Source organism: Malaclemys terrapin, chromosome 3 (assembly GCF_027887155.1).
Source record: "Malaclemys terrapin pileata isolate rMalTer1 chromosome 3, rMalTer1.hap1, whole genome shotgun sequence".
NCBI classification, from domain to species: Eukaryota; Metazoa; Chordata; order Testudines; family Emydidae; genus Malaclemys; species Malaclemys terrapin.
In genome coordinates, this window is record NC_071507.1 from 207,463,464 (window position 1) to 207,533,030 (window position 69,567).

Here is a 69,567-nt window from a genome sequence, read left to right on the forward strand (position 1 = left end):
GGAGAGAGACGGTTATTACCCCTGGGAGTGTGTGACCAGCGAGAAGGACTTTTGCAGTAACAGGGTCCCCCGGGGGGATCGCAGCAAGTGGTCCCAGGGGCGGAGGAGTCTGCAGCTCAACCCTGGCAGAGAGGCGGTGACCTCGAGAAGGGCTGGCACACTAGGGGTCCCCCTGGGAACTGTGGGGAGCTGTGAGCACACAGGCCGGTGAGTGGCCAGCAGGAAGATGTATGCCAAGCGGCTTAAGAGCGACCTGGTGGAGCTGTGCAAGCAGAGGCGGCTGCGCATTGGGAGGCTCACCAAAGACCAGCTCATTGCCCAGCTGGAGGCGGAAGATCGCGCAAATAAACTGATCCCTGTGTCTCAGGGAAGCAGCCTGGCAAATGCAGCGCAGGCACCAGTGTCTGTCCCAGCTGGGAGTGGTCAGCCGGCTGCTGAGGGCTTCCCGAGACCCCTCCTTCCTATGCCTAGGGGAAGGGGGGGGGAGGAGCCCAGCAAATACCGAAGGCGCCGTGGCCCCCCCGGCCAGCAGGGGACCCTCCCGGCGAAGCTCGCCGGCCAGCAGAGGATCCTCCCGGCGACGTTCGGCATCCGTGGAGCGGAATTGGCTGGAATGGGAGAAAGAGCTAAAACTGAGAGAGCTGGAGGATCGTGAACAACAGAGACAGCATGAACGGGAGGAGAAAGAGAAACAAAAACAGGAGAATGAGAGACAGAAACAGCATGAAGAGAGACAGCGTCAGCATAACCTGGAACTGGCGAGATTAAAGGGCAGCGAACCCCCGGCTGCGGTGAGTGAGGGGGGACCCAGGACTGCACGGAGCTTTGATAAGTGTGTCAGGGACTTTTTAACCCAGACGGCAAGGTTCGTTGTCTGACCGCAGAGTGAGAGACAGGCAACACCAGCAAGGTCCAATACAAGCTCTTTATTGAAGAGTGCACACAACAATAGAGAGCGGCCCGTCTCCAGAGAGAACCAGCCACGATTACAATAACTAGTGAGATTATATAGACAGTTCCGTCGCGTCATAGTTAAAGCAACTCAATTCCCTCCTTTACTAGTTAAAAGCTTCTAATATTCATGCATATCTATGTTCTTTGACAGTACAAACAGTTCATGATTCCTCAGCAGCTTCTTATCAGCTTTTTCGTCATGCACTAGAAACTAGGAGAAAGTAGGGAGTTAAGAACAGAAACGGAGTGGAGACTGCAAGTCTCCATATGTCCAAACAAACCGTTCCTAGTACATTTGGTACAAGAATATGGTCCCCCCCTTTATCTCATTCTTTGAAGCCCAAGCAAGCATGTCCTCATGTTTCACAGAGAGACAGGAATGGCCCAGCAACTACAGTTAGCCTAACTTTGGCTAAGCTGGCCAAACAACCTGTTCTATACTCCATTTTCCTTGGACCTAACAGTCCCCCCTTTGTCCCTGGAGTACTTTGAAGGGACTCCTGGGACAACTAACTACTGTGAGTGGTAAACTTGGGAGATTGTTACTTTTGGACAGAACACACCTTGGCGCCTATCCAACTTTTATTATAACATACAAGGCCAGCAAGCTGCATATAATTACAACAGCGCTTCGGAGTACATTATGGAGCCAACCACCTATATTTGGAATCCAATTGAACAGGTTACTTTACTAGGATTCAATTCGCTTCTTTCTGTGGTTCTTTGCTACTTCTATAAGGTGTTTGCTTTTTCCTAAGTGGCATTATAAACGTCTGGGACATACACACAGCATTCTTGTCCAATTAATGCACATGTTCCTCTCTGAGAGGCCAGTAAAATATCTAGAGCCAAGTGGTTCTGGAGAACCATCTGCTTTAGTTTTCTTTGTGCGGTTGCCAAGTCCACCAGGGCATCGGCGTTAGTCTAATTTCTCAGATGTCTTGGTGAATTACTCAATCTCACATGCATTTTCCCCATGGACCCGGCAGGATTCGGTATATGGGAGCCCACACCTCCCTAACCGGTCCATATGCTTGGAAGGAGCATTGAGAATGTCCGCACTTCCACCAGGAAGTCTCCAAGTATTTCTTTATGGCCACAGATCAGATGGTACTCCTGATGTGTCTGTAAGGGCAGTGGGCCAAGCCTGAACATGCTAGATCCCACTGCAATGCCTTCCCAGCCTCAGTGATATTCAATACCATCTCTGTCAGCAACTTCTGGGTCATAGAACTAAGGACGGAGATAACATGTAACTCACCAATTCTAGCCTGTACCTGGGTTAGCTGTGCTCCACAAATAAGGCTTGTGGCCTTCTTTAGTTGCTCTAATTTCTTATTATGTTTTTGGTTTTTTAAAAATATTTTAAACTGCTGCTGTACTATTGGCCCTATCCCATAGGGATCCGGTCAAGTCTCTCTTCTTTCTAGAGGAAATAACTCAAGCCCTCTGTTGTGCTAATCTAATACAGCCCTTTTTGCATTTAAAATTTAATTAGGGAGGGCAATACATGCTGAAGGACTTATTCAAAACACAGGGCGCAGCCTGTAGAATAAACCCCAAAATTCAATCAAAACCACATTCCCAAGCATGGGTCCCACAAGTTTCTTCCTGCCAGTGTATAATTCTTTGTTTCTTCACCAGGGTCAGTTCTTAATTTTTTTTTGTAATCAGGAATTCCTGGACTTTGGTGGTTTCAATGGAGCAAGTGTTCCTTCTTCTCTTTTTCTGAAACAGTGTGGTTCAGCATCATACAGGGGAGAGGTTACTAGCACATCACCCTGTAATGGGTTTTGCTTCTTTTAGGAAAAAATCCAAAGGCACAGTAGGTCTGTCAGTGGACAAGGGAGAGGTTACTAGCACTTCACCTTGTCTTTTTTTTCTTTTCCCTGCTGTCCAGAAGGCACAGCAGAGTTAGAAGGAGAAATAGGCTGATCATCAGTCGGAGAGTCCTCCCGAGGTGGAGGGATCTTTTTGCAGTGAGAAACATGAGTCCAGGTAGGCAGTCCTTGGCACTTCACAGCGGTGTTGGTGGTTAACAGGACTTGGAAAGGGCCTTTCCAGCATAGAGTCAAAGCAGTCTTTCGTTGATGGACTTTACGTAGACTCAGTCTCCTGGTTTTAATGAATGGCAGGGCTGCTACGGTCTTTAGGTAGCACTTCTTTACCTGTGAGAAAAACCTAACACATTTCATTAATGCCTGGCAGTGTTTTACAGATTTTACAGCTGCTTGGGCACATTCAGGCCCCCCTTTTCTTGGCTGTCAGCCAAGTCTTAGCTGTGGGCAGTGCCCTTGGATGGGCCAGCATCTTATCTTTAGACTGAGCTTGCTAGCTATTTTTTTTTTCTAGTTAACTCGTTCTGTTCTTTTTCTTTCTTCCCTTCTTGGCTTCTTTTAACCTACAAAGGAAACTTTCACTTTTCACTCATACACTTTTTTTTAACAATGAACACATACACATTGCCATTATACGTACATTAGTCTTATTATTCAATGTATGCCGTGTACACCCTTCCAGTAAAATAACTTCTATACAGAGCTTTGGAGCAACAAACCAGGACAAGCACACCCACCTTTGAGGAGTCCACTCGGTACAACCTCTTGTGTCCAATAGCTTTCCTCCCTCCCCAGCCCTCTGGCTAGAAATCTGAGGTAGCCAGAAGGATCCCATGTGCAATATGGGGAGTGGGTTAACCTTCCATGTCCTTGCTTCCAAAGACTGTTGATATGCAAATTTTAACAACATTTTTTTTAATTAAAAGATTTGACCAATGAAGCTTTTTTTTTTTTTTTACTTAAGCAAATGTATTAGACTTTAGTATATCACATTTTTCCTGATTTATTTAAACACTTTTTGTATTCCAAGTTGAATAAAAACAAGTATCTGCTTTTTTGATTTAACCCTTCTATTTAATTTTGAACTAGACTGTTTTATGAAAATATTAAACCCAACAATTCTGGCCACAAGACAAACACCACAAGACAGGACAAAGAACACAAAAATCATTCTTATTGTACCAGTAAATGCATGGTACGTTGAATGCTGTTCAGCTGGTATCCGTTTTCTCTGATGATTTGAAAGACATTATTTACTTAAAATATTTCCTTTATATACACATACTCTTGTTGATTTTAGGCAAAACTGAGGAATTACTCCATATTTCCTTGTATTTGTTTCATAGGCAGCCCAGGTTTCAGTGGCTTCTACCTTATTAGTTAGGAAATTGCATTAATACAGATGCTTTCTGGCTTGCTTCCAGATCCAAAGCTATCCACAGCTTAAAGATTCTTACTTTAAAAAAGGACACAATGAACTTTCCTAGACTTTTGATTGCCTTTTACTTTTAACTCCTGCTATTAAACACACAGTGATCTGAAAAAGACAACACAACCTATATTGGTAGGCTTGCATTTCTTTTACCTCTACTACAATATACACTGCACATGTTCTGGGGAAAATGCACATCCTCTCCACAATTCAATTTCTACAACACTAGCCACATCAATTTCTACACAAGGTATAACTGTTTTTTTTATGCTTACAAAATCTCCATGCACCCACAGCAAAGTGACAGCTCGACCACACAGAGCCAGGGGCACTGTCTTTCTATCTCTTTACTAGATCTTTTATTTACTATTTTGTTACCCAAAAACAAATTTAAATCTTTTATTCTTCTGGCTTTGACTACTCTGCTGCAGCCACAACCTTTGGTCTTTATTTAAAACATTTTAACTCTTGTAGCATTAAGTCACTTTAAGGATTAAATGCTAAATACCTTAAACAACACTAGTTTCCTGTGCCTGGCAAAAGTATTCTCGGTTTTGCAACTTTAAACAATACCAATTTATTTTAAACTTATAAAATACAGATTGTACACAGCAGGAGTGTTCTTCAGCAAATTAGACTAACGTATTCATAGTCGAATAATTCCACTTAAATAACTTCTTGCCTGGATTACTTACAGAAATTCTTACCAAGTTTCACTGCTTAATTCTCTCTAGCAACTATAGAGTTAACTTCTCACTCTTGGGAGGGCTGTTCTTTTACACCCTGGGGTCTCCTGCGATGTCTCTTTCAGTGATTCCAGTCCAGGCCAGCTGCCTGGGGCTTCTTCAGCGTCCCCAAACCACACCAGCTCCAGGGTCTTAAAGGCAGATTGTTGGATCTCACTGGATAGTTAAGCTTTGCAAATGTAATCTCAGCACTGTAACTTGTACTGCCTTTGGTTTGCCTCTGTCTATATTTTTTCACAGCCAGCTGGGGCCGAAAGCAGTTTTTCTTTTGGTTTATAGTTATACCATACAAATAAATAATCCATTTGTCCCGGTCTAAGATCAACCAGGATATTCCTGAGGGAATCCATCCTGTCAACAGAAAAGGTTCTGCACCTTGGCCAGTCTTTAGTCGGGGACAAATGGGTAGTAAAGGAAGGCCATTGAATTTGGCATAAGTTTCTCATTTAGATTTAGTCAAACCGGTTGTTCCAGAGATTTCCTTCCAATTTCTAAGTACCAGAGACAACGGGGCGTCCCCCGGGCACTTGCTGCCAAACTGTCCCATTTAGCCTGTAGGGACTCTAACCCCTTTCCCGGGGACTCTAACCCCTTTCCCGGGGACTTTAACCCCTTTATGGCAATCGCTTACCTTATTCAGGGACTCGAACCCCAAAGACCTGACCTCCCCAGGGACTCGAACCCCGAAGACCTGGATCCTACTCAACGGGTAGGTGGACATTGCTGGGTTTCTACGGGCTTCAGCTGGTTCACAGAACTCGCCTTATCGCCGATGCAGGGATCAGGTTACCGGGCAAGGCTCCTCGAAGCCAGAGGATGCGCGCTGCGTTGCTTCGGAGTCTGATCCCGCACCGGAGAGTCAGACGAGTCCCGGCGGAGTCGCCAAATTTGTCGGGGACTTTTTAACCCAGACGGCAAGGTTCGTTGTCTGACCGCAGAGTGAGAGACAGGCAACACCAGCAAGGTCCAATACAAGCTCTTTATTGAAGAGTGCACACAACAATAGAGAGCGGCCCGTCTCCAGAGAGAACCAGCCACGATTACAATAACTAGTGAGATTATATAGACAGTTCCGTCGCGTCATAGTTAAAGCAACTCAATTCCCTCCTTTACTAGTTAAAAGCTTCTAATATTCATGCATATCTATGTTCTTTGACAGTACAAACAGTTCATGATTCCTCAGCAGCTTCTTATCAGCTTTTTCGTCATGCACTAGAAACTAGGAGAAAGTAGGGAGTTAAGAACAGAAACGGAGTGGAGACTGCAAGTCTCCATATGTCCAAACAAACCGTTCCTAGTACATTTGGTACAAGAATATGGTCCCCCCCTTTATCTCATTCTTTGAAGCCCAAGCAAGCATGTCCTCATGTTTCACAGAGAGACAGGAATGGCCCAGCAACTACAGTTAGCCTAACTTTGGCTAAGCTGGCCAAACAACCTGTTCTATACTCCATTTTCCTTGGACCTAACAAGTGCATCATGGCCCCATACAAGGAGGGGGAGGACATGGATAACTTCCTGGAGGCCTTTGAGACGGCCTGCGAGCTGCACCGGGTTGATCCCGCGGACAGACTCCGGGTCCTTACCCCCTTACTGGACCCCAAAGCCGTGGCATTGTACCGCCAACTGGGAGAGGCAGAGAAAGGGGACTACAAACTATTCAAAAAGGCCCTGCTACGTGAGTTTGGGCTGACTCCTGAGATGTACTGGGGAAGGTTCCGGAGTCAAGATAAAACCCCTAAGATCTCATATCTGCAACTAGCCGTCCGCATGGAAAGATACGCCAGCAAGTGGGCTGGTGGGGCCCAGACGAAGGAGGACCTAATTAAACTGCTGGTACTGGAGCAACTGTATGAGCGGTGCCCATCCGACCTGAGGCTGTGGTTGGTGGACAGAAAGCCAGAGAACCCGCGACACGCCGGGCAGCTGGCTGATGAGTTTGTAAAGAGCCGGTCAGGGGGTGGCAGGGAGGAGCCCCAAAGAAACAGGCCCGCCGCGATGCAGAGAGAGAGTCACCCTGGGACCTCCCAAAGGGGGAATATGGGAAATCCCCTCCCACGGGGAATGCCCAGCATCAGGGACAACCGACCGGCTCGAGGGGACCCACGGGACCTGAGCTGCTATTACTGCGGCCGAAGAGGCCACGTTCGGGCCCAGTGCCCCAAGCTCAAGGACAGACTGAGCAGACCGAACCCGCACCGGGTTAACTTGGTAGAGGCCCAGACGGACGAGGGGCAGGCTTCCCACGCAAGAGGGGCTGGCAGCTTATCAACTGCTCAAGAGAGAAAAGGGCCCCCGGCCAGCTTCTCTGGGGGGCCAGATGCTCCGGATTCAAAGTTCTCCGTTTACAGGGTTGGCGCGGGGCTGTCCCTGCGGAGCGAGTGCCTTGTTCCCCTGGAGGTGGATGGGAAGAAAGTTTATGAATACTGGAACACGGGCGCAGAGGTGACACTGGCCCGGCCCGAGGTGGTGGCCCCAGATCGGGTGGTGCCCAACACCTTCCTGACCCTGACCGGGGTGGGCGGGACCCCATTCAAGGTTCCCGTAGCGAGGGTACACCTGAAATGGGGGGCCAAGGAGGGCCCCAAGGACGTGGGAGTGCACCACCATTTGCCCACTGAGGTGTTGATGGGGGGGGACCTAGAGGACTGGCCAAGCAGCCCCCAGACCGCCTTAGTCGTGACCCGTAGCCAGAGCCGGCGAGGGGCACTACGCCCTGACCTTGGGAAGAATGTCCCACCGGAGGCACCGAACCCTTCCCGGGTGGGGAGGGAACACCCAAGGACAGGCCGCGGGGTGGCTGGGGCTTCCGACCCAGCCGACGAGAGGGAGCAGGTCCCCATCCCTTCCCCAGCCGCCGAGTTCCAGGCCAAGTTGCAAAAGGACCCCTCCCTGCGAAAGCTAAGGGGCCTGGCTGACCTCAGTGTGGTACAGACCATGAGGAGAGGATGCAAGGAGAGGTTCCTGTGGGAGAAGGGGTTCCTGTACCGAGAGTGGGCTCCCCCGGGGGAAGTGGAGTCGTGGGGGATCAGGAGGCAGCTGGTGGTTCCCCAGAAGTTTCGCCACAAGCTACTGTACCTGGCCCATAACATCCCTCTCGCAGGGCACCAGGGAATCCGGCGCACCAGGCAGAGGCTGCTACAGAACTTTTACTGGCCCGGGGTCTTCACCAACGTCCGGCAGTACTGCCGATCCTGTGACCCCTGCCAGAGGGTGGGGAAGGCCCGGGACAAGGGGAAGGCAGCATTAAGACCTTTGCCCATCATAGAGGAGCCTTTCCAGAAGGTGGCCATGAACATAGTGGGACCTCTCAGCAAGACGACCCGGTCTGGGAAGAAATACATCCTGGTGGTGGTAGATTTCGCCACCCGCTACCCCGAGGCAGTGCCCTTATCGTCCATTAAAGCAGACACTGTGGCGGATGCGCTGCTGACCATTTTCAGCCAAGTGGGGTTCCCCAAGGAAGTCTTGACGGACCAAGGGTCCAACTTCATGTCGGCCCTACTCCGGTGCTTGTGGGAGAGATGTGGGGTCCGGCACAACTGGGCCTCAGCATATCACCCCCAATCCAACGGGCTGGTGGAGAGGTTCAATGGGACGCTAAAAATGATGCTAAAAACATTTATGAATCAGCACCCGCAGGACTGGGACAAATACTTACCTCACCTGCTGTTTGCGTACAGGGAGGTACCCCAGGAGTCTACCGGGTTTTCGCCTTTCGAACTGCTATATGGAAGGCGGGTAAGGGGGCCCCTGGACCTAATGAAAAACGAATGGGAGGGGAAGGCCACTCCTGACGGAGAGTCGGTGGTGGAGTATGTCCTGACCTTCCGGGAACGACTTGCCGAGCTCATGGGCCTGGCCAGGAAAAATCTGGCCAGAGCCCAGAGGAAGCAGAAGGTCTGGTATGACCGCACAGCACGGGCCCGCACCTTCGCCACTGGGGATCAGGTGATGGTCCTCATCCCCGTAAAAAAAAACAAACTCCAGGCCGCCTGGGAAGGGCCCTTCAAGGTTGTCAAGCAACTAAACGAGGTAAACTATGTGGTGAAGCTGTCGAACCGGGCACACCACCACCGGGTGTACCATGTGAATATGATAAAGCCATATTATGACAGGGGGAATATGGTGTTGGCCGTGTGTGAACAGTGGGAGGGGCAGGGAGATGACCCTTTAGTAAATCTATTCCCTAGAACAAGAGTTGGCTTCCCCCTGGAAGCAATTCCCCTCTCTGATCGGCTAACCCCTGCCCAGCGAGCTGAGATCGGAGGGGTGCTGCATCTGTACCAGCAGCTGTTTTCCAACCAGCCTGGACGCACTAATCTGACTGTCCACCGGGTGCAGACAAAATCGCACCCGCCTATAAAATGCTCCCCCTTCCGAGCCACAGGAAAAACTGCTCAAAACCTGAAAAGAAAGGTCAATGACATGCTGGCTTTGGGGGTAATCCAGCCGTCTTCCAGCCCTTGGGCCTCGCCGGTGGTGCTGGTCCCCAAAAAGAACGGGTCAATCCGGTTCTGTGTAAACTATCGGAAGCTCAATGCCATCACTGTAGCCGATGCCTACCCCATGCCCAGGCCGGACGAGCTCCTAGGCAAGCTGGAAGGTGCTCGGTACCTTACCACCATGGATCTTACAAAGGGCTATTGGCAAGTGCCGCTGAATGCAGATGCCAGGCTGAAATCGGCCTTTGTCACCCCTCTGGGGCTCTATGAGTTCCTGACCCTGCCCTTCGGCCTCAAGGGAGCGCCGGCCACCTTCCAGCGCCTGGTGGATCAGCTACTGAGGGGGATGGAAAGTTTTGCCGTGGCGTATATCAATAACATCTGTGTCTTTAGCCAGTCCTGGGAGGACCACATATCCCAGGTTAAACAAGTGCTGAACCGACTCCAGAAGGCTGGGCTAACCGTAAAACCGGAGAAGTGCAAGGTGGAAATGGCTAAGGTATCCTACCTAGGCCACCGGGTGGAAAGCGGCTGCCTAAAGCCGGAACCAGCCAAAGTGGAGGTGATCAGAAACTGGCCCGCTCCTCAAACCAAAAAGCAGGTCCAAGCCTTTATTGGAATGGCAGGGTACTATCGGAGGTTCGTGCCCCACTTTAGCGCCATAGCCGCCCCCATCACTGAGCTGTGCAAGAAGGGGAAGCCAGACAAAGTGGTCTGGACCAAGGAGTGCCAGGAGGCTCTCCGGGCGCTAAAGAAGGCACTGGTCAGTGGCCCAGTTCTGGCAAACCCAGACTTTAACAAGCCCTTTATGGTGTTCACCGACGCCTCAGACACAGAACTGGGGGCGGTGTTAATGCAGGAGGATGAAAAGGGAAAAAAACACCCCATCGTGTACCTAAGCAAAAAGTTGCTACCCCAAAAGCAAAACTACGCGGCCATCAAAAAAAAATGCCTGGCCATGGTGTGGGCCCTCAAAAAACTAGAGCCATATCTCTTTGGGCGTCACTTCCCCATGCACACCGACCACTCTCCCCTGACCTGGCTGCACCAGATGAAAGGAGCCAACGCCAAGCTCCTGAGATGGAGCCTGCTCCTGCAGAATTATGACATGGACGTGGTCCATGTGAAGGGACGTGACAACCTAATAGCGGACGCATTGTCCCGGAAAGGGAGCCCTAAACTTCCCCAGGTCACTGGTCAGAGTGACCCCGCTCAGTTCAGTCTCGAAGGGGGGAGAGATGTGACGGAGCAGGGAGCAGGGCAGATTTGACCTGGGAATGTTGCAGGGGGGTTGCAGTGGGGATGTGGGACTTCCCTTGAAGGAAGCTACCTGAGCTGTAACCTGAGCCAGGAACGGGGGTGGGGAGAATTAACACCTTCTGCCCGGGAGACTGAACAAAGGAGAGGAGCAGCGGGAGGGGCGGGGAGTTTAGTTTCGGTTGGGGCTGGGTGGTGCAACGCAGGGAACCCCAAGCTGGGGTCTAAGCTCCCTGAACCTCCCAGAGGGACCTAATTGAGGGGGTCTGGTCGTACCTACACGCTCTGCTTGAGACGGTGTTCCTGTCCTTAAATAAACCTTCTGCTTTACTGGCTGGTTAAGAGTCGCAGTGAATCTCGGAAAGAGGGGTGCAGGGCCCTAACTCCCCCACACTCCGCAACAGATATCACCCATCTCTGTAGCAGCCCCCATCTAGTGTGGGACAGACTCATGCAGTCTGGGAACTTACATACTACCCACTGTGATAGATCCAGGCCAGTTGGGAACAGCAGAAGGCAGATATACTGGCCACTGGATTAACAGTTTTCTGTTCCCTGACTGACCAGAGCAGGAGCTGCTCCAGGCTAATGAGAACACCTGACTCCAATTAACCTGCAAAGAGTCAGGTGAGGCCATTATGCTAATGTGACCACCTGACTCTAATTAAGTCCTGCTGATACTACTATAAAAAGGGCTCACTCAAGTCTGGCAGAGGAGAGCAAGTGTGAGTGAAGGACTGGTTAATGAAGACACCCTCAAGTTATTGATAAGGGAGCCCTAAGGTAAGGGAGAAGCAGGGGGAGCTGTGGGGAAGTGGCCCAGGGAAATGTAGCAACTCTGGCAGTGAAAGGTTGGCTACCAACAGCTGCTACCATTAGGGTCTCTGGGCCGGAACCCGGGGTAGAGGATGGGCCCGGGTTCCCCCCAACCCACCACTCCAGGAACACCTCCTGGGAGGGGAAGTCAGGCCCCTGTCAGGACAGGAGGCTCAACTGTTCTAAAACAAGCCCTAGGGACAACAGCGACTGGGAATTCTCTCACCAACCTCCTTGCTGGCTTATGATGAAAAGGGCTCAGCAGACTGTAACCCTGGTCCTAGAGAGTGAAGGGCTACGTGGAGAGTCACAGAGAGCCACTGAGCCTAGCATAGACTGCCTAGAAGCGCAGGACCCCTGGGGACAAGGTCAGAGCTCTGCCACACCACCTTTTGACTTGATCATGGTATTTTTGTACCCCAGGGAGAAGCCTTGTAATAGCAGTGGGCTCTGACCCTTGCAGACAAAGACAAAATGGGACCCAAATGCTGGAACTTGAACAGTAATTCGCACCCAAGAGTTCTAAAAGAGTTGTCTGAGGAGCCTGATGGACCATCAATGTTGATATTTTTTTTTTTTTTTTTCAGTCAGTCTTGGAACACTGGGGAAGTTTCAGAAGACTGGAAAAAAGCTAACGTTGTGCCAATATTTAAAAAGGGTACATGGGATGACTAATAATAGGCCTGTCATTCTCACACTGATCCCAGGCAAGATAATGTAGCAGCTGATACAGAACTTGATTAATAAAGAATGATCAATGGTAATATAATTATTGCCTGTGAACATGGTGTATGGAAAATAGATCCTATCAAACTAACAATTTATTTTTTTTATGAGATTACACGTTCGTTTTGATAAATGTCATAGTGTTAATGTAATAAACTTCTCTAAGGCTTTTAGCTTGGTTACCACATGACATTTTGATTAAATAACTAGAATGATTAAAGGCTGGCTAAATGATAGGTCTTAAAATGTAATTGTACACGGGAATAATCATTGAGTGGGTGGGTTTCTGGTGGGGTGCTGCAGGGGTCGGTTCTAGGCCCTATGCTAGTTAACAATTTTTTTCAATTATGTTGTCTGGTAGAAAACATAAAATCACAACTGACAAAGTTTGCAGCTGACCCACAAATTGGGGGAGTGGCAAATGGTGAAGAGGAGCAATCACTGATACAGAGTGATCTGGATTGTCTTAACATGGCTAAATGTAAATGCACACAGCTAGGACCAAAGAATGTAGGCCGTAATTACAAGACAGGCGGGGCAGCGAGTTTGGTATGGGCCCGCGGTGCTCAGGCTCCAGCAAATTCAGGGCCCAGGGGCTCGGCTCCACCAATGTTTGGGGCTGGGTCTCTTCCCTGGCCCTGCTTGCCACCCCTGGTGGCCCCCCCCCTTCCCCGAGCGTCGCTGCCCGCACTGGGCAGCGGGTGGCTGCTCCCTGCAGCTCCGCACTGCACTCTCGCACAAGCTGCTGCTGGCTACAAGGGATTGGCGCTGGGGGCAGGCTGACGCAGCTACTGCGCCTGCAGAGGGAGGAGGTGCATGGCAGTTGTCCCCCCCCCCCCCCCAACCCTGGCAGGTAACTCCTACTCAACTCCGGGGTGAGGAGCAGGAGCCAGAGGGGGCTGGGGTGAGTGTCGTGCTGGGTAGGGCCCCCCCCCCCCCACTCTACTCCACCCGGAACTCACTGCTGCTGGCGGGGAGAGGGCTGGGGGGAGTCCTCCTCTCTGCCCCCCAGGGCAGCCTGCCTGCTGCACCCCAAACTCCTCATCCCTAGCCCAGCCCCATGCCCTGCACCCCATGCCATACCACAACCCTCTGTCCCAGCCCAGAGCCTGCACCCAGCACCCAAACTCCCTCCCAGAGCCTGCACCCCAAACCCCCTCCTGCACCCAAACTCTCTCCCAGAGCCCGCACCCAGCACCCAATCCCTCTCCTGCACCCCAACCCCTGTCCCAGCCCAGAGCCTGCACCCCAAACCTCCTCTCAGAGCCTTAGGCAGGTGAGGAGAGGGGTGGGACTTGGGCCCATTCTGGGCACCACCAAAAATTATACAAACCTGCCACCCCTGAGGACAGGGGACTATATTCTGGGCAGCTTGAGACTGAAAAAGATTTGAGGTTTGTGGTGGATAATCAGCTGAACATGAGCTCCCAGGGCAATGCTGTGGCCAAATGGGCTAATGCAATTCTGGGATGCATAAAACAGGGCAATCTTGAGCAGAAGTGGAGGGGTTATTTTACCTCTGGGTTTAGTACTGGTGCAACCACTGCTGGAATCCTGTGTCAAGGTTTAGTGTCCACAATTCAAGACGGATGCTCATAAATTGGAGGGAATTCAGAGAAGAGCCAAGAGAATGATTAAAGGAAACATGCCTTATAATGATAGGTTTAAGGAGGGGCTCAATCTATGTAGTTTAACAAAGAGAAGGTTGATCAGTAATAGCTAGATGGGGAAGAAATATTTGATAATGGGCTTCTCAATCTAGCCGAGAAAGGTCTAACGTGATCCAAGGGCTGGAAGGTGAAGCTAGACAAATTCAGACCAGAAATAGGGTGAAAATGTTTAGCAGGGAGGATAATTAACCATGGGGCCAATTTACTGAGGGTGGTGGTGCAGTAACTCCTTGTTTAACGTTGTAGTTATGTTCCTGAAAAATATGACTTTAAGTGACATGATGTTAAGCGAATCCAATTTCCACATAAGAATTAATTAAAAGTGTGTGTGTGGGGGGGATTTAGGTTCCAGGGAAATTTTTTTTGCCAGACAAAAGACTATATTTTATATATACACACAGTATAAGTTTTGAACAATTGAATACTGTACACAGCAGTGATGATTGTGAAGCTTGGTTGAGGTGGTGAAGTCAGAGGGTGGGCTATTTCCCAGGGAATGCCTTACTGCTAAAGGATGAACTAGCACTCGGCTGAGCCTCAAGGGTTAACACGTTGTTGTTAATGTAGCCTCATACTCTACAAGGCAGCACGAATGGAGGGAGGGGAGACAGCATGGCAGACAGAGACCGAGATGTGCGTGTCCGTGACATGCATTGCCCCTTGAAGTACTCTGACCCCACTCTAAGTACATTCCCTTTTTAAGTAGATCAGCAAGTTGAGACAGCCGCTGCTGCCAGCAAGCTCCCTCCATCCTGAGCCCTGTCGTGTCCCCGCACTGCTCCGTGTAGATGGCCCGATGGGTTAAGGAGCAGGGGGCAGAGGGACACCCTGACATTAGCACCCCCTCCCCCCCACACAGCAAGCAGGGGGCTCCTGGGAGCAACTCAAGGCAGAGGACAGGCTCAGCACATGGCAGTGGGGGGTGGGACGGCTGAACTACCCGGCAATTGATAGCCTGCTGGGCAGCTGCCGCACAGGGAACTTAGGGGAGCTGATGGGGGGGCTGCCGGTCCACCCTGGTTCCAAGCCCCCACCAGCTAGCTCCAACAGGCTGCTCCTTCTGCAAGCAATGGACAAAGCAGGTGGCTGCCAAACAAGGTTATAAGGGAGGATTGCGCAATTTTAAACGAGCATGTTCCCTAATTGACCAGCAATGTAACAATGTTAACTGGGACAAGGCTCAGTGAGGAGTTAATGTAGATTCTCCATCGCTGACAATGTTTCAATCGGGATTGGCTGTTTTTCTGACAGATCTGCTCTAGGAGTTATTGTGGGGCAGCTCTCTGGCTGGTGCTAGGCAGGAGGGCAGACTACGATCAGAGTGGTCCCTTCTGGCCTTGGACTCTCTGAACCTAAACAACAAGGAGTCCTTGTGGCACCTTAGAGACTAACATTTATTTAGGCATAAGCTTTTGTGGGCTAGAACCCACTTCATCAGCTGCATGGAGTAGAAAATACAGTAGAGGTATAAATACAGAGCACATGACAAGATGGGAGTTGTGTTTTGTGCTCCCATCTTTTCATGTGCTCTGTATTTATACCTCTACTGTATTTTCCACTCCATGCAGCTGATGAAGTGGGTTCTAGCCCACAAAAGCTTATGCCTAATGTGACGAACTGGGCCTGTTCTCGCTGTGGTCTGTGAATGCTGACAGGGGAGTGTGACTAGGATGGTCTGCATTGCAGGATGGGATCTGCCCGAGGGCGCATACCTGAGTGTGTAACATGAGAACCCAGGAAGGGGTTGAAGGCGAGGCGACTCCTTAGCCCGGGAAACTGAACAAAGTCTGTGGGAGGGGTCGCTGAAGGCAGAGTGCTGGAAGCAGGCAGGGAGAGAGGGCTGGGGGGCAGAGATGGCTCTGACCTCCCAAGGGGGGCTGGGCTGGGATGCCCGGGGACCCCAAGATGGACCTAACTGAGGGGGTCCCTGTTGTCTGTGCCTGCAAGACCTGTCTTGGACTGTATTCCTGTCATCCAAATAAACCTTCTGCTTTACTGGCTGGCTGAGAGTCATGGTGAATCGCAGGAATCCGGGGGTGCAGGGCCCTGAGTCCCCCAATACTCCGTGACAACTGGTGGCAGCGGTGGGATCTACTGCACCCCGTGGACGGCTCTTCCTGCAGTAAGTGACTGGGGAGCAGTAAAACGAAGGGGGATTGACGGGGACCAGGCGTGCTGAAGAGTGAGAGAGAGACGGTTATTACCCCTGGGAGTGTGTGACCAGCGAGAAGGACTTTTGCAGTAACAGGGTCCCCCGGGGGGATCGCAGCGAGTGGTCCCAGGGGCGGAGGAGTCTGCAGCTCGACCCTGGCAGAGAGGCGGTGACCTCGAGAAGGGCTGGCACACTAGGGGGCCCCCTGGGAACTGTGGGGAGCTGTGAGCACACAGGCCGGTGAGTGGCCAGCAGGAAGATGTATGCCAAGCGGCTTAAGAGCGACCTGGTGGAGCTGTGCAAGCAGAGGCGGCTGCGCATTGGGAGGCTCACCAAAGAACAGCTCATTGCCCAGCTGGAGGCGGAAGATCGCGCGAATGAACTGATCCCTGTGTCTCAGGGAAGCAGCCTGGCAAATGCAGCGCAGGCACCAGTGTCTGTCCCAGCTGGGAGTGGTCAGCCGGCTGCTGAGGGCTTCCCGAGACCCCTCCTTCCTATGCCTAGGGGAAGGGTGGGGAGGAGCCCAGCAAATACCGAGGGCGCCGTGACCCCCCCGGCCAGCAGGGGGTCCCCCCGGCGAAGCTCGCCGGCCAGCAGAGGATCCTCCCGGCGGCGTTCGGCATCCGGGGAGCGGAATTGGCTGGAATGGGAGAAAGAGCTAAAACTGAGGGAGCTGGAGGATCGTGAACAACAGAGACAGCATGAAGAGAGACAGCGTCAGCATGAACGGGAGGAGAAAGAGAGACAGCATCAGCGTGAAGAGAGACAGAGACAGCATGAACGGGAGGAGAAAGAGAGACAGAGACAGGAGAATGAGAGACAGCATCAGCGTGAACTGGAACTGGCGAGACTGAGGGGCAGCGAACCCCCGGCTGCGGTGAGTGAGGGGGGACCCAGGACTGCACGGAGCTTTGATAAGTGCATCATGGCCCCATACAAGGAGGGGGAGGACATGGATGACTTCCTGGAGGCCTTTGAGACGGCCTGCGAGCTGCACCAGGTTGATCCCGCGGACAGACTCCGGGTCCTTACCCCCTTACTGGACCCCAAAGCCGTGGCATTGTACCGCCAACTGGAAGAGGCAGAGAAAGGGGACTACGAGCTATTCAAAAAGGCCCTGCTACGAGAGTTTGGGCTGACTCCTGAGATGTACCGGGAAAGGTTCCGGAATCAGGATAAAACCCCTGAGATCTCATATCTGCAACTAGCCGCCCGCATGGAAGGATACGCCAGCAAGTGGGCTGATGGGGCCCAGACGAAGGAGGACCTGGTCAAACTGCTGGTACTGGAGCAACTGTATGAGCGGTGCCCATCTGACCTGAGGCTGTGGTTGGTGGACAGAAAGCCAGAGAACCCGCGACAGGCAGGCCGGCTGGCCGATGAGTTCGTAAAGAGCCGGTCAGGAGATAAAAGGGAGGAGTCCCAAAGGAGCAATCCCACCACAACGCAGAGAGAGAGTCACCATGGGACCTCCCTGTGGGAAAATACAGAAAAACCCCATCAGAGGGGAACATCCAGCATCAGGACCATCCGACCCACTCAAGGGGACCCATGGGACATGGGCTGCTACCACTGTGGCAAAAAGGGCCACATACGGGCCCAGTGCCCCAGGCTCAGGGACAGACTGAGCAGGCCGAACCCACAGAGGGTTGACTGGGTAGAGACCCAGCCCGGCGAGAGGCAGCATTCCCAGGGAAGGGGGGCTGGCAGAGTACCACCTGCTAAGGAGGGAGGAGAGCCCCAGGCTAGCTTCTCTGGGGGGCCAGATGCTCCGGATTCAAAGTTCTCCGTTTACAGGGTTGGCGCGGGGCTGTCCCTGCGGAGCGAGTGCCTTGTTCCCCTGGAGGTGGAGGGGAAGAAAGTTTATGGTTACTGGGACACGGGCGCAGAGGTGACACTGGCCCGGCCCGAGGTGGTGGCCCCAGATCGGGTGGTGCCCAACACCTTCCTGACCCTGACCGGGGTGGGCGGGACCCCATTCAAGGTTCCCGTAGCGAGGGTACACCTGAAATGGGGGGCCAAGGAGGGCCCCAAGGACGTGGGAGTGCACCACCATTTGCCCACCGAGGTGTTGATGGGGGGGGACCTAGAGGACTGGCCAAGCAGCCCCCAGACCGCCTTAGTTGTGACCCGCGGTCAGAGCCGGCGAGGGGCACTGCCCCCTGGCCTTGGGGGGGGGTGCTTTGCCTGAGGCGCGGGACCCTAACCTGGTGGGGAGGGAACGCCCAGGGACACGGCTCAGGGAGGCTGCAGCTTCGGACCCAGCGGGCGAGAAAGAGCAGGTGGCCATCCCTGTCCCAGCTGCTGAGTTCCAGGCCGAGTTGCAGAGAGATCCCTCCTTGCGGAAGATAAGGGACCTGGCCGACCTCAATGCGGTACAGACCATGGGACGAGGTGGCCGGAAAAGGTTCCTGTGGGAGAAGGGGTTCCTGTACCGAGAATGGGCTCCCCCAGGGAAAATGGAGTCAGGGGGGATCAGGAGGCAGCTGGTGGTACCCCAGAAGTATCGCCGCCAGCTGCTGTGCCGGGCCCATGACATTCCCCTCGCAGGGCACCAGGGAACCTGGCGTACCCAGCAGAGGCTGCTACGGAGCTTTTACTGGCCTGGGGTCTTTGTTACTGTCCGACAGTACTGCGGATCCTGTGACCCCTGTCAGAGGGGGAGGAAGGCCTGGGACAAGGGGAAAACAGCTTTAGGACCCTTGCCCAGCATAAAGGATCCTTTCCAGAGGGTGGCCAAGGTTAAAAGGGCAGCTCTAAACCAAGAGAGCCCAAAGCACAGACCTCCAGACTGGAGCGCTGGGAGAAGACCACAGCCCAGTTGGAACCCCAGAGGTATGGGGGTGGGAAAAGGGCGCAGGCCGCATAAACCTTCCCACATGCGAACTGCGAGTGCCATCAAGCACCCCCGACCAAAGGGGGGGCGTGAAACTGGAGGGGCCTGGTGTAATTCTCACCAAGGAATGGGAGGGATGCGGGGGCATCCATGGGAACGGGGGTAGGTTCGAACTTCCCCGGGTCACTGGCTAAAGTGACCCTGCTCAGTTCGGTCTCGAAGGGGGGAGAGATGTGACGAACTGGGCCTGTTCTCACTGTGGTCTGTGAATGCTGACAGGGGAGTGTGACTAGGATGGTCTGCATTGCAGGGGGTGCAGGGCCCTGAGTCCCCCAATACTCCGTGACACCTAAATAAATGTGTTAGTCTCTGAGGTGCCACAAGGACTCCTCGTTGTTTTTGCTGATACAGACTAACACGGCTCCGCTCTGAAATCTGAACCTAAACACATTCATACTTGGAAACGAGGTGCAGATTTTTAACAGTGCAGGGAAGTAACCACTGGAAAAATGTACCTAGGAAGGGCAGTGGATTCTCCATCTCCTGAACTCTTTAAATCAAGACTGGATCTAGATGCCAGCTCACAGAGAGGTGATGGACTGGATGCAGGAATCACTGGGTGAGGGTCTGTGAGATGCAGGGGGTCAGACTACACGATTAACAGTCCCTTCTGGTCTTGAAATGTCTGACTTGTGGGAAGATGCTGCAAACCACGGGGGTAATCAGCGAGAGTGATAGATAATCTTGTTCCATCCTTGAGGGTTCAGCAGCACTTTAGTCGGTGTGTACCAGACAGCTCCTGTCAGAACAGAAATGCAGCCACCTCTGGGGTGGAACATAGCAGCGGTATAACTGCCCAGCAGTGCTGCATGGCTATGCTGGAGAGGGAATGAAAAACAAAGCTGGCATTGAAAGGAAGCTGTGAGGGAGATTCAGAAAGGCTAGCCAGACCAGACTCTGGCTGGCTCCTTGCTCTTGTGCCAAATACCATGGGCTAGTTGGTGAGCGTAGGCATTCGGGCCCTCACTTCCCCCAGCAGGGGCGCAGCCCCACCTGAGCCAACAGTGCCCCCACGGGCAGGGGGAGAGCTGAGCTGGGGAAGGGCCACAGGGAGTGCAAGGGGAGGAGATGAGGGGTGTCCAGGGAGAAGGATTAGAGCTGGGTGGTCAGTGAGGGGGAGCAGGTGGAGGATGGGACACAGGGGAGGGTCAGGGCTGAGACTTGAGAGGGGAAGGGGTGCGTATGTGAGGGGTACTGGGGGGAGGAGCAAGATGAAGGCGAGGGGGGGTTGCTGGGTGTGCGGGGGTAGGGAGGTCAATGGATGGGTGGGGGTGGGGGGACTGAGGGAGTGGGAGTGGGTGGCAATGGGGGGCTCTGAGGGGAGGGGGACTGGGAATGTGGGGGTGGGCAAGAGTGAGGGGAGGGCAGCTCTGAGGAGAAGGGGCCCTGGGGGAGAGGCTCTGGGCTATCTGAGGGGAGAAGGTGAGTGGGGGAGGGGTCTCTGGGGGGGAGGGGCTCTTGTCTGTCAGATGGGTGGGAGGGGTTCTGGGAGAGGGGCCTCTGGGGAGGGGCTCTGGTCTGTCTGAGGTGGGGGGGAGGGGTCTCTGTGGGGAGGGGCTGTGGGCTGTCTGAGGTGGGTGGGAGTGGGCTCTGGGGGAGGGGCTGTGGGGGGTCTCTGGGCGGAGGGGCTCTGGGCTGTCTGAGGTGGGGGGAGGGGCTATGGGGGGGGTCTCTGGAGGGAGGGGCTCTAGGTTGACGTGGGGGAGGGGCTCTGGGAGGGCTCTGGAGGGAGGGGCTCTGGGCTGTCTGAGGTGGGGGAGGGGCTCTGGGCTGTCTGGGGGGGCTCTGGGCTGTCTGAGGTGGGGGAGGGGCTCTGGGGGAGGGGCTCTGGGCTGTCTGAGGTGGGTGGGAGTGGGGGGAAGGGCTCTGGGATGGCTCTGGGGGTAGGGGCTGGGCTGTCTGAGGTGGGGGAGGGGCTCTGGGCTGTCTGGGGGAGGGGCTCTGGGCTGTCTGAGGTGGGGGAGGGGTCTCTGTGGGGAGAGGCTCTGGGCTGAGGTGGGAGGGGGGGCTCTGGGGGAGGGGCTCTGGGCTGTCTGAGGTGGGGGAGGGGCTCTGGGAGGGCTCTGGGGGCGGGGCTCTGGGCTGTCTGAGGGAGGAATGGTTGGGCCGGCGGTGGGGGGGAGTGGAGGAGGGAGTGGCCCCTCCCAAGCGGAGACGCCGCCGCTTGGCCCCGATTGGTCCGCGTGAGCGAGGCCGGGGGGGCGGGCCAGAGACGTGGCAGAGCGAGCGCGGGGCCTGGGGGGCGCGTCCCCGCGCCGGAGGCCAATCCGCGCGGGCCCTGGCGCGCGCCCCCACCCGCTGCCCGCCTGCCTGCCGCGGGCGCGCGCCCTGGCTGCACGCTGACTCGGCGGCGCGGCGCGCGGTGACGGGCGGCCCCATGGCCTCGGGGGGCCCGGCCGGCGCGGGGCGCTGGGAGCTGGTGCGCAGGGGCCGGGGCCGGCGGCCCGCGGGGGGCGCTGCCGGGCGCAGGGCGCTGCAGGAGGCCAACAGCGGCCGCCTGTTGCCTTCGGCCTGTGAGTGGGGGCGGGGCTCGGCCCCCCCGTGGGGTGCGGGCGGTGGGGGAGCGGGGCTCGGCCCCCCCAGTGGTGCGGGGCTCGACCCCCCCGGGGGTGCGGGCGGTGGGGGAGCGGGGCTCGGCCCCCCGGGGCAGTGGGACTGGGCCCCCCCCCAGTGGTGCGGGGCTCGGCCCCCCGGGGCAGTGGGGCTCGGCCCCCCCAGTGGTGCGGGGCTCGGCCCCCCGGGGCAGTGGGGCTCGGCCCCCCCCCAGTGGTGCGGGGCTCGGCCCCCCGGGGGAGTGGGACTGGGCCCCCCCAGTGGTGCGGGGCTCGGCCCCCCGGGGCAGTGGGGCTCGGCCCCCCCGGGGGTGCGGGGCTCGGCCCCCCCGGGGGTGTGGGGCTCGGCCCCCCCGGGGGTGTGGGGCTCGGCCCCCCCGGGGGTGCGGGACTCGGCCCCCCAGGGGGGTGCGGGGCTCAGACCCCCGGGCGGGGGAGCGGGGCCAGAGCCTGCATTGGGGGGCTCAGCACCACGCCCTGTAAGTGAGAGCAGAGGCAGGCCCTGGGGCTCAGAGCTGGTGCCGCCTGCGAGCCGGGCTTGGCCCCGCTGTACAGGAAGTGGGGAGCCGGCCGTGGGTGCTGGAGGGCGAATGCTCTGGGGTAACTGTTCCCATGGGATTTGAGGGAGGATTTGTTCTGCCATGGGTCCACCACCACAGTGCACAGCTCTCCACAGGGCCTGGGTGTCCATGAGACTGGCCTCTGGGTACCGCAGCGATGGGCATGCCAGCAACGCCTGGTGAGGGTCTGAATCCTGCCCCAGCCCCATGTGGGTGGGTGGGTGGGAGAGATGCATGCTTCCTTATATTAAATGTTCACTTGCCTTGCAGCCGATCCTGCTGCCCAGGGCTCAGCCTGGAGGGAAGGAGACTGACTGCAGTGCCCAGCCTCTGTACAAGGGAGATAGTGGGTTGTTAAGGAGCTGTCGTCCCTGACTCATAAGTTTTATTCACTTAATACTGGATTTGCTTTTTTATGGGGTCTTTTTTAGGTGATGGGCTTCATCCCAGTACATCTGCTTCTACTTGAGCTGCCTTTACTGTCTCAGCCAAACTGATCCCTTCCCTCTGTTTGTCTTATTTCTAGCACCTATCACTACATCAGACACCATCTTTGAGCTGGGGTTTGAGAAAACTGGGAAGAAGCAGAACAAAGAGCAAGTGCCTCCAGCCCCTGCCCCTGAGCAGCATCACAAAAAACAGAACATGGGGAAAAATGCTAAAAAGTCAACTGCAGTCGATGCAGGACTCAAGCAAGGCAAATTCCGAACGCTGGAGGATGCCCTGAAAGCTGTGAGTTTTATACCTCCAATTACTGAAGCAGAAGGGCGTGGAGAGCAGTACATCAGCAGTCAGGAGTTTATAGATGGGCCTGCTCACCTTAACTCATCCTGGTGATGTCCCAAGAAGCCAGGCCCAGAGCTGCCGCAGAGCCTAGGGTGCCCGTAGTCTCCAACCCCAATGTTAATGGTTCAGAAGCATAAAATTGAGCTGTCAGAGATGTATGCATTAGTGTAATTAAACGCCAGCTAATTGCTCAGTGCTGTCTGACACACAAATTTAGTCCTTTGCTTGAGGTTCTTAGCTTCCAAAATTCAAACACTGATGAGGAAAGATGCACTGGAAGATCCGTAGGAAAGTGTTCTCTTCATTTCCCCCCCTTCCATCTTACTTTTACTGCCCACTGTTCGGGTTGGGGTGAGGAAGACATTTGACGAATGTGTGCTACAATGGCAGGTTGCACGGAAGAACTGAGCCCTTAGGCAGGTTTAGAGGGGTATGTGTTGGGTATGGGCGCAAGATGGTGCATTGGGACTGAGATTTTGTTCCATTTATAGGAGAAAATAGGGTGGTGACGCTGACAGTTCTCAGCAAGCAGTTCACCATCCTGGAACACTGCATGCTGGGACCTGTTATCTCCAGGGTTTGCACCTCCATGTTAAAGACCAGGGTGGGCACGTGCCATGTTGTAGAAATCTGTAAAGCTCGTCTTAAGAAAAGCAAGGTGGTGAAATGTGGCAGTGAGGTGAAAAGGGATCAGGAAGAATGCAGGGGGCTAAAAGCATCATGTAAGGGAAAATGACGAGTGGAGAAACGTGTCTCTAAACAGAAGTTCTGTGATCTCACAGGAATAAGAGGTCAGAGGATGTAAAGGGAAAACAGCTTTCGGAAGAGCTAGCTAGTCATTTCAACTGGATGGGAGCAGCAGAATGTAAAAACCGAGTACACTAGAATATGAAGGTTTCTGACCTCCCGCCTCCTATGCTGTTCTCTCTGTTGCTTTTCCATCTTGGGGACTCGGTACTGACTGTGATGGTTTCAGAGCTGTAAAAGTTTGCTCGTCCAGACTAGTGGAGCAGATTGTGATGTCCAAACTACACATGTGCCTTGAGGAGCAGCATTCCCTTCTGCACCAGTTCTGGAAAGTGCCCATCTTACCTCTTCCCAGAGTTCAGATTTCAGAGGCTGCTGCCTTTGACATGCCCTAGTCCTCTGAGCCAAACTGGTATTTTGCGGTTCACCGTTGCACTGTCTGAATAAGCGTCTCTGCAAAGCAGTTGGGCCTCTTTGGAGTTTTAATATACTATATGTATTATATGACTTTTAAACCAACCTTTGTACTTTTGGGTAATTTAAGCACTATGCCCGGATGTACAGACACTCTTACCCTGTGTATTATATAATTTTAACATTAGCTTTAATAACATTTTTAAATCTTGATGAGGAAAATAGGATAGGGAATGTACTATCTCTGTCCCAGTATCATCATTCCAGTGCTCCCAGTGCAAATGAGATGAGATGGGGGCACTCCCGGCTACTGCCTTGGTGTGTCTACTGCCATTCTTGGAGGTCACGTTGATTATTTGAAGTGAAACTTGTCTTCCTTTTTAAAAAAACACAAACACCTTGGTGCTATGACTGGCCAAAGCCCAAACTGGGACTTTCTTTTTGTTCTATGTTCGTACAGCGCCTAGGCCAATGGGGGTCTGGCCCATGACTGGGGCTCCTGGGTGCTACTATAATCCCAGTAATGACTACTAATAATCCCAATCCTGTTGTCTGCTGCGTGAGTGGAGCGAATGATCTTGTCATTTGGGTGGCAGAAACGTGATTGCAAGAACTAGTTCTGTTTTTCTCCTTTGCGACAGGCATTTGAAGTTGTGTTGCTCCTTCTGCTCCTGCAGGCAGGAAAGTCCCTTCAGACCCCAGCAGGCTAGAAAGGAAGCACTGGCTTCTTTTCTGCCCACTTCTCATGCTCTCTGGGAGGAACTCTACGAAGGCTTCACTGCTGGGAATGTTCTCTCACATCTTGTTTTATCATGCCTCCTGATGAAATGGGCTGCAGTTCAGCTGGTGTGAGCTTTACATGTTCTAAGTAAACCTGCTACAATATTTCTCTGCCTACTATTGGTGTGGTACCTGAGTGTAGACTGACTCTCTTAGAAAAGCCAAACAAACAAGGATTACATTGAAATTTGTCATGGCATAATGAAGACCTGGTACACCAGCTGTCTGCTGGGCTCCTGTATTCAGTTCCTTCTCTTTAATCTAGGTTCTTACTCCATGCTCATCATAGGGGTATCTGTTAGATTTCTGTTGGAGAAGGACGTTACCATTTTCAATTTCCAGTTTAAGCCAAATTCATCTTGTGCGTCAGCGTTAATTGTGTTTGTGTTTTACAAGAAGGATAGAAGTTAGGTGTTAAAAAGAGCAATCCAAACCGAATGAGTGTGGAGGGGATAAATAACCTGGCTTTTAGAATAGAAGTTAGGAAGCGTACATGGCTGGTCCCTGAGGGTGCAGTGGACTAGACATTCAGTTGTTGCACAATGATCCAGCAATGTTTCCAGGCAAACAGGCCCTCCAGGCTTTGGGCGTGTTTACAGATATAGCAAGAGATGGCCCCTGCCTTGAAGAGCTTCCAATCTAATTTTAAAACAAGATGTGCCCAATAGGTAGAGGGTGACTATGGTAAGAACGTATCTTGAAGTAGACTAGTTATTGGCCCTGTGTGCTGGTTTTGGGTCATTCAGACAAGCAAGGGATCTTGCTATCAAGTCATTTCCTACCTCTAGGTCTCTGTGCAGGTTGACGCCCCAAAGTGCACTGATTCTGATCCAAACGCGGTTGTGCATAGTGGTAAGTGTGTACAACTCAGCATGGTTGACTCTGACTGCTAGGGAAAATGCAGCTACATGCTATCTCATTATCTTCAGATTATGCCTTTGGTAACACCTGTTTTTCCCCTTGCCAGTTGGTGGGGATGCACAAATTGAACCAATTGGCCTTGTAATTGAAACGTAGCAAATAGTTCTGTTGCTGCAAGAAATAGTCGGGTTCAGCTGTGACTCCTTTTCAGCTGTTGGCTTGCTAGTGCTAACAGGTGCATAAGGTAGTGAAAACATATTTTAGTCACCAGCTCTGACTTTCATATTCCTGGGGAGCAAGAAGGGGCAAGTTCTGCGTAGTCTTTTCAGTATAGAACAGTGTTTTATTTTTATTTGCTTTACTGACTTCAGTCTTGCTATAAAAATCTGTTCAGTTCTGGACACGTGGTCAGGTCCCTGCATATTTTTTATTCTTCTCTTCGCCCTCAGCACTGGGCTTCACTGGTTTTGATAGTTTCTATATAAAAAAACAAAACCAGATCTTGTGTGTCAATACAACTGCTGTTATTCATGTCATGATGCAAAGGATTGGCGAGTCCGGGGAACAGTGATGGTTGCGGCTCTAGGTAGCCTGTATGTCCTGTTTTGGAAATGCAGGGCTCTTTTTGCACCAGTACAGATGGAAATTTAGTTCAGCTGTCTTTTTACACAATCTTCCTGAACTAACTTATATTTCAGATCTTGCTTTTCCATACTGAGGATAGTTAGGTTTCAGAGACGTTCTCTGAATCTCAGACTGAGATTTTATACCATGTTCTTTGTGTGTCTTTTACAGCTTGATTTGACAGAACTTCAGAAGGAGCTGGATAAAAGTCAGAATGTGTTTCCTGAGAACCCGTCTGTGTGGGTTAAAGACCTGGCTGGATATCTAAACTACAAGCTGCAGACCCCTCGGAGTGACCCCACGCTCAGCCAGCATACTCCTGGTCAGTGACTCTTTAAATAACAAACTGTCTGGTGTGAAATGCTTGAGTGGCATGAGGGCAGTAAAACCTCATCCTGATAGCGATGCTCTGCTCTTGCATGCTGTGTTACAAACACTGCTGCCAGCTTGCTAATACAGACAGCTTGGTCAGTTCTAATGCACCCTTGAGCTAGGCAAAAATGGGCCCATAACTCAACACCCACGGGTGCATTCAGAAAAGGGGTTGCGGTGGTGGAACCTGTGGTGTAAACAGAACTCAGGCATTTTTATCACTCTGCTCAGTGCAGGTCTGTGTGACATGGTGCTTAAAATTAGCCAATCTGCTGAATAGCTAGTCATCTAATCATCACCATAAGGAAACTTTCTAACTGTAACTCTAAGATTCAGGTCTCATTTTAAACCCAAATTGATCCCTTCCTTACAAACCTGCTCCCATTTTTATCCTTGCGTATTTACGTCACCGAGGAAAAATCTTGAACCTGAGGTTGAGTTAATACACAATATGCTAAAGAAAACCAGCCCTCATCAGGATTATAGTTCTTTTGTCCCTCACAGGCACAGATCGTGGTCCTGGCGGGTGAGAGCACAAGATGGGGTATTAGTTGGTGTCTGCTACAGAGCATCCAATCGCAGCAGGGAACCAGATGTCAGCTTCCTTATGCACCTGTCTATAATGTGTAGGAAAAAAAAGGTGCATAATCACGTGGGACTTTAGTTTGAGTGACACATGTGGGAGGTCTCATGCTGTCAGTAGTCAACAGAACACGTGACGATTTCCTAACCCAGAAAGTTGCTGCCAACCCGGGGAAAGAAATTCTGCATTATCTCTCATCCTAACAGATAGAGAGGAACTGATCACAGAACTAAAAATTAATGGTAGCTTAGGTACAAGTGATCATGACTTGATCATTTATAATGCACAACCAGCATAAAGTCCAGACCAGTCATATACATATTTGGTGCTTTAATAGGGCCAATTTCACAAAGCTGAAAACAATTATGAGCCAGATCAGCTGGGAGGAAGAGTTTAATCAGAAAAATGTGAATGATAATTGGGAATCATTTAAGGACACTTGACTAGTTGCCTCCAAAGGCACAATCTCACAATTGAGGAAGAAGGCCGTGCTGATTTAAAAAAAAAAAAAAAAAAAAAATCTGGTTTAGAGGGGAAGTGAAGGCAGCTATAAAAAATATTTTATATATATATATATATATATATATATAACAAATAGAAGAAAGGGTAAGTTGATAGTAATGAATATAAATCAGAAGTTAAAAATTGTAGAAAATTTTTGATCAGGGAAGCCAAGGGACACACAGAGAAATCTATGGCTGCAGAGTTCAGGACAATAAGGAGTTTTTTAAATATATTAGGAACAAAAAGAATCCTGACAATGGTATTGGTCCACTACTCAATGGAAATGGTAGAATTATCAATAATAATGCAGAAGAGACAAAACTGTTCAATAAATATTTCTAGTCTGTATTTGGGAAAAGACACATGGTACAGTCTCATCATATGGTGACGATAACTCTCTTCCCACTCCACTGGCATCTCTGGAGGATGTTAAACAGCAGCTACTAAAGTTAGACTCTTTTAAATCAGTGAGTCTTGATGACTTGCATCCAAGAGTTTTGAAAGAGCTGGGCCATTCATGTTGATTTTTCAATAAGTCTTGGAGCCCTGGGGAAGTTCCAGAAGGTTGAAAGAAGGCTGCTGATGTGCCAGTGTTTGAAAGGGTAAACGGGATGACCCAGGTAACTATAGGCCTGTCAGGCTGACATTGATCCCTGGCAAGATAATGCAGCAGCTGATACGAGACTATTAATAGGGTAATGTAATTAGTGCAAAGCAACATGGGTGTATGAAGATCAACCCTGTCAAACTAACTTAACGTCTTTTCTTTATGAGATTACAAGTTTATTTGATTAATGTAATAGTGTTGAGATAATCTACGTAGACTTCTCTCTAGGCATTTGATGGCACCCCATAACATTTTTATTAGAAAACTAGAATGATATAAAATTAACACTGCACACATTAAATGGATTCAAAACTGGCTCACAGATAGGTCTCAAAATGTAATTGTAAACGAGGTGTGTTTCTAGTGGGGGATCCTGCTGGGATCAGTTCTAGGCTGTATGCTCTTTAACCTTTTTATCAATGACTTAGAAGAAAACATAAAATCATCCCAGATAAAGTTTGCAGATGACCCAAAAACTGGGGAGGGGGTAAATATTGAAGGGGACAGGTCCCTGATTCAGAGCTATCTGGGTCTCTGCTTGCACCCAGTTTACCAAAACAATGTGTGTTTTAATATGGCTAAATGTATGTATCTAGTAAGAAGAATGCAAGCCATGTTTCCATATAATCAGCTGAACGTGATCTCCCATTGTGACTCTGGGGCCAAAAGAGCTAATGTGATCCTGGGATGCATACATGTAAATCTCCAGTAGGAGCAGAGAGGTTATTTGACCTCTGTATTTGGCACTAACGGGACTGCTGCTGGAGTACTGGGTCCAGTTTCGGTGCCCACAGTTCAAGAAGGTTGTTGATAATTTGGAGAGGGGTCAGAGAAGAGCCATGAATATGATTAAAGGATTAGAAAACCTGCCTTATAATGATAGACTCAAGGAGCTCCATCTATTTAGCTTAGTAAAGAGAAGGTTAAGGGGTGACTTGATCAGTCTGTAAGTATTTACATGGGGAACACATAGTTGATAATGGGCTCTTCAGTCTAGCAGAGAAAGATTCAATGGATAGAGGTTGAAGCTAGACAAATTCAGACTGGCAATAAGGTAGATGTTGAACAGGGAGAGTAATTAACCAGTGGAACAACTTACCAAGGGCTGTGGTGGATTCTCCATCACTGACCATTTTTAAATTAAGATAGGCTCTAGGAATTATTTTTGAAGTTCTCAGGAGGTCAGACTAGATCAATGGTCCCCAAACTGTGGGGTGCACCCCACTGGGGGGAGGGGAGGAATGTTTAAGGGGGTGCAGGGGAACATTGGGGGGAGTGGCGGAGCCCAGGCCAACCCCCATGGGGGGAGGGAGCAGCCCTGGCTCTCTCGCCCCTCTCCGACCGTTGACCCCCACCCACCACCGGCTCCGCCCCCAGTTGTGTTGCTAGCCCTGGCTCCCAAGCAAGACTCCTGGGGTGGGTGTGGGGAGCATGGACAGCGGTAAGGAGGGGCACGACGTAAAAGGTGTGGGGACCACTGGACTGGATGGTCCCCATGGTCCCTTCTGGCCTTGGAATATAGGCATCCGAGGGCTAAAGGAGCGAAGTGCTGAACGTGTTGACTTTGGCCTTATCTATGCTAGGCTTGCACAAAATTTTTGATAGTGGCTACTGCTAGTTCAGCAGCTAGCAGAGGAAACCTGGAGACTGGTTTCCAAGCAGCCACTGAATTTTAATCTTTGGATTTGAAAGCTCACTCTGCATATGAGCCGTGTGCTGGCGCCCATCTGTTTCAGGTACTTGGCATGGGTGCACGTTATACAGAACGAGAGATTTTTCATTTAAAAAGTAGCTTTTCCTCAGTCAGCAGGTTTTTGTGTACCTCGAGGGTGGAACAGAATCCTAAACCTCATCTGTGACTGTGCCAATAAAGCATGGGGCATTTGCTTCATTTTGTATCCTTCTGTAATTCGATGTCTAGATATGCCAGTTAAAAAGTCACTGTCTTCGCACATGGCAGAGGACTGACAAATCAGGGACTTTCCTTAATCCTACCTGCTCCACAAGAGCCTACATTTTCTCACCTGTGGTTTTAAAGTTCCTGCATGGCCATGGTCCTCAAACTTTTTGTATTGGCAACCCCTTTCAAACAGCAAGCCTCTGATTGCGACGCCTCTGATAAATTAAAAACATCTTTTCATATTTAACACTATTTTAAATGCTAAATTTATAACCCTGTTCAAAATGAATTTACATTTTCTCACTGCTTTTAAATTAAGACTAAAACACATTTTTTATTGAATGATTGTTAAAGGATAAACGTTAATTTGTTAAATAGTTACTGTTCAATACTGGGGAGGACACAAAGAAACTTTGTCGATATCGCTTTTCACAGTAGACTTCGCACCCCATTACTACCTAACTTCTGCGCTGCTGCTGACGGAGACGCAGCTACGGAGCCGGGCAGCTCTGAAGGCAGTCCCGCCGCCAGCAGCAGCGCAGAAGTGAGGGTGGCAATGGGGCGCTAAGTCTGCTGTGAAAAGTGATATTTGTATGTTTGTTAATCGCTTTTCACAGCCTCCCAGCTCTGAAAGCCGCACCACGGCCAGGAGCAGCTAGGTGGCTGGAGAGCGGTGGCTGCTGGCTGGGTGCCCAGCTCTGAAGGCAGCGCGGCCACCAGCAGCAGTAGTGCAGGACTGCAGAAGTAAGGGTGGCAATGCCATGCCATGCCACCCTTACTTCTGTGCAACGTTTGACATGTGTGCTGGGAAGGTTGGCTCCGGGTGGGGGGGCTAAGGCAGATTTGGAGTGGCTATTGCCCCTGCAAGGGCTCCCCCCCAGCACCACCCCGCCTGTCTGGCCGACTGTTACATTATAAATTACGTTTTTTTGCTGATCTCAGTGTTGTGATTGGTCTGCGGTTTAATGCTGCTCTTCAGCTGCTGAACAGTCAAGCCCTCTAATGTTGTTTCAGTCCCACCTTTTTAGTCTCAAAACAACGATACCACAATGATCAGCATCCAGCCTCCTGAAGGTGGAGACACTACAAACGTATCCTTTGTTTAGGAACAATGGTTGCTGTGTTGTATGTTTACAGGACTTTTGGAAGTAAATGCACTACATTGCGATGGAAAGGTGTGTGTAACTTTCTGAAATGCTAGATTGAAGTGATCTAGTTTATAGCAGTTGCTCTCTGTTTTGTGCATATATTTGTGACCCCCCCCTCCCCCCTCCAGCGGATTCCCACCTGCAGTTTAAGAACCCCTGTGGTCCTTGCTAACCCACTGCTGGAGCACCGCTGATGCCTGGGATTTAATCACAGGCCAGCATGACTTGCTCCATTGGTGGTTCTTGCAAGCAAGAATCTGAATACAAAGGTCTCTGTTCATCCGTCTTGAAAGGGACAATTGTAAAGAGAGATTATTTGCAGGAGTCTCTTCTGCTTTATGCATTGCCAAACCACCGAGGTTCTGAATGCAGCACTCGTTTCTGTAGATTAGAAGACAGAGGCAGAACTGCGAGGTTTTTTCCCCCAAATCCCACGGGACTCCGGTGAAATCAGCAGTTAGAAAATAATCTTTTTATTCCTAAACTCTGCACATGTACTCTGGCATAACTGAGAATAAGAGTTGCTTGTTGACCCTGCATTGCACATAGTCTGGGATTGCCATGTTTCCTTGAAGCCACTTGCAAGCTTTGATAATAGCATGCGTTAATGTGGGCCCATGAAATTCCCTCACACTTGTGTGTTCTTCTGGCTCCAGATTACCCCTACAGTCTCGTGAACAAGGAGCTGAGAAGCATCATCAAGTCCCTGCTAGTGAAAGCCTCCAGCGTGCTGGAGCTCTTCTTCGATCACTGTATTTATACGATGTTGCAAGAGCTGGACAAAACTCCTGGTAAGAGCCAACTGGACCAGAGTCCGGTCAGTTCAGTGGATTGTTTAGTTTGGAAAAGAGAAGACTGAGAGGGGACATGATAGCAGTTTTCAGGTATCTAAAAGGGTGTCATAAGGAGGAGGGAGAAAACTTGTTCACCTTAGCCTCTAAGGATAGAACAAGAAGCAATGGGCTTAAACTGCAGCAAGGGAGGTTTAGGTTGGACACTAGGAAAAAGTTCCTAACTGTCAGGATGGTTAAACACTGGAATAAATTGCCTAGGGAGGTTGTGGAATCTCCATCTCTGGAGAGATTTAAGAGTAGGTTAGATAAATGTCTATCAGGGATGGTCTAGACAGTATTTGGTCCTGCCATGTGGGCAGGGGACTGGACTCGGTGACCTGTCGAGGTCCCTTCCAGTCCTAGAATCTATGAATCTCTAGGCTATAGGCACTGCCTGTGTTGTGGTGTTCCAAGAGCTGCTCGTGCAGGAAGCTCATTCGCAGGCCCAGCCTAGAGCTAGTAGGTTTGAGACATTCTGGGGCTCAGGAAGGTTTTGAAGCTACAGGAATCTCTGTGTATTTCTGTTATCACTAGCAGCCATCCTCACAGCTTGTATGGTAAAGCGTGCCGACTGCTGGGGGGAGCCTGTGCTGATTGATTTGCATTTCTGATAGTTGCAGCTTAGATTTGGGCTCTATTGGACCGTGGCAGGGAGGGAATTCCTGAGCTGAGAACGCCTCCCAGAAAATACCCTCCTCCCAGCCCCTTTTTTCCCTTGTATTTTTGGCACACGCCAAAGCTTCAAAAGCAAGCCTAGAGTGATCACCATATGATGCTTGCAGTGTGCACGCCGTCATTGTTGGGGGGCTGCATATCTTGTGGCTGCAAAGTTTGCTGCCGTCCCAGTCCGTCCGTCCATCCATCCCCCTCCCCGGCAAACCGATCCAGAACCTGAGCTGTTTAAATAAGAAAACCGAGAACATGTGACCAGCGTGTGAACAGAGACTGTGATTTGTAAATCTGGGGGCTGCCTGAAACAATAGCTCTGAGAGGGGTGAATTGCCTCATTTCTCTCTACCGGTGTTGACTCTGAAACCTAAAGATAACATAAATACTAACATTAACTATTTCACTGCTGATCATTTTAGCAGAGCCATTCCAGGCATGTGCTGATCCCACAATCGGAAGGCGCTTCCTGTGCTGCTTCCCCCTTCACTTTTTAATTCACAGGGAGCTGCCACAGGTTTAGTGCTGCAGTGTGCACAACTCCTTACTGCTTCTCATAACCATCACCGGCCACTGTCTTCCTGCTCCCCTCCCCCGTGTCCCTTTTTCATTTAAACGAGGGTGGGGTTAGCCCCAGGCTGCTCCACTGAGTTACCCCGGGGCAGAATCTGTCTGGGAGCCAGCAGCAGCCACCTCTGCATTCCTTGGACGCCTGGGCTAGGCAGGAGGTTTTTCTGCCTGGAGAAGCTATTGGTGACTCCATTGTGGAGTGGGTGGGGCAGGGGCTGCTGGGGTTCACCACAGTGGGGGTGATTATCTCCCGGGGTGGGACTGTGCTTCCCCTCTAGCAGAGGCAGGTGTGTGTTCACAGCACTGCTGAGCTCAGAGGGAGGGACCCAGAATGGGAAGCAAGGAGAGTGGATCAGAAGGAAGCGGACCCCAAAGCATTATGCTGGACCCCACCTCTGTTATAAAAGGCTTAGTGGGCGAGAGAGAGCGAGTGCTGCTGGACAGGGGGGCGGGTTGTGTGACCCCAGCTGGGTGTGCTGTTTGGCGGCGGATGGGGGGTAACCCTTCCATTTTTGGACGTTGTGGGGACGGGAGGGAGATGTGTTTAAAAGCAACATAACCTCCAGCTTCGTCTGAGTCCGGTGTGGCGTGTTTTGCAGGGGAGTCGCTGCATGGATACCGGATCTGCATACAGGCAGTGGTGTTGGACAAGCCTAAAATGGCAACCGTGAATCTGGGCAAGGTGAGCGGCATGTGTGTCCAGCTACTAGGCTGGCCTGCTTGTAAAACCAAACAGCGATTTCCCCCCCACCCACCCACCCAGCGGGTCCAGCCAGTCCTTCAGAAAGCTCTCGTGCTTCGTGAGCCACAAGGGATCTGCTTAGCTTAATGGAGAGAGCCACGTGCCTTGTGCTGACCGGCATGCATAGAACATACTGATGGCTAATTCAGATAGAGCTGTGGGTCTCAACCAGGGGTACGCAGAGCTCTTCCAGGGGGTACATCAGCTCATCTAGAGATTTGCCTAGTTTTTCAACGGGCTACATAAAAAATACTAGCGAAGTCAGTACAAACTAACATTTCTTACAGACACTGACTTGTTTCTACTGCTCTATATAGACTATACACTGACATGTAAGTACGATATTTATATTCCAATTGATTTATTTTATAATTGTAACAGCGAGAAAGTAAGTAATTTGTCAGTACTAGTGTGCTGTGACACTTTTGTATTCTTATGTCTGATTTTGTAAGCAAGTAGTTTTTAAAGTGAGGTGAAACTTGGGGGTACGAAAGACAAACCAGACTCCTGAAGGGGGTACGGTTGTTTGGAAAGGTTGAGAGCTACTGAAAGAGAGTATATTCCTGACAGCTGCCTTCCCGAAAGGGACGTGGTCGGAAAGTTTCCAGAGGGTAGAAATAGCCCACCATAAACAGGTGGATGTCAGTGCTCCCGCCCAGACACGTAGAGCCCCAGTAAATACAGGTACCACATTGTGCCACTCCCTTGAAGAATCTCATTCCTGTCTAGTAACCTGTTTCCCTGTTAGAGGGCACTGCACTCTTGTCTCTGCGCTGGAGAGAGTGGAGAAGGAAGTTTACCCCTTAGCTTTGCTTATTGGTGTTAATTAGTGATGAGATGAGATCCACTGTTTTAATATCGCACTCATTCAAAGCAAACGAACGCCACTGACCTTGGCACGTGGGCCACGCGGTCACTATAGTTGTGCCCTGGGCTGTGGCTCTGTCTTGTGCTATCCCATTGTGCTGTGACGCTGCTTTTCTGGCCCATTATAGTTTGAACCCTGTGTTCCTGTGACCCAGACCAAGCCACAGTTTCACTTTTATGTGACCTCTCATGGTTTGTTTGAAGAAGAAGAAAAGGCGGGAGTGGATGGGGCCCCACCTGTGAGAACTGGATGGCACAGCTGAGTGCTGGAAGGCCACACCCTGGAAAACCTGGAGTTAGCTGGGTGCTATGAACTTCCCCCCTTTGTCCCTCCATAAAATTGCTCTTTGGCCTGGCTCTGAAGGTTTCTGTGAGCCACTGTGGAACAGGCAGTTTCTTCAATGAATGTTAAAAACTCCAACCCCCAGGCCTCCACAATGACTCGCTCGGTCTCACTTTGGGATGCAGCTGTCTGCGCTGCCTGCCCCAGCTCCCCGTGCTGCGCAGCGGCCGGGGGAGCTTGCTGAGGTCCTGTATCGGCAACAAACAGGCGTTTGAGCTGGATGGAAGTGTGTTTAGAAAAGCGAGGGGCTAATGGCACTAACAGCAGAGTCTGGCATATTGCGTCCTGGGGCTGTGTGAGCTTCTCTCTCACACAGCACCTGCTTGCAAGAACTAGGATACTGGGGAAAACCAGCGGTCTCTTGCCGCTGCTCCTGGCAGGGTAGGATCGCTCTGTTCTCTGTCTCTGTCCCAGCAGACCTCCCTTGAGGGATGTCTGTCCACACCGGACTCCCTCTTTGGTTTCCAGCTTAGGTCTTTTCTTCTCTGCTGCTCCATTGAGCCTTCCAGATTCTCCAGTCACACGTGTGGATTGGAGCGAGTCCTTGTGAAGAGTCTGCTTCCAGCTAGGCAATGCCTGCACTACGGGCGTGACGGGGGCACAGCTGCCGCACCGTAGCCATACTGCAGCAGCCACAGAACGGGTGATTCCGTTGACGTATCTGTCTCCCCGAGCAGCAGTAGCTCAGTTGATGGAACCATCCTTCTGTTGCCCTAGCCGCATCTACACCGAGGGTTAGGTCGCCTTAACTGCGTCCACCCTGGGGTTAGGTTGCCTTAGCTGTGTCACTCGGGGGTGGATTTTGCACACCCCTGAGCGACGTCATTATGTTGAGGAAGGTTAGACCAGGCCTCAGTGGATAGCAGTACCAAGTGCACAGGGCTACCGAAGCTGGCATATGGATCATAAAAACATTACAGAAAATTCCCACATTCATTGACTAGGCATCACCTAAGAAGCATCAGTTATTCTGCCTGTAATCAATGAGGCCCTGAACCATAAACCCTTGGTATCAGATAACCATATCTTCAAGAAAGTTAGGAATAATTCCAGCTGTTGCATTCCTGAAGGGTTAAAATAATTAATTTATTGGATTTATTTAAAATAAAGTTTTTCTTTTCTTTTTTTCTCGTTTTGTTCTGTTTTCAGTTGCTTTATCTTTTGGAGGTTTCTGTAAAAACTATAACTTTTGACTTTTAAAACAGAGACAGAGAGCTGAAGTGAGGAGAGGCGGGGGAAAGGGGGGAGTGAAGAGCAACCTAGGAAGGTAGCGAGACCTGAGCCAAGAGAGATTAACTCTATCAAGGTACTCCGCTACCTCGATATAACGTGACCCAATATAACACGAATTCGGCTATAACATGGTAAAGCAGTGCTCGGGGGGGGCGGGGCAGGCCTGCGCACTCCGGTGGATCAAAGCAAGTTCGATATAACACGGTTTCACCCATAATGCGGTAAGATTTTTTTGGCTCCTGAGGACAGCGTTATATCGAGATAGAGCTGTATTTGAAAGTACAGGCAGCAGCAGCGAGTTTAGCAAACTGAGGAAGCATATAAAGGAAAACACTTAACCGGTTAAAAATATTTGAGAAAGAAGATTAAATTTTTAGATATGAGCACGGAGTGTGGTTCTGTGGGTCAAAGCAGTTGGGAACTGCACCCCTGGTTTTTATCCTGGCTTTGAGAGGAGAGTTACCTGCTCTTGTAAAACCTGAATTTGTTCCCCCCGTGTCTGTTGCTTTTGTGTGCATGCCAAATGGATTGCAGGAGTGCCCTTTTTTGCTGCAGTTAACCGGTTTTGGGCAACTCCATGTGTTAATGCATCAATTCTAGGTGTTAACCCACTTAATTTTGGTTTTTTACTTTGAAATTCTTTTTTATTCACTCCCCTGCGATCGAGTCGCAGCTCCTGTCTCCTAATGTGCTCTGTGAACTGTTCCATATTTTCCTTCATCTGATTTACCAATTCAGTGAAAGTATTGTGTGCTACTCTTTCCTTCTGTGCACTTACTTGTCCGGTTCTGACAGGCACCAGTCTAGGTCCCGGTTTAGGTTTGACCAGAACCTGGCTTTTATCATAAGGTGGTGGTTGCGATGCAGTGGACCCCGTTTCATCTTTAATTTTACTAGGGCCACCTTTTTCCACTTCTGTCCCCATTCTTCAGGCACAGGGGAGCTACCGGAAGCCTGCTGTTTACCACCAGTATTTATAACCGGGGACGGCACGTGTATTTGTTGTAGGTTCCTTGCAGCTGTTTCCAGTGTTTGTCTGTTCCTGTGCTGGTTGTCTGTGGACTGCTTGCTGCCCCGCAAGGAGAGAGCAGTCCAGGGCTTTGTAGCTTCTGCTGATTCTTTGAACACTTCCTTTGTTTCTCTTACTTGCCCCACCAATTTTGTGGCCTGTTGTCTTAACCCTTTAACAGCCATGGTTATAGTTTGCAATATTCTACATTTCAAGGCTACAGTTTCTGCCCTAGCCTTACAAATTTAATTCCATGTTTCTTCCCCATTATATTTTTTAAACTCTGTCGGGATTTGCAGGGAGAGATTAAGGGGGTTCCCTAGCTCGTGGTTTTCTGCCATGTTAGATCACGATTCCTACAGCGGGCAGCTCGCTTACTCACCAGATCAGCGGTTGGGGTCACCAGTGTCATCAGATGCCACCGGTGTGGTGCTCTGCTCTGTTCAATGTTGATAACAGTTGGCTGCGTGCGTGTGTTCCCTCTGTGAGCTGCCCCGGCTCTGCAGATGGCTGACACAGCAAACCCGAGAGAACCCCCAATGACCACAGACTCCGATAAGGTAGCCAGGTTTATTGCCAAACAAAACAGTCTCTAGCTCCCCGGATCAGATGTCTATGGTTCTGCTAGTACATAGTGCCCGCTGACAACGGACCAGCTCAGTCAGTGGTGGGACTCTCCACTGCCCCCTAGGCAGGACAAAGACGTCCACTCAGGGATGCATTCTTATACAAAGGTACAAACAAGTTACACATCACTCCTGCCGTATTGAGGTACAACCCCTCTGCGTGTTGGGGTGCTGCCTCTCTCCTAGTACATGTTCGAACAAACAAGTCTATCCATCATTGTCACGGAGTATTGGGGGACTCAGGGCCCTGCATCCCCGGCTTCCTGCGATTCACCATGACTCTCAGCCAGCCAGTAAAGCAGAAGGTTTATTTGGATGACAGGAATACAGTCCAAGACAGGTCTTGCAGGCACAGACAACAGGGCCCCCCTCAGTTAGGTCCAGCTTGGGGTCCCAGGGCATCCCAGCCCACCCCCCTTTGGGGAGTCAGAGCCATCTCTGCCTCCCAGCCATCTCTCCAGCCCGCTTCCAGCACTCTGCCTTCAGCGACCCCTCCCACACCCTTTGTTCAGTTTCCCGGGCCAAGGTGTCACCTGGCCTCCAACCCCTTCCTGGGTTCTCATGTTACACGCTCAGGTATTTGCCTTCGGGCAGACTCCCATCCCCCGATGCAGACTATCCTAGCCACACTCCCCTGTCAGCATTCACAGACCACAGTAAGAACAGGCCCAGTTCGTCACAATCATATTATCCTTTTGACTGTGTCTTTAGGATGGGTCAGCCTCTTCCTCATTATCTCTGTGGAATGTGTTTGTACCGGAATGTTCTGGTGCCATCCTGGCACGTGTTTATCCTATCAGTACTTGATACACTTTATATATGTGTATATGTATTTTAAAGAATCCTTATTGCGGTTGCAGGAACAAACCATCCCGATGTGTAGAAAGAATAGTAAATATGGCAGGCGACCAGCTTGGCTAAACAGTGAAATCCTTGCTGACCTTAAAGGCAAAAAAGAAGCTTACAAGAAGTGGAAGATTGGATAAATGACCAGGGAGGAGTATAAAAATATTGCTCAGGCATGCAGGAGTGAAATCAGGAAGGCCAAATCACACTTGGAGTTGCAGCTAGCGAGAGATGTTAAGAGTAACAAGAAGGGTTTCCTCAGGTATGTTAGCAACAAGAAGAAAGTCAAGGAAAGTGCGGGCCCCTTACTGAATGAGGGAGGCAACCTAGTGACCGAGGATGTGGAAAAAGCTAATGTACTCAATGATTTTTATTGCCTCTGTCTTCATGAACAAGGTCAGCTCCCAGACTGCTGCACTGGGCAGCACAGTATGGGGAGAAGGTGACCAGCCCTCTGTGGAGAAAGAAGTGGTTCGGGACTATTTAGAAAAACTGGACGTGCACAAGTCCATGGGGCCGGATGAGCTGCATCCGAGGGTGCTAAAGGAGTTGGCGGATGAGATTGCACAGCCATTGGCCATTATTTTTGAAAACTCATGGCGATCGGGGGAGGTCCCAGATGACTGGAAAAAGGCTAACGTAGTGCCCATCTTTAAAAAAGCGAAGGAGAAGGATCCGGGGAACTACAGGCCAGTCAGCCTCACCTCAGTCCCTGAAAAATCATGGAGCAGGTCCTCAAGGAATCAATTATGAAACACTTAGAGGAGAGGAAAGTGATCAGGAACAGTCAGCATGGATTCACCAAGGGGAAGTCGTGCCTGACTAACCTAATTGCCTTCTATGATGAGATAACTGGCTCTGTGGATGAGGGGAAAGCAGTGGATGTGTTATTCCTTGACTTTTAGCAAAGCTTTTGATACGGTCTCCCACAGTATTCTTGCCAGCAAGTTAAAGAAGTATGGGCTGGATGAATGGATTGTAAGGTGGATAGAAAGCTGGCTAGATCGTCGGGCTCAACGGGTAGTGATCAATGGCTCCATGTCTAGTTGGCAGCCGGTTTCAAGCGGAGTGCCCCAAGGGTTGGTCTTGGGGCCGGTTTTGTTTAATATCTTTATTAATGATCTGGAAGATGGTGTGGACTGCACTCTCAGCAAGTTTACAGATGACACTAAACTAGGAGGCGTGGTAGATACACTAGAGGGTAGGGATCGGATACAGAGGGACCTAGACAAATTAGAGGATTGGGCCAAAAAAAACCTGATGAGGTTCAACAAGGACAAGTGCAGAGTCCTGCACTTAGGACGGAAGAATCCCATGCACTGCTACAGACTAGGGACCGAATGGCTAGGTAGCAGTTCTGCAGAAAAGGACCTAGGGGTCACAGTGGATGAGAAGCTGGATATGAGTCAACAGTGTGCTCTTGTTGCCAAGAAGGCTAACGGCATTTTGGGCTGTATAAGTAGGGGCATTGCCAGCAGATCGAGGAACGTGATCGTTCCCCTTTATTCGACATTGGTGAGGCCTCATCTGGAGTACTGTGTCCAGTTTTGGGCCCCACACTACAAGAAGGATGTGGAAAAATTGGAAAGAGCCCAACGGAGGGCAACAAAAATGATTAGGGGTCTGGAGCACATGACTTATGAGGAGAGGCTGAGGGAACTGGGATTGTTTAGTCTCCAGAAGAGAAGAGTGAGGAGGGATTTGATAGCAGCCTTCAACTACCTGAAGGGGGGTTCCAAAGAGGATGGAGCTCGGCTGTTCTCAGTGGTGGCAGATGACAGAACAAGGAGCAATGGTCTCAAGTTGCAGTGGGGAGGTCTAGGTTGGATATTAGGAAACACTATTTCACTAGGAGGGTGGTGAAGCACTGGAACGGGTTACCTAGGGAGGTGGTGGAGTCTCCTTCTTTGGAGGTTTTTAAGGTCAGGCTTGACAAAGCCCTGTCTGGGATGATTTAGTTGGTGTTGGTCCTGCTTTGAGCAGGGGGTTGGACTAGATACCTCCTGAGGTCCCTTCGAACCCTGAGATTCTATGTCCAATTAGCAGCGTTCTTCTTGCCGACTTTTGTGAGCAGGGCCTGCCTCTGGCTCACAGCTTAACTTTGCTCTATGTTAGCGAAGTCTTGACCATTACTTTAGTTCAGGCCTCATACCGGGCCTCTGATACGAAGGGTTTATGTCTCAGGGCCTCATCTTACTGCACTGCCTTTCTGGGGCCATAAGTATTGTTCAGCTGATGAAACTGAGAATCCGGAAATGAAGAACTAGGCCGCTTTCCAAGCCTCTGAGTCAGGGTTCATTAATGTGATTTGTTCAGCCTGCCTCCTGTCCTTCACACTGCTCACAGCGAGAATCAATCATCCGGCGGTGACAGCGCTACTGGGGATGGGGGCAGGTAGGGGCAGCTTCTCGTTTGTTTGTTTTAAAAAAAACCCAAATCCTGCTGTGCTCCTAGCCCGCCTGTCGTGGCTGGAGCTTACGGCCGTCCCCTGGCGCTCTCCAGGCTTTTCCTCTTGTCTTTTGCATCCGTTTGTGATAGCTTGTCTTGAAGGGTAATCTGGTCAGGGCAGGGACTGCAGCTGTGTATGTGGGCGGGCGTGGGGAGAATGTGGAGCTGTTTCAGTATGTCTGAGTATTTGTGGGCAGTTGAAGCCCAGAGTCTGTGGGGACCAGTAACTGACATGGAGAGAACCGAGTGCACAGCAGTGGCGTCTCACCAGGTTTTCACTTTTTCCCCGCTGCCTGTCTCAGCTTCTGGGGCTAATAATATTAGTGGCAGCTCACTTGTATCTTAAGTGCACTTGCAGGCAGCATTGATTTATTCGGCGTGTGTGTATCTTGTGGCCTTTGACCCGATACACAGGGCATTCGCCGCCTAATCTTGGGAGCTCTTCTGCTGCTGGACCACATCTTTGTTCCCCTCCTGTTGTTTGAAGCAATAGATCAGCTTTGATACGGCTGCATTGAGTTGCACCGGGGGGAATGCCTGACGCTAAATATAAAATACACCCTCTGTTTTAGTCTCGCGTTAGGACTTCTTTGTTTTGAATCTTGTATAGTTCTCTCTTCGTGCAAACGCTTCCGTTTCAGCTACTCTTGTCGTATTGTTTCCTGTCCCCAAATTCCTAGGTCAAAGCCATGGCACAAAGCGGCTTAGCGACGGGTCACATTTGTAAAATGTTGCTCTGAGCCTTTCCCTGCCTTTTCTTGGTAGAATGTTATGTGGGGAGGGAAGCTGTGGAGTTTCCTTAAATTAATGTAACGTGTTTGATTTTCCCTTCAGTACTTAGGGCTGTTACGGTCCCATCAGAACAGGCCAATGAAATGCCTCACAATCATGTGGGCTCTGGGACAAGCTGGATTCACAGACCTCACTGAAGGACTGAAAGGTAAGAATGGGATGAGCTGCCTAGTCCAAGATGCAGTCTGGGGAGATCCAGGGAATGAACTTAATTTCCACTCATGCACTTGCTTTGCTCTACTTGAAAACAGGACATGTACCGGAGATAGCAAAGGCAGGTCACTGCAGGCATGCCGCTGTGGGACGCGGTGGGTGAGGGACCCCAAATAATTCATGCAAGACTTGTAAATGTGTGGCGAGGCTCCTCTCTCTAATGGGATTAGCTTTCTCTTACCTCACTTTCATGACTTCTTCATTGCTGGGGTAAATCATTTTCAACAGTAAAAGCCTGGGGTCACCTAACTTCTTTGGAAACTCACGGTGCATTCTTAAAAATGTTCAAGAGACCAAAGAACCAAACTTAAACCATGTCTATACGTACAGTGCTGCGGCTGTCGCTGCAGCGTGTGTGGCAAAGATGATCTGTGCCTACGGGAGAGAGCTCTCCTATCGGCATAAAAATCCCACCTCTGCGAGTGGCAGAAGCTGTCAGCAGGAGAAGCTCTTCTGCCGATGTAGCGCTGTGCACATGAGCGTTTTTGCCAGCATAACTTGTCACTCGGGTTGGTTTATGCTGGCAAGAGCTGCAGTGTAGATGTAACCTTAATCTAATTGATTGTCAAAGCAAAATGGCACAATACAAAAAAGGAGGCATACGTATCCTTCTGGAAAGCAATCCTTTTCTCCCAGTATATTCACCTTACACAGAAGGGGAGCTTCAAAGGTACGCATTTTAGCTGGTGGTATTTGTAGTCTGATTTGTACAAGTTACAAAGCTCTTTGCCATTATCAAGCCCACCAGTCTGTAACAGTTCTTTCTCCTGTTGTTTTATTCGGTACTTTCCGTAGCTCTGCGTTCCCAACCATCGCAGCCTGTGCTAGGACACACCATTCCTGTAGCCTGGCTTTGACAGGCTGCCTATTTTCTAATGCCAAAGCTGACTTCAGCTTTGCAGTATGTTGTGGGATACTTGACGTGGGTAAACAGAATTGTGGAGAGAGCATAATACCTTCAGTTAACATCTCTCTCTCTCATATATTTCTGGCCCTTTAAAACATTAATCTCCCTGCCTGTCTCTTTCAAGAGCTGTCTGGGTCACACTTTTGGACCCAGATAGCGTGAGGCAGGTGAGTAGCTCTGATAAATACCTACTTTTTACGCTGGTCGCGTTGCTGGACAGTCGGTAGGAAATGCCTCAGAGAGTCCTCCCTGTGCTGTTCTAATAGCTTTCTCCTTTCATGCAGTGTGGCTTGGCATTATGCTTCCAGTGCTGGGGATCAAGTCCCTCTCCCCGTATGCGATTGCCTACTTGGACCGGCTGCTGATGTGAGTGGTCTCTCTCTGTTAAGGATAAAGCCTGCCCCAGTTCTCGTGTACAGCAGTTCCTGGGCCACGGGTACCCTTGGCCTGCTGACATTAAGAACCTGGAGTGTGCGTATTCAAGTTTGACCAGTGGGATGGGAGCTCCTGCCCTCACCAGGGGTTGACACTGTCGCGCTGGCCTGGCGTTGGAAACGTGACGCTCCCTAGACTTGCAGTGAGGTGTGACCCATGACCTCCGACTCAGTGGGGTGACAGTGTCGAAACGAAGTATCGGTAATAACTGTATCTCGTTATCTTGGCCTTTAGCCTGTCTGTTTTCTGTCACTCGGTGCTGACTACTCCCCGCCTACAGCCAGAACCCTGGCAGCCCTGGATCGCGGAGGAGCAGGATTGGGTCTACGTGTCCCATGGTCTCCTCTGGAGAATCAATGGCTGTGTTCTGCTCCTCCTTCAGGAGCAGGGAGTGCGAGAAGTGAACACTGTCATTCAGCATCAAACAGTCCTGGCTGCGCCCTGGGTCCGAGATTGGGACAGCTGCGAGCTGCGTTGTTGAATGCCGATAAGGTCCAGCCCTGGCGTTCCTGGCCAGCTGCTAATGCAGCAACCCAGATCTAAAGCAAGTGGCACGAGAGAGAACCCAGCTTTGGCCAGTTTTCATAGGGAGTCAGTGAGCTCGCTGGGCTGTGTCGGTTGTGGACTGCTCACTGGGTGTGGGAGGTGCTGGCAGCCGACACGTTGACTTGTGCAGATGGCGTGCGTGTCCTTCCTGCTGTTGCTGCCTAGTGCCTAGTTACGACATTCTGTCTCTCAAATGACTGAAAATTCCCCAACCGCAGTGTGTGTGTGTGTGTGGCGGGGGGGGGGAGTGGGTGACACTTCTGTTGTGCAACTGTGCTCATTTGTGTTTGACAAACCTGGGGAGAGAATGGAGCAGGCTCCCCCCGGCTGCACTTGGGCTGTGTGTTGGGTGAAGATTCCTGTGCTAACAAATACTGAGTGTTGCATGAATCCATAAACTAGGATTACAGGTTTATGGCTTCGTTTTGGTGTAGTAGGTCCTGTAATTAACAGCCCAATGGAACTGTCACTGACCCCTTGAACACTGGCACCAGCAACAAAGAGCCCGGGACTAGACATCTCAGCAGCAGAAGATGAATTGGGTTCAAATTTATCGAATTATCCTTGCCAAAAAGGTGCAGGGTGTTTCTGGCTGAAGGGCCTGGGAAGAGAGGCTGCGGAGTAGCCAAGGGGGGAAGCTGTGCCGGTACTACGGGGATAGACATCAGCTCATCGCCGAGATAGCCGGGCTGTGCAGCGGCGCATTAGTGGAACATGGTGGGGTCATTATTCAGAGGCTGTGCACTGTCCATTCCCGAGAGAACGCCGGGGGCTAAATGGTGGGCACAGGAGAAGAGGGGAAGTGCACCCAGGAGACGGGAAAGCTCCTTTGCTTTATGAAGGGGGTGAACAGACTTTTTCAGGGATGGGCTCCACAATGAATAGGCTGAATCTAGACTGCAGCTGGGGGAGAGCTGCTCTCACGAATGCCTCTGGCTGCCTACATCCTCTAGCTCTTTAATTATCCTTTCCCCTCCTTCAGAGACAGGAGCCAGGTCTCCTGGTCTCTTCTCCTGTCTCTTGTTCCCGCAGACCGATGGAAATGAGGACTGTGAGCGTGGGCTCATTGCTGTGCAGACAGCCACACAATAGCCATTTTCACCTGTAGCGTAGAAGTTTGGAGGGCAGACGACATGCAGTCCCCAAGATGGCCTTTCTCCATTCCCTGCTTTAGGGCACGGGCTCTAGAGAAGCCATGTGAAGGATAAAGGGGACGTGTTCTTTAGCCACCATAGAGCAACAGAAGAGAATTCCTGAAAAGCTTTTACTTTAAATAAGGGTTTTCCCCCCATTTGTCTTTTCCCTCGGGAACGTCACATCTGTCATGTGTGAGCCAGAGCTTGGGCGGTGTTTCTCCAGGTTCTTCAGCCTTCGGAAGCCTGAGTAAACAGTCCAGCCCTTCTGGCAGGTTTCACTGTGTGCTATCTCCATTGCCACTGTCCTGCCAGGGAGCTAGTTGTCCATAGACTCCCAGAACGAGTAGATATGGCCTATGTTCCTAATGTTAGAAACCAGCACAAACACCTTTCTTGCCTCCCCATTCCAGCCCTTCATTATAAAGAAGCAAACAAGTGCACAAGCCCATTGTTTCCTTTGTGTGTTGCCTGTAAAGAAGAAAGGGTGTGGGGGTGAGCGTGTGAGAGAGAGAGACATTTGTCAAAGGCCGGTCTGGTATAATGCTGAGTGCGTAGAAACAAAAGACAGTGTGTACTGCACAAGACGACATGCTGGGAGAGTGGGGATGAAAAGTACAGCATCAGCGCAACCCTGACGGAGTTCCTGGGGGTGCTAATCTACTCCCGGCTCAGTGATCCTTGGCTGTAGTCTCCAGATGCATGGGGTGTTGTAAGGTTCAGCCTTTAATACTGCTTCAGAGTTGGGCCCGTAGAGCAGCTGGCAAGGGGCTTGGTTCTTTGCTTAGAACAAAGTGCTGCAGAATATACAAGACAACTCTCCACCTGTTCAGCAGCCAGTGATGTGTCACAGCGAAACTGGGCCTGAAATAGACGCAGAGTGCGTGATTCTGAAACCCACGCACTCCGCTCCCACCACAGCTGTGTTCTCGGAGTGAACTGGCACCTTCCCTGCGTTTGAGGCCTGAAACGTGGTGAATGTTCGTACCAGCTGCTTGTTTCGGAAGCAATCCCTTGGAAGAGCGTTAGCAAGCGGGGAAAATTCTGCTAACAGCAAAGCAGCCTCGCACTGCCGAGGGTCCAAAAGGAGATGCTTTACAGGCTGATTTGTTTGATGTTCCCACTTTGAAATCAGGCAGCTTGGATTGAATCTCGTGTCTAATCCTGGAGCTCAGGTGCTCGTGATGGGAGGGTGGTGGGGGGAGAAGCATGCACAGTCCTTGGAACCAGCTCCCTCAGGGGTTCCCCAGGGGTTCCCATCTGTCTGCTGCCTGCAGTGACATGATTTCTGTAACCTCTGTCCTGACGTTTTTCCATTGCAGGACGCACGCTAACCTGACCAAAGGCTTTGGCATGATTGGACCAAAGGACTTTTTCCCACTCTTGGACTTTGCCTTTATGCCCAACAACTCCTTATCACCCAGGTATGGCTGACTTGCCCACGGTCTCCATACAGGAATGGTGACTTGCAACCCTTGGGGCTTTATTTCAAGCAAGTGCAGAAACGGGTAGTGAGGAAAGCAGCGTGGCTGGGCCCGTGGCATGTGAGATGTCCTACCAGGCAGGCGGCGCTCGCTGGGGACCTGGCGTGGGCTGGTATCTTCATTTCCCTGACCTTTGTTGGTTCAATAACTGAGTTCTTTTCTGTAACTAATGAGGCTTGCATGTACGTGTGGTCGACACGCTGTGAATGAATGAAAGGGCCTGGTTCACGGTCAGTTTGAAGACCAGATTGGTCCTCAGACAGGGAGCCTGGGGCGCGTGTGTTGTGCTGGAAGCTCCCATTGCACCTGTCCAAGGGAAGGCCGTGTCACAGCAGCTGGATGCACAAGTGCCATTCCTCGGGGGGCGGGGGGACCCGAGTCTAGAGCCGTGGGAGGAAGGGCGAGTCGGTGAAGGGTGAGCAGATGGAGGAGGCTAGAACTGAAAAGCAAGAGAATGACGGGGGAAGGGCAAGGGGCTTGGAAGAGGAGAGACGCTGGCCAAAGGGAGCCTGTCCTAATGTTATGTTCCTGAAACTGCGGCTGCTCGCCACCCCTCCCCATGGTCCTGAGCAGGACACGAGCTCCCACATTGGCACTGGCTGGGATCGTAACGCTCGGTGCATCCTGGGAGGAGAGAACAATCGCGCTTCGCCAGCAGCCTTGCTGGAGAGCCGTCTCCTAGCTCGTATCCTGGCTCCCAGGAGCGCGCGCCCGGCCTTGCCATGTGTTCAGCATGCCTCAGTGAAGCCAAGCGCACAGGGCAGAGGTGTTCATGTGATCTGTCCTTCAGCCTGCAGGAGCAGTTACGCCAGTTGTACCCCCGGCTGAAAGTGCTGGCGTTTGGCGCTAAACCGGAGACCACACTGCACACCTACTTCCCCTCCTTCCTGTCCAGAGCCACTCCAAACTGTCCTGCCGACATGAGAAATGAGGTGAGCGCTTGGGGAGTCGGCAGAGTGGTCGGGCTCGTCTTTGTTCTTGGCACGGCCGGGCTGGGCCTGCGAGGGGGCCCTTGACTGAGCGTGAGATTTCTGTGCAGATCCCCAGGGAGGGGCGGGTGGGAGCCAAGTGAGGCAAGGTCGGCACGCCTTGGGCTGGGATGCCCCGGGGGTGAGTTCTTCAAACCCGGTTCCAGCCAATCCAGACAGCTGCCTTAACAAGGGGGGCAGGGGTGGACTTCTGCCTCTCTTGCTGCCTTAGGGTGGATAAAGAAGGTCTGACAGGCTTTTAAAAATGCTGGCCTTCTGCCAAGTCTTGTCCACTGTGTCGCTCCGGGAAGACGTGTAGGGCTGTCTGGAGAACCGCTAGGACTGACAGCAGACCTAGCAACGGAAACCAGATTGAGATGGGAATTCTCTGCGCGCTCTAAGCTGGTTTTTAACATCTGTTCATTCCTAGCAGCTGGGAGAAAAGCTCTTGGTGCAAAGACCCATCCCCCTCAGCCCATCAGATAAGGGCTGAGAAAGCTCCACTCACACTGCAGCCCCCCGGCGAAGTGAGGATGATCTGACTTGTTTGTGCAGATCTCTCGAAGGAAAGACTGGGCAAAAAAAGGGATTTTTTTTTTAACAAAACACCTTTCAGGACTTCTTTATCCATCACAACAAAGCAAAAAGGGGCCGAGCCCCATTTTCTGTGCTCTGAGGGAAGTACAGGTGTGAGGGGTCCAGTGCCTAGATACCATGGCGATTAGTACGTTGTAAGTAGGTAGCTAGAGAGATGGGAGAACTAGACTAGAGGAAAGGGTTGAGGAATAACCTGAACTGCCTAGTGGTGCTTGGTGATCCAAGATGGCGCGCTGGCCCAGGGCTGGGTCAGCCAAATCCTGCCTCCCGAGCAGAAACGCCGTCTCGCTGGTGGGGAGGCGAGTGGGCCTGGTTTTCAGAGCTGCTGTGCGCTCCAGTGAGAGCTGTTCCTGCTCAGCCCTTCTGGAAATCAGGTCCCTTGCACGTGGGTCCCAAACTCAGTCAACCAGCAGGCGCGCGGCTTTTGGCCTGGCAAGCTGAGCTGCAGAGCCGGGCGTAGCGTGACCGAACTGAGCGTCCCCAAGGGAGGACTGGATGGCTGCTTGCTACAACCTTCTGCTTTCCTCCTGCGCAGCTCCTGATCTGCCTGAGCGAGTGCCTGAGCATGGACGCCCTGAGCTTCAGCGTCTGGCGGCAGCTGTACACTAAGCACCTCTCCCAGTCCAGGTAGGCAGTGCACACGGCTGGCTGGGCTTTGGGCAGTCAGCAGGAGACAGGTGAGCCACTTGCTCTCGCCTGGGCGCGGCTCAGCGTCTGTTCTGGAGGACGCGGGCTACACAGTGGGCACAGCTGATGTTCTGACGGGGTGGGCGCGGCGGGCAGAGGGAGGTACCCGCCCTGGGATGGCAGCGGGCCCAGGAGGAGCTGACGACGAGCCTGAGGAGTTTAACAAGAGCGGCAGTTCAACTGATAGCCCAGTGTGTCTGCTTGTGTCCAAGCCTCGGGCTGGAGCGCTGGGGTAACTGTCAGATTCCCCTAGCCAAGCCGGGATGCTGACTGTCGGGAACATGAGCCATTCTGATAAAATTCCTGAAACCGAGAGCAGCTGTCTGAGCAGAGCTGTGGGCTCGGTGCACAGCCAGCCTGGCTAACGTGCTTTCCCTGTGTGGCTGCGTCCTGCACAGCTTCAGCAAAGGCCAGAGCTGGGCTTCCTGAAGTTATTTGGGGAGATTCCCTTATCTGCAGGCAGGGGCCACCTGTGTTAGTAGGGCCGGGTGTGAACGTTCCTTTGAGTCCCAGCAACGTGCCCCTTCGCTCCTCAATAGAGCATGAACTCTGTGAGGCTGGTGCAGTGGCACGGAGTCAGGTACTGCTGCCTTCAGGGTGGTCCAGGCCTTCTCTTCCTCGTGACCCTTTGCAGTATTGGACCTCCATAAGCACATCTAGGTGGCATGGAAACTCCATGGAGCCCACTAGGACATATTCTCTTGCCTGCCTGCCTGGCTGGCTGGGACATACAGCTCAGCCCTGACATCTTCTAAGTGAGAGCTGGGGAGGGACCATGCGAGGAAGAACAGCTGGAGCAAAAGCAGCCTGTGGGAAGAGAGGGGTGAGATGTCCCTTATCACTGCAGTCTGTGGCTGGACATCGTCCTGCTCGCGGGCACCACCCTTTCACAGAGAGTCTGAGACCTGTTTCCTTTGGCTCCACAGCTTGCTCCTGAACCATCTGTTGGAGTCTTGGGACAGCACCACCAGAAAAGTAGGTGATATGCTGGGGGGCAGGGACAATGGGGAAACCGTCCCTTTCCATGGGGCGGGATGTGCTAGAGGGAAGGAGAAGGCACTGAACTGGCACGTAGCAGATGGGGGTTCAAACCCAGCTCTGCTGTCGACGCCCTGTGTGACCTGGGCAATTACTTAATCTTGCTGGGTCTGAGTTCTGCCTTGCCGTGAGCTGGGCAGAATCGCTGCTGTTTTATCATTTCGACAGATTGTAGCGATGTTTGTTTTAAGCAACCGGTGTGGGAGATGCTGGAGGTCAGACAATAATTCTTTAATGGCAGGTGATGTCGAGATTCAAAGAGTTAAATCTTAATAACCATTAAAACCCATTGTCAGCATTGCATGTCAAAATATACCTAGTAAATACCTTTCAATGAAACGCTGAGATCTCGGCCCGTATTTTTCTTACTTTGCTTACCTGTAAATTTCACTTGTGGATGGAAACGTTTTCCTGGCAGTTTGTGTACAGTGAAATCAATGGTTACCTGTAACAATCGAATCCTACCTCACCTACTTTGAGGTCGCTTTCCAAATAGGGTTAATGCGATCTCATCCACCTCACGGGGGCTGTTGTGTCTGCGGGTCCTGTCACTGGCGAGGTGCTTGGTCATGTGGGGCGGGAGCCTTCTAACATACCAGTATAGACCGAGGTGGTTCATATTGTCTCCTCAACCCGGCCCTTCCCTGCCTACATCTCAGACCTTGCCTCGTACTGTGTCCTTCGCACTGCTGATGCTGCCAGTCTCAATGTCTGGTTTCCTTTCCCTCCCTCCGCTGTCCCATGCTGCCCTCCAGTGTGTGGAGCCCAGCCCAGGCCAACGTGTCTTTAGTCAAGTCCCACGGTCTTTCCAAGGCCTGCCAGAAGGGAGTTCCTAATTACATGGCCATAGCGAATGTCTGTTGTGGGCTTTCCAGTGCATCCCATCTTCCATGTCTGCTGTTTGGATCGCAGCTCTTGGACTTTAAACTAGATTGAATTTGACACTAGACTGGAGAAAAGACGTAAGATCATTCCCCCCTGAGAGGAGGGGAATGGACTACATGTGACCTAACTGGCCTCCCCCCTTGTTGAAATCCATGGGGTTTGTTCGAGTTGGGCTGCCCAAACTTTGCTGCCAGTGTAGCGCCCATATTGGGCAGAGAATCTGTTTTGTGCTGACGGTGGGACAGATCCTAGAGCAGCTGCGGTCACTGCCCCATGCTGACTGAACACGACTAGTGGTGCAGACCCCCTCACACAGAGTCAGTGGCACTCCTTGGGGGGGTGGATTTAGGCTGCCTGGGGAGGTTAGAAGTGTGATCGTGAGGCTTGATTAACTGGACTGGGGTCAGCATGGGAACAGGCTCTGGGTGGGCTGGCGCTCTGCACCGGCAAGGGCAGCGTGGCCGCCCCCAGAGGTTCTGCCGAAGCGGGGTGTTCTGTTACGTCTCTGTGCTGTGGAACTCAGTGTCTGTCTTTCTTCAAGGTGCGAAAATCTCTCCAGGAAACTGTTCGTTCGTTCAAAGTGACTAACGAAGAACTTGCTGTGAAAGGACCAAACAGCCTCCAGGATCTAGCAGCCTGCCATGCCACCTGCAAGGTGACTGGCTTTCCCGTGCAGGGCGGTTTTGGGGCAGGGAGGCCGGAAGAGGCTTGGGAACTAACCCCATGTACCCAGCGCCTGTTGGGCATTGATAGGAGAGGGATTTCCCCCACGCTGCGCCGGGAGTCCTCAGGCTGTTTGTTTTCCTGCGTTTCTCTTCTGGCGTCTGTAGGAGTTACTGGGTTTCCCAGTGCAGCGTGGGAGTGGTGCTCAGGGGGGCCTGCAGGGCACCGCCGGCTCTTTCTCCTCGCTTCCAGCTGCAAAGAGGAGCCTGGCGCCTTGTGTAAAACGACGGGAAACAAGGGGCCACGTGCTGAGAAGAGGCCTGGGTGGCTAAGCGCACGCGTAGCGAGTGGGGAACCATCTGCGTAGGGCTCGGAGAAGTCCAGGCACCGCGCAGGGCAGCCGGAGGACTGGAAGGAACACAACAGATGGGAGGGGTAGTGAACAGAACGACACACCTTTCCGACGTAGGAGTCTATGGTTAAGCGGTTCGGAACCGGCTGTGTTTAGCAGCATCAGTTACTTTTTGTTCTGTTTCCAAGAACCTGCTGCATAAGATGAAGGGCCGTGGCTTCCCCTGGGTTCGACTGCTGCTTGTGATTCTGGTGTTTGCTGCCGGCTTCCTGGTGCATGATATCAGGACACAGGGGTCTTTTCAAGGTAAGACCTTCCCCCACTGGAACCCGGCTAAGAGGGGGGCACGATTAGATCCTCGGGGGAGAGAGTGAATTTGTAAATGTCCGTCGGCTTTGATGATTTGTTTTGAGTATGTGATTTCCCCAGCAAGTTCTTCCTTTGCATCCCAGAGTATGTGTTACCTTGTTTCCTCCAGGGCCCTGTGGCTCCCTGCTGGGAATCTGTGGGCTTTGTTAGCTGTGTTGTGTGGGTGCTTTCATCCCTTCTGTAGCCAGCAGGGGTGAGCATGTGCCACCCGGGATGCACAGGCACCCACGAGGGGCGTATGGCTCTGTTCACCCTTCACTCATCAGTGAGGCTACATTTTAGTCATGGGTATTTTTAGTAAAAGTCATGGACAGGTCCCGGGCAATACATAAAAATTCACGGCCCGTCACCTGTCCATGATTTTTACTATAAATACCCATTACTAAATCTCTGCTCCTGGACCCTGCTGCTCTGGGGGGGGGACCCTGCTCCAGTGGTGGGGGCTCACTGCTCCGAGGCCCCCGGAGCCCGCTCTCCCGACAGCCTCCAGGACCACCCCCCAGGGACCGATGCTCAGGGGCTCCCCGGGGCTGCTGCTCGGGCCACTGCAGCTGCGGAAGTGACGGAGGTTGCGGGAAGTCACGGAATCCGTGACCTCTGTGACAGAATCACAGCCTTACTCCTCAAACATTCAGCAACATAAGAACGGCCGTACTGGGTCAGACCAAAGGTCCGTCCAGCCCAGTATCCTGTCTGCCGACAGTGGCCAATGCCAGGTGCCCCAGAGGGAGTGAACCTAACAGTTAATGATCAAGTGATCCCTCTCCTGCCATCCATCTCCACCCTCTGACAGACAGAGGCTAGGGACACCATTCCTTACCCATCCTGGCTAATAGCCATTCATGGACTTAACCTCCATGAATGTATCCAGCTCTATTTCAAACCCTGTTCTAGTCCTAGCCTTCACAACCTCCTCAGGCTGCAACATTCCCAGACCACCTCCTTACCTGAGCAGTAAGATGTTAGTGTGTTGCCTCTGCACAGTCACGCGGCTGTGGCACCACTGAGCTTTGCGAGCCTTTTGGAGAATAAGGCCTGCTCAGAGCCAAGGTCATAAAGCAACGCAAGCAGCCTCCGTTCCTTCACCCGTGTGGCTGGGTCCACGCGGCCCTTGTGAAGCCGTGCTACATAGTGGGTGCTGTCATCTCTCCCAGAACCACCTGTACCTGCTCAGTGGCTATTTCTCCCTGCGTCTGCTCTCCACGCTGGGTTCCCTGGGTGCCTAGGACTTCCTGCCCACCACAGAGTTGCCCCTGCCCTGCTCTAACCATACGGGAACGGAACTTGCCCTGAAAGCCTTTGCTTCCTGCTAGCTGCACGAACTGCAGCCCCAGGAGGGAGAGCTGGCAGAGCATGCTGTGTTTGAGCACTGCCCGCTGCCGGGCGCTGCCATTAGGAAATCAGGCCAACCTCGTCTAAATTCCTCTCCCAAAGTCATTTGTTCTTTTCCAGCTTCTTCTGCTCACATCCTTCGCTCCTCGGGCATCCTGTCGGTCTCCCAACAAGCCTGGACTAAAGTGTCCCGTTACTCCCTGGAAGGATACAGGTCAGTGACAGTTTTTAATTAAGCAAAGGGGCCAAACGGGCATGAATGCATGTGGGGTTACTAATGCACTGAAGACCACAGCCATTAGGAAATCCCCTTGTCTTGGAAAGCCACTGGCAAATGGTCCCCAAGGTTCCTAATACAACCTTATAGGCTGGTCTCTAACGGCAGGTTTCACTGTCGTTCCGTTCCCACAATGGCCTTTGCTGTTCAGGTGCTGATGCTAGCTCTCTCTTCCAGCTGGTTGGAGAGGAACGTCCCTGTTTACTATTCCCAAGTGCTGACGGTGTTGGGACCAAACCTGAAACTGGTTTGGACAAAGACCAATGAGACTGCAGTTTACGTCTCTGGGAAATGTTCCTCTCAGATCTCTTGGGTCAAGGACAACCTGCCCTGGTTCACTGAGTGGGTAAGGAAGAACTTGCATTAGCTGCCTGCTCGCCAGCTCGGGAGGTAGACCCGCTGCAGAGCACGGCCTGGTCTGGTTAATGACGCCGGGTCACGCTGGTCCCAGACAAGGGACAGGAGGGGCAGTTCAGGCTGCTGAACAAGCTGTCCCCGGCGATAGTGCTGAGAGCAGGCGCCTGTCTTTCAGGGGGTGTTGTGCTGTGATGTGAGGATCTGAGCTGGGCCCAGAGCAGTGTGAGTGCCAGTGGGGGCGGGGCACTACACCTGTAGCAGTACCGAGGTGGGGTTTAGTGAAGAGGTTTCTTTCCCCAGACGAGAGAGCCCTTGCAGCCCACGGTTTGCTCTACCTGACCGGGGGTTGACGGGCTGCAGCCAGCGTGGAACTGGCCTGACGCGAGCCAGGCGGATAGGTTCTCAGAGCACATTGCCCTGCTAAGCAAATTCCTCTCTCAGCTCCAGGCCCGGGTTCCAGACTTCCTGCTGCACTTCGCTGAATGCATCAAGGAGCTGTTACTCCTCGTCCTGCAGCGCTGCGTGCTGCCAGCGCTGGAATCCGTAGGCACAGCCCTCGAGCGGGGATGGGAGCTGTGTGTGGACGCTTGCAAGTGAGCAGCGCTGGCCGCTTGATTGGCTTTTCTTGTTCCTTTCGTCTTGTTGGTGAGCTTTGGGGGCAGAAAGGGGAGGCTGCGCTGTCCCGGGGTCAGGCCCGTCTGCCCTTGGTTAGACAGAAGAGGAGCAGTTCATGAGTGATTCCCTGGGTCCACGTTCGAGTTCTGTAGAAGGGGAGCGTTCGAACTAGAGCCCCGGGAGTGATTAGTGGGCATTGCAGAAGTGCCTGGAGCCCCCTTGGGATGGCAGGCTCCAGGCACTTCCAGACAGTAAGAGAGTCCCTGCCCCAAAGAATTTACAGTTAGTGATCACCATTTCCAGAGGCAGGGCCAAGACTTGGATTAAGGCACATGCCTGAGGTCACGTGTGGAGTCAGTGACTCAACTGAGGCTTGACCCAAGATCTCCCAGTCCAGTGCCTTGGCTCCAAGCCTGTCTGGCCTTCCTCCAAAATCCCCTGGGTTTTTCCCCTCTGGCTAAAATACTGCCCAGCCCCTACACTTTTGTCATGGACTCTGGGGACTGCTGGGGCTGGCAGTGCACAGCCTTGGGTACATGGACTTGTGTGTGATGTGAACTGCCCCGGAACGTGCAGCTGTCCGGAGCAAGGCAGGTGATTCTGTACGTTTGATTCTTTAGGGCTTTGTGCTGGAGCTCATCCCCCAGGATCTGAGCTAGTTATTTCCGTACTGCCCTCGGTGAGTGGACAGGCACAGACTAGCAAGCAGCGGTGCTGGCGTTGGCCTGGTGGGGTCGAGGGAATGCCGGAGAAGTCCTGTTGACTTTGTGCCTGGGTGTCTGGGCACGAACTTGGGAGTAGATTTCGGTTGTCTCCTTTAGTGGCTTGCGTGGGTATAAGAGCTGCATTTGCTGCTGCTGGTCTGCTTAGCGGCTGTCTGTATGCTGTTAGCCTAGAACCTGTTCTCCTTACTCTTCCAGTGGAGAAGTGTCATGGGACTGCATGAGAAAACATCTGACAAGCTTTACCTATTCCTCCTGGATGTACCTGCAAAACACAACGCTGGCCATCAAGAACTGGGCCTTGGCCATGATTTCTGGACACTAGAGTCTGGCTCTCTGGAGCACTGGGGACGACGTTCACGTCATTAATCTCCTCTTGTATAGTGACGAAGGACGGTGCTGACTGTGTTTTCAGTGTAGCCTGCGTTGAGGGGTTGGAGCAGGTGTCTGCGCAGGCTGAGACGCGGGGGTAGCTGGGGAGGTTTTCCCTGGGGCGACATGTCCAAGCTTTATGCACCCTGTGATTTAGTTTTGGTTATTCGTGTCCAGCTCCCCCACCCCCGGCCTGTAACTCGGGCAGGTGAGCTGCTGACTGTGCCTCTCCACCTGGGCCCGGTCCTGTAACACACCCTGAGCTTTGCTGTCTGAATGGTGAGGTTACCGGAAGAGCAGCCCCTGAAAGGGGGGTGGCTCCGGTGTGCACACTGCAGCACACAGACATCTGTGGCTGCCGGCCCAGGCTAGCCTAGCGCCTCAGCCCTCCCCGCTCAGTTCATGTGGCTTTGGACCATCCACTGGGATCTTTCTATCCCAGATGAGTTGACAGGACAGATGCATTCAGTTTAATTTAGTGCATGGACCTTCTGTTCCTCTTTGAAGGTGCGTCTGGTGTTGAGGTGCCGTGGTGGCAGCCCACGAGCTCTCTTCCCCTTTGACTCCCCCAGCCCCAACCGCTGTCACGTAGTTTGCTGGCTCTCGCCACGCAGCCTCAGGTCACCTACTGTGCTCTGATCCATTGCCCTGCCCAGGGGGCAGCGTCCAGAGCCCCTCTCGGCCAGGGCGAACCTGCATTGACAAAGTGTCGGTTGTTCCCAGCAGCCCCCCAGACTCTAACGGCTGAGGGGATGTGCTGGCGGCTTTCCAAAGAGCTGCACCGTAGAACAGAGACACTCTCCCCTCCATCGAACGTGGCAGCGTGGGCCTTGGGGACTACAGCTCCCAGCAGGTATCGCTCTGCTTCGGCCATTGGGATCAGGAGGGAGTGCTGCATGCTGGGCCCTGGCTCCCCAAGCCACATCTCCTGTTGGAGGCGGGTGGCCCGCTGCCATAGAACCTCTCCAGTTACCCAAATGGGGAGTGGGGAGAGGGGCCAAACCCAGCTCCCGTGGGCTGCCTTACCGAGGGTGCTGCCGGCGGCAGGGCAGGCTCAGTGACGTCTGGCTTTGGCAGCCACGCCCTGAAGCCCGGGGGAAGGAAATAGGACGGGGTCAGGCTCCAATTCAGGAGTGGGGGCGAGAGGGGAGCGTTTCATTCATGTCACTTGTTCCTTGTGCCTGTAGGGGAGCCTGTCTCTCCATATCCGCTTCCCCTCTTGTCAGTGTCTAAAACAGGCTGAGGCGTGGCGGTGGCCAAGCGCCCGCTGTCCTGGCACTGGGGCGGGGGGGGGCTGTTCTCTCCTCACCCAGCTGGGCGAGGGGAAGGCTGCAGTGCTAAGGCTGCAGGAGCTGGAGTGTAATAGTGTCAGACTGCAGCACCTCCTGGCTGCTGGGAGGAGAGGTCTGGAGCGGGTCTCATTCCACGCTCCCCATGGCCGTCTCCTGCCCCCAGCCCTTGCTGGTGCTAGGAGATTCTCAGCCCTAGACTGCAGCAGTGATCCGCCTTCCCTCGCCTGGCTCCGGGTTCAAGGGAACAGCCTGCTCCTTAACCTCCTGTTCTCTGTGCCCAGCGACGGGCCCTCTGTGAAAGGAGCTGGTTGGGTCTGAGCCAGTCTGCGTCTCGGCCACTCTCCTGGCCGGAAGCAGCAGCGAGCCCGCTGCCTGGCGGTCTCTCCAGCAGAGGCCTGGCTGCTCCCTTAGACACTGGGGATGGGGCGAGGCTGTTGCTGCAGGGTAGATGGGTGCGAGGCTCTCTAGCAGCCTGGCGCTGTCCACTAGCGCAGCCTAGCCGGGAGAAGACTCGCAGCAGGGTGACATGGGGCGGGGAGATGCTCAGGCACGTCTGTAAAAGCCATATTAACCGAGCTGAGCCCTGGTGGGGAGCAGTGGAGGCTGCTTGGTGAACCCACTGTCTAGTCTGAGCCATATTGTCCCCCGAAGGATCAGGCAGCCCAGTGCAGTCCTGCTGCCCTGGTAGCCGAAGAAAGCCCGTCTCCTTCCCTGCCTCCTTGGCCTTGGGACTCTGCAGCCTGGTAGGGAGTTTTCCCAACACCCCAAACCCTCTGTCGCTGGAGACAGGGTGTGCAGGGTGCCACTGTGAGGACCTGCTGGGGAGATGGGTGTGGCAGGGGCCTTGCTTCTCCATGCTTGTATGTCTCGTTGAGGTGTGCTCATGCCTGGGGTGTGCCCTCCTGTGCATGCCCCGGCGGCCTGGAGCCTCACCTGTGTCCAAGGTCCTGTGACGGGCCTGGAAGGAGAATCTCCCGGCTGCCTGTGTCCCTCTTTGCTCACGCAATTCCAAAGGTTGCAGGACCCAAATAATTGAAATTGTATATGACTCTTCTCAAATGAAATAAAGGAAACTCTATTTGATCTGCGCCCCTGCGCTGTCCTTCATTTAGAAACTGCCCTTGGTCCTGGAGGGGGAACAGCGCTGGGACCTGGTCAGTGGGGACTGTGATCACTGGGGCAGGCCAATTCCTCCCCTGGCCACACAGGAGCGTTTGCAAAGGGCCCCTTCCCACTGACCTGTGGAGCAAAGACCCGTGGCCAGACGGCAGCCCGGCCAGAGCTCCCTGTGGTGCCAATCGGGGAGAAGCCAAAGCTCAAAGGGAGAGTTTCATTGGCCTTGGCTTTCTTGCTCTGGACCTGTTGTGGCTGGCGGTTGGTGCTATAGGTTCTGCTGCCCTCTGGCAGCCCCAGCTTTCCTCTCCTCTGCATTTGCCACCCACCGCTGCTCAGCAGGAGATGGCCAGCACTAAGTTCCTTCCTCTAGTGAACTGCTTTACTTCGCCACCAGCCTTTCTCCACCTTCTCGCTCAGCCCCATCCCTCCTCCAGCCTCCCAGGCCTAGGACCTTGTAAACAAAAGCTGTTGGCTTTGTCCAGTGATGTTTCTCCTGGTACCAGTTCTGCACTTTTACCCTTTGTGCAGCCTGACCCGGAGCCTGTCTGTCACCTGCCTCAAATCTAGGGCCAAAAGTAATAATCAGATCTCATTCTTCAGCTGGGGTCAGGCAGGATCCCCTCCCCCAAATGTCCATTTAGCCAGCTGGATTGTTTTTTCACTTTCCTTGGAAGTGTCAGGGATTTAGTTGGGATTGGTCCTGCTTTGAGCAGGAGGTTGGACTAGATACCTCCTGAGGTCCCTTCCAACCCTGATATTCTGTGATTGGCCACAGCTGGAGCTGGGACACCCGGCAGGATGGTACAAAGAACCCTCTGCCAAGGTGCTGGGCTGGTGTGTTTTGCTCACATGCTCAGGGTCTAACCGGTGGCCAGATTTGGGGTTGGGAAGGAATTTTCCTTCTGGGTAGATTGGCAGGAACCTGGCCAGGGGGTTGCCGGCCTTGGCAGTGGGGGGCACAAGTTACCTGCTGGGATCATCTGGGCACATCCCAGCCTGCCACTGCAAGTGACTAGGTACTGATGGCACCTTGGTCTCTCCTGGACACTGTGTGTGGCTCACGCTGCTGAGGACTGGAATGCTTTAGTCTAGCCCCAGGCCTCTGATCTACAGGAGATCAGGCGAGATGAGCTGATGGTCCCTTCTGGCTGTAACAGATATGAAATCTGTGAAACCTCTTGGCCCTGTGCTCAGAGAGTGACTGAGCTGTTCCCGAGTCCGACTCAGCAGCCCTGACTGTCCAGCACTTGACCATCCCCTGCCCCTGAAGCTACACTCCTGCAGCCCCCCGGGGAAATCCATCCCTTGATTTCCCCCACCCCCCTTTCTCTCCAGCACCCTCATTTGCCATCTCAACACTGCCCAGACTTGCCTGGTGCCCCCTCCTGACCAGGAGCCCTGTCCACCCAGCACAGGTGGAGTGGCCTCCAGCTGTGAGCGCTGCCTCTGCAACTCTGCTCTCCTGGTTCCCTCTCACCTGGCTGACCCCTGCCTCACTGGGCGGCCCCCCTCGCTCTCCCTGCCGCACTGGCTGGGGTGGGTGCCACGTTCCCTTCCCCAGTCCCTGGCCGAGCTTGTCCTCTCCCAAGGCTCCTACTGCCCCGGACGTGGGGAACTTGTCACCTGCCCAGTCTTGCTGCCCCACTCTCCAGGGGGCTGGTCTTCAAGGCCGTGGGCACCCCCATGACTACGGGTCCTGTGACAGTGCCTAGAGGTGCCATTGGGGGTGTGTTGGGCTGGGAGCTGCACGGCCCATGGGGTGACGGCCCCCCAGAGCTTGCAGCCTCCTGGAGGGAGGGGCCCTGGGCAGTGAGCGGAGGTGGAAGCAGGCTCGCTGGGCCGTGCCCTGGGTTGAAATGCCGCTCTGGGCAATGGGCGCTGGCCTGACCACGGATGAGCCTATGGGGCCATGCCCCGGGAGCAGGGCTGGCTCCCGTTCTCCTGCCTGGCCCGAGCCGCGGGCACAGCCCTGTGGGGTCGGGGCCGGGTGGGCAGCCCGCGGGCTCGTCATGGAGCCAAGGAGGGCGAGGGCCGCATAGACATGGGCAGTGGGTGCCACGGCCCAGCCCCGAGGGGAAGAGCCAGGCCAGGCCCCCAGGCTCCGGGGCAGGCAGCGCGGGGCCAGCTGCGCAGGGGAACCGGCCGAGGCTGGAGCAGGGCGGGAAGAGCCGGTGCCGCCAGCCTTAGCGGGTCGGGGGGGCCGAGGGGCAGGTCACTCGCACCCCAGCGCCGGGACAAGGGCAGCAGGGCCCAACCTCCCCTGAAGGACAGCGGGAGCCAGTCCCCGGGGCGAGGCAGTGCGGGTGGGGAGGGTCCATTGGGTGGTTTGCGGGTGGGCAGGGCCGGCCCTGGCTTTTTTGCCGCCCTAGGGAAAAAAGCCACCTGCCGCCCCCGCCAGCGCAGCAGGGGAGGGGGCCGAGCAATCCCCCACCGGCCGCAGTGCCGGGGGGAGGGCAGCGAGCCCGCCGAGGCTCTGCTCTCCCCGGCGGCCAGAGTGCCGAGCGGAGGGCGGAGAGCCCCCGGCGGCAGGAGCGCCGTGGGGAGGGCGGCGAGCCCAGTCGCGGCCCTGATCTTGGGCCAGAGCGCCCCGCCACACCGCCCCCCTCCAGGCGCCGCCCCAAGCACATGATTGGTGGGCTGGTGCCTGGAGCCGGCCCTGTGGGGGAGGGGTCTGGGCAGCGCGGGCGGGAAGGGCCATTGGGCGGTTTGCGGGGGGGGGGGGTCTGGGCAGCGCGGGCGGGAAGGGCCATTACGCGGTTTGCGGGGGAGGGGGGTCTGGGCAGCGCGGGCGGGAAGGGCCATTACGCGGTTTGCGGGGGAGGGGGGTCTGGGCAGCGCGGGCGGGAAGGGCCATTGGGCGGTTTGCGGGGGGAGGGGGGGCTGGGCAGCGTGGGCGGGAAGGGCCATTGGGCGGTTTGCGGGGGGGGGGGGTCTGGGCAGCGCGGGCGGGAAGGGCCATTAGGCGGTTTGCGGGGGAGGGGGGTCTGGGCAGCGCGGGCGGGAAGGGCCATTGGGCGGTTTGCGGGGGGAGGGGGGGCTGGGCAGCGCGGGCGGGAAGGGCCATTAGGCGGTTTGCGGGGAGTGTCTGGGCAGCGCGGGCGGGAAGGGCCATTGGGCGGTTTGCGGGGGGAGGGGGGGCTGGGCAGCGCGGGCGGGAAGGGCCATTGGGCGGTTTGCGGGGGGAGGGGGGTCTGGGCAGCGCGGGCGGGAAGGGCCATTGGGCGGTTTGCGGGGGAAGGGGGGGCTGGGCAGCGCGGGCGGGAAGGTCCATTGGGCGGTTTGCGGGGGAGGGGGGGGTCTGCGCAGCGCGGGCGGGAAGGGCCATTGGGCGGTTTGCGGGGGAGGGGGGAGTCTGGGCAGCGCGGGCGGGAAGGGCCATTGGGCGGTTTGCGGGGGAGGGGTCTGGGCAGCGCGGGCGGGAAGGGCCATTGGGTGGTTTGCGGGGGAGGGGGGGGTCTGGGCAGCGCGGGCGGGAAGGGCCATTGGGCGGTTTGCAGGGGACGGGGGGTCTGGGCAGCGCGGGCGGGAAGGGCCGTTGGGCGGTTTGCGGGGGGAGGGGGGGCTGGGCAGCGCGGGCGGGAAGGTCCATTGGGCGGTTTGCGGGGGGGGGTCTGCGCAGCGCGGGCGGGAAGGGCCGTTGGGCGGTTTGCGGGCGAGGGGGGGTCTGGGCAGCGCGGGCGGGAAGGGCCGTTGGGCAGTTTGCCGGGGGAGGGGGGTCTGGGCAGCGCGGGCGGGAAGGGCCGTTGGGCGGTTTGCGGGGGGGGTGGGCCAAAAAAAAAAAAAAACAGCCGCGGCAGCACGATTGCGCCATTCCACTCTTCGGTGGCAATTGGGTGGCAGGTCCTTCGCTCCGAGAGGGACTGAGGGACCCGCCACCAAATTACTGCGCCGCAGATCCAGATGTGCCGCCCCGATATACAAGTAAAATATATTAAAAAGGTAAAAATATAACTATTAAGGAAAAACACACACACAAAAAGAAAGACAAAAGAAGTGCAATTGTAAAACCGAGGGCGAGAGTCCATGGGGCTTGTGCTCCTATATCATAGGTGAGGAGCTCTGATGTGTGCCCCCGTTAGGGTGACCAGACAGCAAATGTGAAAAATCGGGACGGGGCTGGGGGGTAATAGGAGCCTAGATAAGAAAAAGACCCAAAAATCGGGACTGTCCCTATAAAATCGGGACATCTGGTCACCCTAGCCCCCGTGTCTCCTGTGTGGACAGGGCTAGACAGCAGTCTCACTCCGGCCATGCGGCCACCCCAGTCTGGGAGTGAGGGGCGGCGCCCTCCCGGGCTTCCGGACCCACAGACAAAGCCCGGGGGGAACCAGTCCCATTTATACTTGCTGGACACAAGGCTCTTGCTCGTGTTGTACAGGAGGCTAAGTGACCCCCCTGTTATACACTGAGCAATGAGGGCTCCCTCCGTGTGGGGCAGAGGGAGACCTGCGCTCCAGGGACGAGGTAGCTGGTGGACAGACCCCGCCGGAGCGGGGAATGTCGGCAGGCGCCACTCTGCCTTAGACGGGGTCATCTCCACTTGAGCAAGCGAGACTCCCCGCAACCTCCAGGCACCTCTTCTGTCAGTGGACGGTGACCCTGACTCTGAGAGAGACCCCCGGGACAGCGAGAGAGAGACGGGGTGTCCCTCGGCTGGGCCCCCTGGGGCGAGATTCAGCCCAGCCGCAGCGGGGTACACAAGGTAGTAGGTGGAGAGGGGAAGGAGAGAGAGAGCCAGGCTGGAGGCCTCCGGGCTCTGTTCCCCTCTCTGCACCGGCCTGAGGGGGGGGCCTCAGAGCTTTTCCCAGCATGTACCCAGCTCACATAACCTTGTGTCATGGATCCGGGCCAAGCCTTCGGAATGAGGGGAGAGAAAAGGGCAACGCTGCCTCTGCCCAGGCTGTGCAGACAATCACCCCGCCCTTCTGGAACTCTCTCTGGGGACCCAGCTGGGATTGTAGCTCATTGAGACTTCCAGAGCCTGGCCCCATTGCGGTCACTCCATGAGGGAGAACAGAAACACCTGCCTTTCAAATTCAACTGTATCTAGGGTGACCCCACCTGTATTTCAAGTTCCGTAATAGAGGACACTGCTGTGGGGGGAGGGGGGGAGCTCAAGGGGGTATTTTGGGGTGCTGGAGGGGGGTGTGGGTACTGGGAGATGGTATTTGGGAGGTGCTGGACAGAGGATTTGGGGTGTGTAAGAGCAGGGGTGCCTCTCGGGCGACTGGTGAAAGCACCCCAGGGAGGCGCTTGGTGCGCTGGGGCCTGGAGCCGCCCCTGGTTGTCCCCCATAACGTCCATTCTTCTCCCCCCCACACCCCACGGAGCATTCCCCTTTTCTCCCCCCCCCCCCCAAGGAGCACCCTGCTCTCTCTCCCCTCCCCTCCGGCAGGGCTGGGTTGGGTGAGGGGTTGGGGGGGGGGGGGAGGCTGGCTGGCTGCCTGCTGAGGAATGAAAGTAACTCACTTCCTCGGCAGCCAGCCAGGATTGGAGGGGTCACGCCTGGCTGGGCTGGGGATAGCCAGATAGCATGTGTGAAAAATCAGGACGGGGGTTGGGATAGGGTGAGCAGATGTCCCACTTTTATAGGGACAGTCCCGATTTTTGGGTCTTTTTTTATATAGGCTCCTATTACCCCCCACCCCACCCCACCCCTGTCCTGATTTTTCACACTTGCTGTCTGGTCACCCTAGGTGTGGGTAATTGGTTCCTATATAAGACAAAGCCCCAAATATCAGGACTGGCCCTATCAAATCAGGACATCTGGATCTGGTCACCCTAGCTGGGGAGCGCGTCTCTCCCCCGGGCTGGCAGCGATCCATCCCATCCGGGGGGAGCTGCGCAGGGCAGGATGAGCTGCGGTGGCTCCAGGGGTGCCCCGTCCCTGAGATCAGATGCTGGGCTAACTTCACCATGGGGAGTCAGGGCAGCGCGGGCGGGAAGGGCCATTGGGCGGTTTGCGGGGGGGGGCAGGGCAGCGCGGGCGGGAAGGGCCATTGGGCGGTTTGCGGGGGGAGGGGGGGTCTGGGCAGCGCGGGCGGGAAGGGCCATTGGGCGGTTTGCGGGGGAGGGGGGGCTGGGCAGCGCAGGCGGGAAGGGCCATTGGGCGGTTTGCGGGGGGGGGCAGGGCAGCGCGGGCGGGAAGGGCCATTGGGCGGTTTGCGGGGGGAGGGGGGGTCTGGGCAGGGCGGGCGGGAAGGGCCATTGGGCGGTTTGCGGGGGGAGGGGGGGTCTGGGCAGCGCGGGCGGGAAGGGCCATTGGGCGGTTTGCGGGGGAGGGGGGGGGGCTGGGCAGCGCAGGCGGGAAGGGCCATTGGGCGGTTTGCGGGGGAGGGGGGGTCTGGGCAGCGCGGGCGGGAAGGGCCATTGGGCAGTTTGTGGGGGGGGCAGGATCTGGGCAAGGCGGGCGGGAAGGGCCATTGGACGGTTTGCGGGGGGGAGTTAGGGCAGCGCAGGCGGGAAGGGCCATTGGGCTGTTTGCGGGGGGGGGGGGCTGGGCAGCGCGGGCAGGAAGGTCCATTGGGCGGTTTGCGGTGGAGGGCGGGTTCTGGGCAGCGCGGGCGGGAAGGGCCATTGGGCCGTTTGCGGGGGAGGGGTGCTGTGCAGCGCGGGCGGGAAGGGCCATTGGGCGGTTTGCCGGGGAGGGGGGTCTGGGCAGGGCGGGCGGGAAGGGCCATTGGGCGGTTTGCGGGGGGGGGGCAGGGCAGCGCGGGCGGGAAGGGCCATTGGGCTGTTTGCGGGGGAGGGGGGGACCTGGGCAGCGCGGGCGGGAAGGGCCATTGGGCAGTTTGCGGGGGAGGGGGTGGATCTGGGCAGCGCGGGCGGGAAGGGCCATTGGGCGGTTTGCGGGGGGGGGTCTGGGCAGCGCGGGCGGGAAGGGCCATTGGGCGGTTTGCGGGGGAGGGGTCAGGGCAGCGCGGGCGGGAAGGGCCATTGGCCGGTTTGCGGGGGGGGGGGGGGGAGGACTGGGCAGCGCGGGCGGGAAGGGCCATTGGGCGGTTTGCGGGGGGAGGGGGGTCTGGGCAGCGCGGGCGGGAAGGGCCGTTGGGCGGTTTGCGGGGGGGGTGGGCGGAAAAAAAAAAAAAAACAGCTGCGGCAGCACGATTGCGCCATTCCACTCTTCGGTGGCAATTGGGTGGCAGGTCCTTCGCTCCGAGACGGACTGAGGGACCCGCCACCGAATTACTGCGCCGCAGACCCAGATGTGCCGCCCCGATATACACGTAAAATATATTAAAAAGGTAAAAATATAACTAGTAAGAAAAACCACACACACAAAAAGAAAGACAAAAGAAGTGCAATTGTAAAACCGAGGGCGAGAGTCCATGGGGCTTGTGCTCCTATATCATAGGTGCGGAGCTCTGATGTGTGCCCCCGTTAGGGTGACCAGACAGCAAATGTGAAAAATCGGGACGGGGCTGGGGGGTAATAGGAGCCTAGATAAGAAAAAGACCCAAAAATCGGGACTGTCCCTATAAAATCGGGACATCTGGTCACCCTAGCCCCCGTGTCTCCTGTGTGGACAGGGCTAGACAGCAGTCTCACTCCGGCCATGCGGCCACCCCAGTCTGGGAGTGAGGGGCGGCGCCCTCCCGGGCTTCCGGACCCACAGACAAAGCCCGGGGGGAACCAGTCCCATTTATACTTGCTGGACACAAGGCTCTTGCTCGTGTTGTACAGGAGGCTAAGTGACCCCCCTGTTATACACTGAGCAATGAGGGCTCCCTCCGTGTGGGGCAGAGGGAGACCTGCGCTCCAGGGACGAGGTAGCTGGTGGACAGACCCCGCCGGAGCGGGGAATGTCGGCAGGCGCCACTCTGCCTTAGACGGAGTCATCTCCACTTGAGCAAGCGAGACTCCCCGCAACCTCCAGGCACCTCTTCTGTCAGTGGACGGTGACCCTGACTCTGAGAGAGACCCCCGGGACAGCGAGAGAGAGACGGGGTGTCCCTCGGCTGGGCCCCCTGGGGCGAGATTCAGCCCAGCCGCAGCGGGGTACACAAGGTAGTAGGTGGAGAGGGGAAGGAGAGAGAGAGCCAGGCTGGAGGCCTCCGGGCTCTGCTCCCCTCTCTGCACCGGCCTGAGTCCCCCCACTCAAGGCTTTTCCCAGCATGTACCCAGCTCACATAACCTTGTGTCATGGATCCGGGCCAAGCCTTCGGAATGAGGGGAGAGAAAAGGACAACGCTGCCTCTGCCCAGGCTGTGCAGACAATCACCCCGCCCTTCTGGAACTCTCTCTGGGGACCCAGCTGGGATTGTAGCTCATTGAGACTTCCAGAGCCTGGCCCCATTGCGGTCACTCCATGAGGTAGAACAGAAACACCTGCCTTTCAAATTCAACTGTATCTAGGGTGACCCCACCTGTATTTCAAGTTCCGTAATAGAGGACACTGCTGCGGGCGGAGGGGGGGGAGCTCAAGGGGGTATTTTGGGGTGCTGGAGGGGTGTGTGTACTGGGAGATGGTATTTGGGAGGTGCTGGACTAGGGTTACCATATTTCAGCAAGCAAAAAAGAGGACGGGAGGAGCCCCACCCCCATCCTGCCCTACCCCGGCCCTGCCCCTCCCACTTCCCGCCCCCCCCTCAGAACCCCCAGCCCTCCCCCATTCCTTGTCCCCTGACTGCCCCCTCCTGAGAGCCTCCCCCCATCCTAACTGGCCCCCTAGGACCCTACCCCCTACCTGTACCCTCATTGCCCCAACCCTTATCCACACCCCCTCCCCCAGACAGACCCCTGGGACTCCCACGCCCCATCCAACCACTCCCCACCCCGACAGCCCCCCCCAGAACTCCCGACCCATCTAAACCCCTCTGCTCCCTGTCCCCTGACTGCTCCAATCCCTCTCCCCACCCCTGCCCCCTGACAGCCCTGCCCCCAGAACTCCCAACCCCCCCCCCCCGCTCCTTGTCCCCTGACTGCCCCCTCCTGGGACCCCTGCTCCTAACTGCCCTCCAGAACCCCACCCCCTACCTAAGCCTCCCTGTTCCTTGTCCCCTAACTGCCCCCTCCTAAACCCCCCCCAAATGCCCCCCAGGACCTTACCCCCTACCTATATCCTGATTGCCCAAAACCTTCTCCACCACCCCCAAAAAGCCCCCCCCGAACTCCCGACCCCCCCGTCTCTTGACTGCCCCCTCCAAAATCTCCCTGCCCCTTCTCCTGCCCCCTGTCCCCCTTACCCTGCCGCTCAGAACATGGTGTTGGGCTCTGTGCGGAGCCGGACACGTAGCTGCGCTCCCCAACGCAACACACAACCCGGTCCCTGCCCCCGCACAGTGCTGCCGGAGCGGGGCGCTGGGCTGCATGGGAGGAGGAGCTGCCGAGGCCGATGCGAGCGGCTGACTTTCCTGCAGCCCTCCCAGCCGCGCCTCGCTCTGCATGGGGGGGAAATCCCGGACATTTTTAGTGATTTACAAATTCCCCCCCGGACGATGTTTTTAACACAAAAAGGAGGACATGTCCGGGTAAATCCGGACGAATGGTAACCCTAGTGTCTCCAGTCCCAGCCCCTGGAGGTGCCCTCACCCATCTCCCCCTCTGCCCAGCCTGGGTGAGTTTAAAGGCTCTGGCTGGAGGGAAGGCCCGAGAGGAGCCTGGGTAACGGAGCTGATTTGTCATGCAACAGGCCGTGAGCCACGGGGAGCAGCCAGGCAGCAATAGGAGGGCGCGAAGTCAGGGCTTAATTTGTACTGAAGGCGGAGCCGGGCTCACACAGTCTTTATACTTTCATAACTGACGCGGCAAACCCAGCGGTGCCGGGGCTCTGAACTGCCAGACCCGGAGGTGCTGGGGCTACGAACTGCCAGGCCCAGAGGTGCTGGGGCTACGAACTGCCAGGCCCGGAGGTGCCGGGGCTCTGAACTGCCAGGCCCAGGGGTGCCGGGCTCTGAACTGCCAGGCCCAGGGGTGCCGGGCTCTGAACTGCCAGGCCCAGAGGTGCCGGGGCTCTGAACTGCCAGGCCCAGAGGTGCCGGGCTATGAACTGCCAGGTCCAGAGGTGCCAGGCTCTGTGACGTTATTGACATAAACTGGGACCGTATAGATCATTGTTGCAACCAAGGTCCTGTAGTGGCACCCAAATCTTGTGTAAAGGGGGTCAAATGGGGTGTCTAGGACAAGGTTATGGTTTACTGGTTATGATTATGCTGTCTATATGTGTGTATCAGTTTTGTAGTTGAAGTTATGAATATTGGCTCTATACTGTCTGTATGGCAAACTTATGCTATGCTTCTGGGTGACATCCCAGACAAGCTGAGATTAGCTCTGCCTAGCCTGTTTGATGGCCCATTAAGGACCATCAGCTATACAATGGACCCATTGAGAGAAGGCAGATACGCCTTGTAACTCAGCAAAGTATGCAGGGACTGGCCCATGTGACTCCAGACTCCATTTTGCTGTAATTTTCCACAGTAAGAACAAAGAGGTGTCCTTACACCTGGAAAAGACTATATAAGGCTGATGCCTCATCTCCATCTTGTCTTCAATCCTGCTTCTTATCTCTGGAGGAACTTTGCTACAAACTGAAGCTCTGAACAAAGGACTGAGGACCCATCCCAGCAGGGGATGTATTCCAGAGACTTAATTTGAACCTGCAGTTTATTCCATCGCTGCTGCAAGCCTGAACCAAGAACTTTGCCATTACTGTATGTAATTGATTCCATTTAACCAATTCTAACTCTCATCTCTATCTTTTTCCTTTTATGAATAAACCTTTAGATTTTAGATTCTAAAGAATTGGCAGCAGCGTGATTTGTGGATAAGATCTGATTTGTATATTGACCTGGGTCTGGGGCTTGGTCCTTTGGGATCAGGAGAACCTTTTTCTTTTACTGGGGTATTGGTTTTCATAACCATTT

The 69,567-nt window shown here is 53.9% G+C and overlaps 1 protein-coding gene and 1 long non-coding RNA gene across 4 annotated transcripts; one reads left to right on the forward strand and one right to left on the reverse strand.

Moving 5' to 3' along the window:
* Window positions 1-911: 911 nt before the first annotated feature.
* Window positions 912-6,435, reverse strand: LOC128833541 (uncharacterized). The gene is made up of 2 exons (XR_008444264.1): window positions 5,602-6,435; window positions 912-3,122 (listed from the first exon to the last, which is right to left on the reverse strand). It is a non-coding gene; the product is annotated as an uncharacterized LOC128833541 (long non-coding RNA).
* Window positions 6,436-21,294: 14,859 nt separating this feature from the next.
* TMEM214 (transmembrane protein 214) lies at window positions 21,295-58,672 on the forward strand. Of its 3 annotated transcripts, XM_054021495.1 has the most exons (18): window positions 21,295-21,445; window positions 22,571-22,776; window positions 26,428-26,578; window positions 32,027-32,161; window positions 34,039-34,121; window positions 42,388-42,493; window positions 43,750-43,831; window positions 46,902-47,003; window positions 47,854-47,995; window positions 49,164-49,255; window positions 50,242-50,290; window positions 51,780-51,893; window positions 52,442-52,559; window positions 54,075-54,168; window positions 54,409-54,577; window positions 55,030-55,181; window positions 55,824-55,882; window positions 56,124-56,212. In XM_054021495.1, the coding sequence occupies exons 1-17, from the start codon at window positions 21,310-21,312 to the stop codon at window positions 55,855-55,857; spliced, it is 1,965 nt and encodes a 654-aa protein (XP_053877470.1). In that variant the 5' UTR covers window positions 21,295-21,309; the 3' UTR covers window positions 55,858-55,882; window positions 56,124-56,212. The 3 variants fall into 3 exon arrangements, with proteins under 3 accessions (XP_053877470.1, XP_053877469.1, XP_053877471.1); XM_054021494.1 differs by lacking the exon at window positions 55,824-55,882 and having other exon boundaries at window positions 56,124-58,672; XM_054021496.1 differs by lacking the exon at window positions 55,824-55,882 and having other exon boundaries at window positions 55,030-55,233; window positions 56,124-56,210.
* The last annotated feature ends 10,895 nt before the right edge of the window (window positions 58,673-69,567 follow it).

Bases quoted from the DNA above. Each gene is read 5' to 3' on its own strand.
- TMEM214 (XM_054021494.1), top strand. From the start codon at position 21,310: ATGGCCTCGGGGGGCCCGGCCGGCGCGGGGCGCTGGGAGCTGGTGCGC. The intron at 26,579-32,026 runs GTCAGTGACTCT...TTCTGGCTCCAG, and splicing joins GCTCAGCCAGCATACTCCTG to ATTACCCCTACAGTCTCGTG. The intron at 34,122-42,387 runs GTGAGCGGCATG...TTTTCCCTTCAG, and splicing joins CAACCGTGAATCTGGGCAAG to TACTTAGGGCTGTTACGGTC.